We start from the raw sequence: 61542 nt of genomic DNA on the forward strand, positions 1-61542 counted from the left end.
TACCTTATTGCCGTTTAGCCTTTGTTGTGCTCGGATTGCTGCCCTGTGACCCTCGACTCTATCCTTGTGTGTGTGTCCCACACATGCTCCCCCTCTAAGGCACTCCAGCTCCCAGCTTCTTGTTTCAGAGGCAGTGCTATCAATTCAGAAAGCAGTGGGCAGGAGTAGGTGTGGCCATGTGCTGATTGACAAGCGACAGGCCTGTGAACAAACAGTGGCAATGCTGATAACCACACCCCCTGCAACATCTTCTCATCCCGCAAGCAAGTACAGCCTACAAGCATGTGGAAACTGTGCCCAGAGTTCAGATGCAGTGCAGCATTTTTGCCACACTCTCACAAGAAGCTGCATTAGGTGGACTTCACTGGCATGTTCAGCAGGTACTTGTGAGACTTTGTAGGGGGACTAATGAAAATCTATCAGTGCAGATTATAATAAATTTTTTTTTTTCAATGGGAGGTCATAGTTCTGCTTTACATTTTTCCCAAAGTGTACATACACTATAGACAGGCAGGTCAAACTACTAAGTAACTGAACATTTTCTGTATATAAATATGTATTGGGTTTACAATTCCACTTTTAATGGCACTCCATGCCATCTGTACATTGCAGTAGTACAATGCAAAACTGGTGAAAACCTGGCAGTGAAAGATCACTCTTACTCATACCACCTACTGCTACCTGGGTACTGTATGTTAAAAGCTCTGTAATAGCTGCACATGAATCCAATGAAAGTTCTGTTTGATACACACAGAAAGGGAATATTGTAATAATAGGACACACACATGCAAATGGAAAAAAAGAAAAGGATCTAAAGTTCAGAAAATGATTCTTTTTCTTTTTGGTAGAAAACCCCCATTTAAATTTTTGACATGCATAGTCTGCTCCACTAATGTTTTCCGTGGTTTGTAGATGAGTTAAAAATGGAATGTTACACAAATGAAAATGTGTATAAACATAAAATAAATTACAACATAAAAATATATAAACACTATAAAAATAACTGATATTCTGAAGCAGAAAAAGAACAGCAAACACAGCAGTTAAATGAAACAAATTTATAAAACATACTTCAGCAAAAAATGAAAAGAGAAGGAAGATGTTAAAAGATTGTTAGTCATATTTACAATAAGTTCATCCTCAAAGTCACAGAGGTTAACTATATTGGCAGTATTCCTAGGAATGAGTGGTTCACATCTGTGGGAATACTGATAGAAGAGTGATATCCAAAGGTATATTGTTCAGACAATGAAGCTGGATATACACTTTTAGAATTCACAGGAATTAGCTGAAATTCTAACAGTGGGTGGCCCTTCCAGGCTCAATAACAGTCCATTACTCAATCAACTTTTGTGGAAGGAGCCAGGCCGAAAAACGTTTCAGTGAGCACTGGCTGTCAGAATACAGTAGCCCAGTGAGGGAGATTTTGGGATGTTTAGCGTTAGATTTCTTTTATTCAGCCTGAAGGGTCAAGAGTATATAACGCACAGTGTACAGATGTCAAGAGATTGTAATGGCACAGAGTGCAGGGGTCAGGAGCATGTGACACACATAGCGTAGGGGTCAGGGTTATAAATCACACAGAGTCAGGAGTATATAATGTACAGAGTGCAGGGTTTGCATGCCATCCAACTTGGTTTTCAATAGGCTTCAGGTGCTCAAGGTTTCCTTTTATGTGTAGTTCTGCCCAGGGTTTGCTTGGTGGGCTTTATGTCTTTCAACCATGTTTCCTAGTAGGAGATATGTGGACCTGATGGGAGGAGCTAGGGGAGTGGTAAGAGAGGCGGAGAAAAGATAAGATCATGTCGAACTGCGTTCTAACACGCTATCTGATTTTGCTCCAGTTTTGATAAATTCCCCTCTCTGTTTCTACTTATGCAAAATGGCCTATGCCATGTGTGAATATGGGAGTTGTTCGAGCCAGGAATGAATGGTGGCCTGGTGAAGGAAGGGCCTCCTGCTTGGCAGTGATAAGAAATGTTCCCTTAGTGTACTTGCCGGGCAGCCTGGGCTCCAATGCCTCATGGGCTCTGAGGCAATCGATGGGACCCCTTGTGGACCGGAACTAAAACCACAGTGTATAAAGAGGCATTTCATAGTGAACAAGCGTGTGACTCCCAACATGGCCCTTGGGCCGACCATAGTGTGGAACCTGATGGAGAACCCCCCGGCATAGTAACTGGCTTAACAACCTGCCTCTAGGATGCAGATCTATGCCTCTATTAAAGATTGCAGGTATCATACATTATGCTATCAGTAGATTATACTAAAATAATCACATGACGAAAGAGGCTGAGATTGTAGAAAAGGGCATCTATCATTTAATATATATATGGGGCAGCATGATGTTTTTAAACAGCCCAGTTGACAGGTGGATGCCTTGTCCTCAACCAACCAGATCTAATTTGTTTGCAACTATGTATATTTTTTTTGCATTCCAACTAAGCTCAAATACTGAAACTCTTTATGATATTATTAGGTGTACAGACAGGGGGATTTTTTTCTAATCGAAGCCCTGGATCTAATGTTAGATGTGTCAATGGAAATTTTTCCCTGTGGATACATGTGGAGATCAGAGAGTTCTGCACCTCTGCAAGAGAGGCCAGGAGAGGCAAACAGTGTGCCTTAAATAAAGTTGTTGCGTAACAGGAACAAGTTCTTTTGCAGTGTTTGTGCGGTTGCCAGGAAGGCATAGAACTTTTATGTGATTGGAACAAGTTGCCATGCAATGTATTGCAAGTTCCTCTAGCGTGCAGAGGATTAGGCCCCAGATTAATTCTGAGCTTGAACAGAATACAAGTAAAGGTGCACTAAGGTTTAGCATAATTTATTAATTCTAGACTGGTATCCAAGTCACATGATTTGTCACACGTTAATCCCCTCTCCACTACAAGGGCCTCAAACTTCTTAAAACCTCATCTGGCACATGAGCCAGCACAGCATTGCCAAGCAAAGGACAGCATTGCATTGGAGTCCTGGCAGTGTCATAACAAATTACTGTCACGTGTGACAAAATGGATTTGTCAGCAGTTTTGCCAGTAAGTAAAAAGAGCTTCACATATATCACCATTTCATCAGGGTACAGAACTGCAGCTTGAACATAATAATAATAGGGCCTTATAGGCAGGGCCGAATCACTCAGATGTGGCTTGCATATCCAAGGGGTTTCTTTATGAGTCACAGACATAAAGGATCTGCACAACATACTTACTCTGGGCCAGTGGCTCAGAAAGATTTGGTAGCCACTGGGGCAGCAAGAACATTTTCATGCTGCCCCTTGATAACTAGCTTTGCCAAGGCAGAGAAAAGCTATGGCAACCACCACATTTCTCTCAAAAAAAATAAAATTGTTCACATATGCTTACTTCTTGTTTTTGCCTCAAGAACCATTTTACTTTTATATAGTGAAGAGCATTTTGGGGGGGAGACTGCTGCAGGAGTTTACAACTGTATTTGTTTAATCTTTTGGAAGCACATGCTTAACCCCTTGTTTAGCCTTCTGAAATCAGTCGATCAAGATCATATAGCTTAGCTTCAGATATTATCAATGTGTAACCCTTTCACTGCCAGAGACATCTTTGCCTTTGTTTTCACCCATTAAAATGCACATTTTAGGCCTGACAATTGCTTAAAGCCCCTCAAAATTATTTATTTTCTGAAAGAAAAGACCCTAGAAAATAAAATGGTGGTAGTTGCAATTTTTTTTATGTGGCACAATATTAAGTTTTTCAAACCCAAATTTTTCAGTAGAAAATACTAGTACTCAAGTTAGTTGATTGTTGAAACAAATATAATACCACATTTTTTGCTAAAATATAAAAAAATTATGTTGCATATAGTAAAAAGATACCAAACATGTCAAGTCTCAAATTTGCATGCGCCCGTGAAACACTTTGTTATCCAAAAATCCATAGGCAACACCTAAAAATCCTCTAGATCAGCAATGTAGACCATGAATAATGGCCCAAGAAATATCTCTCTCACTCCGATGTGCTAAGCTATACCTGTGTGGCACAATCGTTGTTTTCATACATAAGTGCACCTGTCACCTGTGTTTACCTTCGTATGTGATCTGCTAATCAGATTGTGCTTGATTAGCTTCATCCCCAACCTCATCGGCCAGCAAATGACAGCTCTGAAACTGAAAGTGATGAAATCCTCATTACTTCTGGGTTCTTTGAATGGAGGGGAGATCAGTGAACAGATGTTCACTGGTCTCCCTCCTCTGCAGCTGCCAACAGTCCCCATGGTTGTCTCGGACCCGCAGGTGGGGCAGCAGAGGCCAGGATACATGGCAGGGTTGGTGGGCAGGAGTGTGGCATGCTGCAGGGCTCCTGTAAGTGATCGGGCAGCTTTACAGAATCACTTCCAGCACATAGCTGACAGTTGGCTGTACTAAAATAAACTGACGTGCGGGCTGCTAAAGCAGTCAGCAGTCACTTTACAGGGTTTTGCAGCCATTGATGTAGTACTTAATTATGTGGCAGCAAAAGGGTTAAACAGCTTTAGATAGAGTGGAGCCACCTCCTCTGGTCATTTTTTTAAATCACTGTCTGGGCCTCCATTTGAGAGATTTCCATGCACTTTCTGTCCTGATGATACCCTATCACACCTCTACACACAGGGTGTCACCAAGACAGGACATGGGAGGATAAACTTCATGATGACAGAAATAAAAACCTGACAGAGGATCTATTACCCACTCTACTAACAAAGGCTATTTTTATATTGCTATTTGTGTTTGCCTTGGGGAGATTTCTACTCACCTTCTGCGTGCAGCAGTGACAAAGGGACAGGAAGTAATGATATGTTTTCCCAAGCAATTACTAACCACTAAAAAAGATTTGTCTGGAGTTGCCCTTTAACCTCATTATATTAATACAGTAAAAGCTGTAGCCTATGTAGTCAGAGGCCGCCAAGGGAGCCTTAATGTAGCTTTAACAGTCATCAGCACTACCACTAATGTTTTTTACCTAGATTTATTCATAGAAATATAAACTTGCAGCCATAGCCAGAGATAAATAGCTTTTGTAAGACTTTGCTGGACATTCACGGTTAAAGTTACATTAATTGCTTCTTGTAAATTGGGTTTATATTCTTGCTAAAGATGAAAAAGCCAATATAATGTGTGATGAGCCCCATCAGTGTACTTCTCTTTGTGTCATTGGTGTGTTTAATGGACTGTAAAATATACCAAATCCTTCTTCTGCATTCATGGCCAGGGTAGGCGAAACACAAAAGTATTTTCATTTTGGGTCATCAACGCTTTCTCATAATTGCTTCACTAAAACAAACCAAAACTGCCCTGTAATGAAATGTTTAGTTTAATCCATTAGCTAGAATAAGTGCCTCTATTGAAAGCATAGAACATGTTAACTACTCTGGAAGTAATTCATTATTTGTGATTGAAATAAATGAAAAGTTACTGATGGGCATTTGATTGTATACAGAAGTAGTGACTTGATGGCTGAAATAATATTCTTACCTATCTTCACATCAAAGGCATACACATATTTTACATATACATAATCCACAGAGCCACCATTGATCTCTGCAGTGACCAGGAGAACTGTAGGGCAGGTACAACATGAAGGCAAAAGCAACAGGTTCACTTAATCCCCCAGTTGCCTATCCCTTCACTACTATCCCTCCCCCATCCCTCCACTACTCGCGTCTCGGTTTCCCTACTGCAACCATGTAACACACCCGATACTTCCTATTTTGGGGGAAGCATGTTACTCAGTCCCCTTCCACCCACAATGCCTAAGCAGCCAATCCTAAATCATGTGGGTGGGGAAGGGTCTTTAATCCTATGTAAGCTCCAACCAGATCAACGTGGAGCTTACACAGGGCTTATTCAATAGCTCTAGCAAATAGGGTGGCTTTGGAGTATAGGTAAGCATGGTGAACATTGGGGAGGGCAGGATTAAGTGAATCTGTTGCTTTGCTGTACATAGCAGACTGGATTCTTAGAAACCAGTCCAATCCAAGAGCGGATAAGGCCATAAGAGCACTACCAGGGCAACATTCAGGTTCACAAGCTGGATCAGGTCAGGGAACAAGCATAGAACAGAAACACAAGCATAGTGGCATCTGTGCCAAACATAGCAACAGGCATCATATGCGGAAAAAAAGGATGCACAGTTCATACACACATCAACATGCACATGTGTGCTCGACGAGAAAACCACAAATTGACCCATTGACAGTGAGCTTTATAATGAATAAAGCAAGACATTATATATTAAAGTGTACTTAAACCCAAAAAGGCTGAGCTTGGAGTTGGGCTTTAAAATTATTTCTCATATTTATATAGTGTCATGCAGCTTATTGTTATAGAGTACATAGGTGAATCTAATGCGTCTTATGTCCCTTTCACATAAAGGGACATAAGACGCATTAGATTAGTGGGCAATGAATCAAGTACCCAGTGCTGCTTTGAAACATTCACCTACACTACTGTATTCCATTCCATATGGACTGACTCTGTGATATAAACTTTATATGCATTTTATGAGACAAACATCTTTTCAAATATATGTCAGTTGAAAATCTGCGGGCCTGTAAAAGTGTTCTTCTTCCTCACTTTGGAAGTATCATAGAGATAGGTCTGTGCTATTCTGGTTAAGTTGCGGGGTAAAGAATGCAACCACCTACTCACTTCCCCTTACAAATTTCCAGCTAACTCACTTCTATATCCATTGAAGAGTGAACACTGTCTGTAACCATCATTCTGCTTTTCAGTACTGTGAGGAGGAGGCGCAGAAATAGCTGTGACACAGCTAAGAATAGCAGGCTGGTAGGAAGGCTGTGACATCAGCAACCAGATATTGCTTACTCTGCTTGGAGGGCCAAGGCCTAGGTTGGAAAAGAAGGGGACAAAGGAGAATCTGAAAGAGAAAGTAAATGGGAGTGTCTAGCCGTCTTGAACAAGATCCTTTCCAGCTACTGTACACACCACATCCTGTTGGGGTGAACAGCTTTTAAGCATGCTCTTAGTAGAGTTTGAAAGGCATTAAAGGAATACTCTGATTATGTTAAAAAATATATACTGTATAAAATTGTGATATAAAACGTTATGTGATTTAATCCCTTTCAAATCTTTGTTTAGGAACACCTCCCAAGCTGTTTTTGGACATTCAGCCTTTCCATGGTGATTGGATTATGGTGACTCTACCTGTGTGGAAATAAATGTAGGGGTATTTTCCTGACACTCATCAGAATCAAAGAAATGGCTTGGATATGATACAGAATGTCTTCAAAAGTATCGAACAAGTTCAGTTAAATGTGACTAACTACTACTATCTATACCATGACCTGAATAAGTGAGAACCTTCACAGAATAACCATTGTTACCTCCTTTAAAGTGACACTGAACATATCAAAATTTAGAGTTGAAAATAGAGCACATCTTCCAATGAGAACCACTGATAACTGTCTGAGAAGCGAATTCCCCTCACCTGTTGTGTTTTTGGGATAGAAAATGATGTCCCGTAGCGGGGCACAGACAGCATAAAATAAACTAACAGTGGTTTCCCTACTTTATCCCCCCCAAAAATTTTGCCCATGCACTTTAACCTCCCGCCTAAATACTGAAACCACAAGCAAGTTCTTAACATATAACTTCAGTGGCGTAACCAGAGTTATGGGCGCCCGGGGCAGAACATTTTTTTCGCCCCCCCCCCATATTATATAAACATCCACTAGAACTGTACCCCCCACCCCCACACATATTTATCACTTCCCCTGCACTAAGCCCTAATACTAATTAACTTCTACTGTGCATACTCACTTCAACCTGCTGTGGGAGCCTTTGCGCCAATAACATACAGCCACTGTTCCAAAAATCTCAGTATCGTAAAATAAACGGATTAGGCTTTATATACCTTCCAAATATACCAAATTATGCGTGCACTACTAATGCATCTAGATGTGGATACATTCATCCATTCTACTATTTGTTACTAGTCTCCAGTGTTATCTTACAGTCATTCGATTTATCAGTGCTGAGTTACGGACAAACCCTGGCAAAGACTTCGATGAGGCTCCACATTAATCTCCCTTCCGTCTCTGCGTCACTAAAGAAAGACAGCTAGTCAAAGCACATTTCTATTATTGTAATTAACCTTGGACTGGAAAGCTTGTTTAGTTTGCTGGTACGTCACAAGAAAATAGGGCACACAGTGTATTTATCTCAGTAAATCTGTAATACATACTGTATATACTGTACATACCCACAATATGTGATTCTTTTTTTATGTTATCACCCCTATGGAACAACTGAAGCGATGAATCCGGTTTATAGTGGTAGAATATGTGCTGCCTTCTGAAACTGAGAAACTCCAAAGAAAGACATCCGGGTTAAGGCCAATGACACACTATGGATCCATTTGCTGGTGTCAATGTGACAATGACAGGATTGCTAGAGGAGCAAGTAAACCCACTTAGGTGGTACTACCGTGTTTCCCCGAAAATAAGACACTGTCTTATATTTTTTTTTGCTCAAAAAAACACACTAGGTCTTATTTTCGGGGTAGGTCTTATTTTTATTTATTTTTTAATATATAACATTCCAAAGTTAATGCAAATCCAAATTAAATAATCCAAAATGGCAAAGTTAAGAATAGGGTGATCAGGGCAATCGGGGGTGCCGTACCTTTCCAAGAGCAATTTGGTAACCAATTGCTGGCCCGAATGACCGAAACGCGCTTTTACTATGGATTCCTCACAGGCAGAGCGCATTTGGTATCACTCCGCCTGTGACAGGAGTCGGCGCTATAGAGGCCTCACTTCCTCTAACGCTGGCTTTTTGGCACTGCTGATTCTCTCCTTCCTCTCTCGTGGCTCTTCAAGTTGCTCCTTCTGCCTGCCACCACCGGCCCTGGGAATGGTCACAGCTAGGTCTTATTTTCGGGGTAGGTCTTATATTTTAGCAATTCCCAAAAATAGTACTAGGTCTTATTTTCGGGGTAGGTCTTATTTTCGGGGAAACAGGGTATGGTGTCGTTTCCTTCACTGGTGAGAGACATTCTTCAGCGTTTTAACCCTTGAGGTAGTGACAACGTAGGTGCAGGTGAACATTCAATTTAGTGATCTTGTTCCCTGCTAGCGGCAGATTCACTAGTCTGCCATGGCCCTTATTCTGATGCTTAAATCTATTCTATTTTGGGTAGCCTGTAACCTGCAGATGTCGCATGTGTTCACGAGTCGCCTGGAATGGTCTCATATCTGGAATGGTTTCAAAACGTTTCATATAATACCATAAAGCTTATTTACAAGAGATTTCGAATTTAACAAGAAAGTGTCAAACCTCTCTGCTTGTTAGCCAATGCAGAATGTGTGGGATGGTGTAGGAGGGTCTTAATGGTCAGCTGTTGGCAGTCTTATTAAAAAGTAGCTCCTGTAATGTCAAGTCCTGCCCTTTTGTTCTGCATTATGAAGCTCTAACTCAGACTCCTGATGTTGGAAAAAAAAACCATGTGCATGCAAAATTATGGTGATTCTGGATAGGGGTGCCATATTGTTCCAAGTCATGCTTTTACTGCTTACATTTATAGGCTCTAGACTATCAACTCAACCCCTACCCCATGGTTTCAGTGCAAACAATGGCTTTCCTAAAGTCAATATTGTAGGGATGTCCAGATACCAAGAATCGTACTTGGTACAAGTGCAAGTACTGATAATCTTCCAGCTCCAAGACTAGACCAAGTACAAACCTGACCAAGTACAAGTACTGATACTTGTCCAAGTATTCACAGATACTGATGCATTTTTGTTTTGTGTCACATGACAGTTTTTAAAAAAAACTAAGGATTTCAGGTACAGTGGTGGAGCGCCAGGGCCCAGTCTCTGCTGCAACCGCTGCAACCCTGGTAGTTTGCATTAAAATGCCATTGGCACTGGTATTTGAACTGGTATCTGAACAGCCCTACAATATTGGTATGGTTACAGTGGAAATGCTTGGGCCCTGGGACGCCAAGCGCTGCATTGTGGGATTGAGGAAGTGTGCCCACTCTACTCATATCTGCAAGTTTGAAATGTTTCAGGGGCTTTGGAGGCCTTTTGATAGTATTCCCTGTGAGACATAGCTTCTGCTAACCTAAATCTTGGAAAAAATGACATTGCGGGGGGTTAAGATTTGCTCTTGAGAAATATTTGACTACTGTGATTAGCCTGCTGTGTTACCATGGAATTTTCTTGCATTACCAGTAAATGGTTTACTACCGACTGCATCCCCATTGATTTTTCCTACTAACGTTAACTCTTTATTATCTTCTGCTATAATATCCACACATTTATGAAGGTTCTAATGAAGGATACCAGTTTGCTGCTGGGGTCAATATTACAATATTTCTAGACATCAGCTGTGCATTACTAGCAGTTTGTACGCCCTCATTAGATAACTGCATAGTGTATGTGGTAGGTCAGCCAAGGTACAACTGCCTGTGTATTAAAATACTGCACTACATTCTCAGTTCATGTCCGGCATGTCACTGACATGCAGTGAGCTGTGTTGGTATATGCCGGCTGTATAAAGGAACATTTGATTATCATTTTATAATGTAAAGACCAACGCTGCCCAAATGTCAGTGGTACACTCAGAATTAACTGTGATGAGGACCTAGCCAGACTGCTCCTGCCAGCAGATTGGAGGTCTGAAAGCTATTAGTATACTTGGGAACAGTCCTGGACTGGGAAAAAAAATAGGCCCAAGTATTTTAGACTAAGCAGCCCAATCAAGTGACCCCCAAAGGCCACGCCCCGTCACAATCCAGGGGCCAAACAGAGAAGGGCAATCGGGGGCGGGGCCAGTCGCTGGTAAGCACAGGAGTGCTACAGCTGACACACAAGCCTTGCTACAGCCATCATACAAACCTTGTCACACTATGCATACCTTGCAACAACCATCATACAAACCTTGCCACACTATGCAAACCTTGCAACAACCAACATTTAAACCTTGTAACAATATAGGAAGGTTGCTACAGAGAAGTCTTGTAATATCCTCAGCGGATCTCCGCCTCCCCAGTCGGCCTCCTCACTCCCGAGCACGGTGTATAGGTCAATGCTCCCGAAATAGCGCTTACAGTTCTCCAGCAACACCAGCATGATACCACCTATTCTGTACACACGCGATCCACAACAACACTGGACTGACAGCTTTTGGAGGGTCTTTTAGAGCTGAGAAGCTGAGACTATATTGGCTGGGAACACATAATTTCTGCTCTAAATTTAAAGCTTTATGTGTAGCAGAGAATGCTGACACTCAGGTGGATGCTCGCAAAAGTTAGAGTGGGTGTATGGTTAATAAAATGTGGGCTTGCAGGGGCACAGGTGGCTCTCTGATTAGGCAAATAAGGCAGCCGCCTTAGGCTTGGCAGCCACCTAATTTGCCTAATTACAGGGAACAATATATATACAGTAGAGACCATATGGGTGGCACATAGAGTACACGCTCTATAGGGAATAGGCAGGTATAGGAAAAATATGGGTCCATGGTGTATAAATGAGTATTCAGTAAGCAGGAACTAGGGATGTCTCGATACCGATGCTAGCATCGGAATCGGGCCCGATACAGGGCATTTTGACAAGTACTTGTACTTGTCAAAATGCCCCGATGCCTAGCGAAACTGAAGAAAAATTCATACCCAAAAAGAGACTTGGACTTTACTTTAAGACTACAAATCCCTACCTCCTGATAATGGCTTCCACTTCCACTCTCCAGTCCTGAGAGCTGATATGGGAGTCTACAGGCCATTAGGTGGGGTGGTAGATTTGTTTTTTTGGGAGGTTCAACCCTCACCCTACTATATTATTACATTGAGGGGTTTGAACTAGAAAGCGAATGAATGACCTATTTACAGAAATGCCTTTTTAAAGAGAAACACCCCTTCAGACCACACTCCACTCTCGGATATTTGATGATGCCTTTCTGCCAGTCCTTAAAGTCTCCCTCACCAGTTTAAAAGGACAAGGTAGAATATAATGCAAGAATATCAGACATCACTTCAGAACAACCTTGTGTTTTAGCAAACTCAAAACATCAGTCGTTTACTCTTTTATAAAAATGCAAAACTATTAAACTATTTGCACAGAATTTGTTGGGTTTTTAAAAAAATCTTCTGCTGCTATAGAAACTGGAGACAAATCTGCACATGGATTATTTGTATGGACAGCGGCACTGCCAGCTTCACCTACATCTGCAGCATCAAGCTCTCTTTGTGTACGTTAGAACAGTGAGTTCTAGACTGCCAGTCTTAACTGAATTATTATGCTAAGTGTCTGCGTCTGATCAGGCCTTAAGTAGTTTCTTGTGTAATTTCAGTCCAGTTTCACATTACCAGCTGCGGTGACGTTGGTCGCATTATATATAATATAAGATTTCGATGTCTGCACAGTTATTTACAATAGACTGTTAGTGGCATTCAACAAACTGCTGACAAAACAACTGTTATTCATCCAGTTAAGACACACGTTCAGTTCAAAATGGAGGCAAGCCCTATGCCAGTGATTCTCTGCAGTTTTATATTTTATAGCAACATTCTGTGGTATTCAAGTCCCAACAACTGTACAATGCTGGCATTCATTAAAGGCCCACTTTTGCACAGAAATATAAGAAGGAACATAAGCAGGAAACAAGAAGAGGAATTATGTCACATCAAGACCGCTTTTGATTGGTTACAGCCCAATGTAGCAGCTACAAAGTCTCTGCCAAAAGTCGCGTTACGTAGCGAACAAAATGTGCACTGTAGCTCAATGTCGCTCAGCTCAAAATTGCGCTGAAAAAAGCGCTTTTTTGGATGTAGCTCAGGAAGCTTTATAGCAGCCCAAACCAGTGTACAGTCAACAGTCAACTTTACACATGTGAACAAACTGTGCTTAAATGGTCTTGCTGCTGCCGACATATGGCATCCAGCCCACACTAATCTCTGATCTTCCCTGCTGGACTCTTGTATTTTGGCAGCCGACATCGGCAGCTGTCAGAGTACCTGAATGCCGATTGGCTAACGTCACTGGGCATCCAACAATTTTTGGTCAGGTTCCTTTGAATTCCAGGTTCCAGTTCCAGTCAAAAGGGCAAAGGAGAAGAATGGTCAGTATACGAATCCGAGGTCAAGGGCACGAAGCAGCCAAGAGTAGTCACTAGGGTTCCGCGTCACAACAAGTCCAAACAGATAACACAACAGCACAGGAAGAAGGAGAGACTGAAGATAATCCAGCAACTTGGCAGTGTCCAGGCTGGGCTTATATAGGGGAAGTGATGATTGAAGTTCAGGTCACTTCCTGTGCGTCTCCTTGGCGCTTTCCCGCCTTGCTGAATCGTGCCGTCTGTGCATGCGCGGGTTGGCGCAATGACGTGCCCTTGGCGCATGCGCAGTTGGAGTCGATTTGTTCCGGTTCGTTAGACGACGTGCCGTTGGCGCATGTGCAGTTAGCACTGGACTCTTACAGCTGGAAAGTAGAGTTTTACACAGCACTTTCTCTGAGCTTGAGCTGTGACAGAAGTGTGATTCCTGCAAAGAAAGTACTTTGATTTACTTGATTGTACTGTAAAATTTCATATTTAGTTTTACAAGATTTTTTTTTGTTTTTGCTAAAAAAATAAGAATATGTTAATATATCCCAGGAAGTTGCATTTCCTATAGTAAGGAACTTGTGATTCCTGCAGCAGGAATCCCTAATCTTCCATTTACAACAGCAGCTGTCACCCGTTCAAGTTAATGACATTTTGACAGTGGTTGCACTTGAAAGTGGCAGATAGCTGGCACACCAGCATGTAATTGTATGCAAGAATTTCGTTGGCAACTAAGTAAATTTAATTGCTAATGACATTTTTTAGTCTCCCCATTTCTATCAAGCAACAGCAAAAAAAAAAAAAGGACATATATACTCATTTTTTTTTGCTTGAGAGTTTTGGTTGCTTGAATGCCGGATAATGGGGTGTCTACTGTAGTAAACTAAACCTGAGGTTGTAGTGCATCATGGGAGAAAGCTTCAACAACACACACAGGAACCATGGCGAACAAAAGTAGTCACCCTCCAGATGGAAAAAACATATAAACAGCGCTCTCGGATGGGCAACAAATTAGCTTAGAGGTAGGTGTGCACACATACACATCCCAAAGATACATAGATCTTTTTTAACTCTTTTTATTCTTTTTATGCCTTTTTATTCCTTTCATCCCCATTTTTGTAATTTCTTTTTTACTATATATTTTTAGAGTTCCCAATAAAGATAATTTTAATATAGGCATTTCCCACATGTTAGCCCTCCAACCAAGGTCCTGTTTTCACCAAAATACCATTCTACTCAACCACCTAACAGTTTTTTATCCCAACACGACCTCCAGTACTTTTTATTACCCAATGGCTTCCCTCGTCCCTATCTAACACCACCAACTCCTTCCCACCGCCCCTTTCCTTACACATCTGTTTTTGCGTCTCCTGCCAGCTGCTTCTGCACATGGTCCCCAGCAGATCTGACAGTTACCGCTCGCTGAGACACACACAGCTGCGGCTGTTACAGCCCCGTCCATTGCCCGCTGCCTATTGCCGATAACACAGCGATCCCCCTGCCTCTCTCCCACACCGCACAGACCCCTCACGGCACTTCAGACGAAGTCCCCTCTTCTCATCTACACTCTCCCGTGGATATACCTCTTGGATTAATACATCGATCACAGTCGGACACCACACCACGAGTGCCCTGATCCTCCATACCGGCTGTCCATCTCCAGATCCTGGCATTCACACGTAAGTGCCACCACCTTCAGTTTTTCATCACTACTTTGTTAACTAGCCAGTGTTCTCTGCGCCCTTTCTTGGTTTTTTGAATATTTACCCTCCAGATGGAAGGACCTGCAGCTTACTGTAGCTTCCTACAGCTTTAATGATCTACAGCTGAGCATACAGCTGAGTGATAAACAGATAAGGTACAGTATTGCTAATAGTTAAGGCACTTGAATTACTTTTTAAGATTTAACTTCTGTGTTTAGTGCCACTTTAAAGCAGACCTTCCTTAAAAATGAAAATTCTACTTTACTAAAGCCCCCCACCCCCAATGGCCCTTTACAAATAAAGCTATTACAATAAATGAAAAAAATACTTACCTTGGCTCTGGCTTCTGATGCTTTCAGAAGGAGCATGTAAGGTCACCATGCCTCACTGCTGCCTCCAGGGAAACTGACTGCTCATTTTCACAGGATTTCAAACTCCTAACTTTCCAGAGAGCCTGCAGTAAGAGCTGGTGGTGCCTCTCAAAATTATTTGAATAAGTACAGTATGTGACAAGTCTCCAATAATAATGAGGAGGTAGAAACTCAAATAGAAAGGGCTGAATGGACTTGGATAGCAGTAATAATGGGAGATTTCAATTACTTAAATATTGGCTGGTGTAGCAGCACTGCTGGTAAGGTGTGGACATTTATAAAATCATTACAGGATAATTTTATGGGACAGTTTATGGAAACCCAAACTAGAAATTATACTGTGTAGGATCTGCAGAGCTAAATGTTCATATAAAGGAAGTGATGGGAACAGTGAGCATAATATTATTTGGTTTAATCATAGTTGTAAACAAGAAGCCTATACTAGACAAAAATACTCCATTTTATGAAAGCTAATTTCTCTGTGCTGAGGACCACTCTCCAAAACATAAACTAGGAGGAAATATTGTCAACAAAAGACACAGCATATGAATGGCAGTGTTTCAAACTGATTTTATGTAAACACATTACACAGTTTATTCCTTTGGCCATTTATTTAAAAGGCTAAAAAGAAAACCACTAGTGTTAAAAAAAAAGCCATAAGCATATAGAAAAGAACATTTAAAGGAGAACTATGGGGTTAAGGCTTTTCCCCATAGTTCTCCTTAGGGTAACAGGAGGACACAAACTAGCATCCTCCCGTCACCCTAAGCTCAGTATACCGCAAGCTACAACTCGCGGTATACTGAGACGCCGCAGCTGAAGCGGATCCCGACAATTCTCGATCCTGTCACGGCTCTCTGCCGTGACAGGGGAGGGGCTGGATTCCCGCCTCCCCGCTCCGATCCGCCAGCGCTGACTGGCGGATCGGACGGGAGAGGGGCGGACACAGCTGGATCTGCCCCTAGATAGGCAGAGCCAGCTGTCACTCACGCAGCTGGGCGGATCCAGACAAAATTGTCGGGATTAGTTCCAGCTGCGGCGTCTCGGTATACTGAGCTTTGGGTGATGGGAGGACGCTAGTTTGTGTCCTCCCGTTACTCCTAACTATTTACCCATAGTTAGGAGAACTATGGGTAAAAGCACTAACCCCATAGTTCTCCTTTAATAAAAACATAAATTAAAGGAATACGTTCAGCATTTGAGGGTTACAAAGAATACACACAAAAGCAGAAATTGGAAAACCAAGTCGGCAAAAATTGGCCAGAGAATAAGACTGATCCCAACAATGAATTTAAATATATTAATAGTAAAAGGTCTAGGTCAGAGCATGTAGCCCCCTAAAAAAATACGACTCAGAGTTAGCCACCGGGCCACCGAGGACGCAAATCTCTTAATGTGTTTGTAAACCCTAACTATTAACATCTTAATATGCTAGGGATGTTCAGATACCAGTTCATATACCAGTGCCTAAACTTGGCATTTTCACAAGAACTACCAGGGTTGCAGCAGTTGCAGCTGTAACTTGGCTCTGGTACTCCACCACTGTCCTGAAATCATTAGACTGTATTGTTTTTTTAAAATCTGTCACATGACACTAAACAAAAATGTATCAGTAATTGGTTTTGGTGAGTACTTAGACAAGTACTTGTACTTGGTCTGGAGAAAATGGTATTGGTGCATCCCTAATATACAGTATATACACACACATATAATCCTGTCTAGGGATTTTGGTATCCAGCTGCCCCATTAGCATTAACCGCCCTCTTCTAGTGACCGGCATAGTTTAAATCCAGGCCAGAAGTATGATGCTGAAGAACTTTATTAACATATTCACACTGGGAGAGAGGGTATAGGGGCTCAGACATCCAGGGTAGAACAGACAGACTCCAGACCCACCAGTCCCTTTTAGTATTTCAGTGTATATTCAATAGAAACCCCCAGCTGGATGTTTGAGCAACAGATGAGCAGGGATTGACACAGAATCTTTAGTAGGACAGACACCAGACTTGCTCCTCAGGTCCTCTATATTCCAGGCACCTTCAGTAGCAAGCAGTAGATATAGGCAAAAAGTAAAAAAAAAAACAAAAAACGCTTTAACAGCGGTTTAAACTTACCTCGTTATCACTGCACGCTACACAGCACTCATACCCTCACCACTAAACTGTCTTAGCGCCCCTGGCTACTACAAGAGTTGCTCTGCAGTTTCTGATAAAATTCAGATTCAAGCTTGAAGGCAATGTGTTTCCAAGGCAGGAGCTGGGCAGTTGCAATGGGAAATTTCCTCCAGAGCTGCTTTCCAGGTGGTCCTCCTCTGGCATAGCATGCTTTCATGAATGAGCACCTTATGTTTACTGGCATAAAATATTTACCCTAAGAGCTCCATCTGTCCTTTCCTTCAAATAGTATTGCAATCTTTCCCTTCTGCTCTACTATCACTGCAGAGTAGTACAGTAAGTTCAACCAAGTCCATTCCAGCTGAGAATAAGAGAAAAAAATAAGATATACGAAAACATAAGGCAGCTGAGAACTAATCTGAAATAATGACAGTGTTACTTGTAGCAGTACTAAGCTGGCGGGCAGAGCCCCAAGACCAATACTAAAAACTAGGGATGCACCGAAATTTCGGCTGCTGAAACATATCGGCTGAAAATGGGACTTTTGGCTAAATGTTGAAAGTGTTGTCATAAGTGTCAAGCGTGGCCCTCACTGTACTTCCCTAATGTATTGATTTTCGACATGAGATTTCCTGCGGGGGAATGTGTTCCCCTTCGTTCTGGACCCAGACGCCCCCTTGAGACTCTTTGATGTGTGGGGATGGCCTGGGCCAGCTTTGGGGACACAGCCCCTGTACCTTGTGTGTGATGAGACTAAGGTTTTGCTCCTTGTGTTCTCGACTACTCCTTGTATCGCTATGATTGTCATTGACATCTTTCGTTATCTATGCAGGTTTGTTTTATCCTTGTACTATCAGGTTTTCTTATATATTTATTGTTGTTTTGCACTTATTTCAAATCTTTGTAAAAGAAAGGACTAGTTGGTTGTGTTTGCCTCCTTGGCCAAAGGTTCCCAGTCACCCCTCGGATGTTACTAGTTTATTAGTGCACTTTTCAAATACATATACAAATACATATACAGGGTTATTTGGAGAATAACCTAAATCAGGGGTGCTGATTAGGTCGATCGCGATCTACCAGACGATCGCAAAGCAAACACTGGTAGATCACGATTGGCTCACTGTCCTGAGCTTCCTCCCTCTGTGCTAGTGCGGCTGAATCTGTCAGATGCTGCAGACAGGAAGGGGTAGGACACCTCTCCCCGTCTGCAGTGTCAGCCAAGTTATCACAAGCGTGGGACACCCCTCCCAGTCTGTGGCGTCGGCCACACTCAGCCAAACGAACACTGCAGGGAGACAGAACAGCGCACATGAGAGGAGACCAGGTAAGGAAAGACAGCCAGGAGAGAGAAGAGACAGCCAGATGGGAGAGAGAGAAGAGACAGCCAGAGGAAAGAGAGAGAAGAGACAGCAGAGAGATAGAGAGAGAGTTAGAGAGAGAGGCAGTAGTTCCAGTAACAATTTGAATGTGCTTGTTTTTTTAAATAAAGGTGTTTTTTCACTGGTAGATCTCAATGAGCTTGTCCTTTAAAAAGTAGATCTCAAGACAAAAAATTGTGGGCACCCCTGATCTAGGACAACATAGCTGAGCTGGAAAGTGAACTGAATTGGAGAATATTTCCAAATCAGTTATGTTGTCCTAGATTGTTCACTTCTCCTGCCTTCTCCAAAGTCATCACCCTTTAGTAAATAACCCTTATAGAGTACAAAGAAAAAGGAAACTGCAAGTTCCACTCTCAGCAATACTTTGGATGTCACTGGGACAGGCACTGAGAAGAAATGCAATCTACCCAACAGGGACACAGTCAGCAATAAAACCCTGACGAGGGATATAACCTTTCTCTACTCTATCCAAAACTAGAAACACATATTGCTTGGAGTTCCGCTTTTCTGGAAACAAATGCAGGGCAATGACTGATCTAGCCATGGGTATAACTGCATTTTATAGTGTGACATGCAAGTTACAGTCTTGCGATCTCTGTTGCGTGTTTTGTGCTGTGTAGTTATTTTGTGGTTTTTATTTAAGCTGCAATCTCCTGCCTTATTCTAAAAATGTAGTTCGGTGAAGTTAAACACCATGAAGTTACTTCAAAAGAATTCTAAACATGTGGGTTTCATTGTGCAATTGTATGTGTTTATGTGTACAGTTACATATTTATACATGCCAAGGTTTATTTGGTAGACAAATGGTTGGGGTTTAGTAGACACCCATACGCTCGCAAAACTTCACTTTTATTTTAAACCAATGCATTTAAAGCTGAAGTTTAATCTGCTTATATTTTGCCTTCCTTGGATTATCCCTCCCCCTATATCAACATGCTAATTACATTCTTACTTTCCATTTTTATTACATACATATTACATACTTATTTTGGTCCAGAGGCCCCACTTACAACCACAATGAAAATGTTTTAATTGAACTTTGATTAGTGATGGTAGAGCGAGGCGGATGTCCAGACGAGGGGCCCAGGGCCAATGCATGGATTTTACAGCCTCACAGGTCAAAACTCCGCCCGCCCCCCTTCCCGGCACCCTCAGCTTTTTGCTAGATCCAGCCCTGGTCCCCTTTCACCCGGGAGATGAGCTGATTAGGGTTGCCACCTTTTCTTAAAGCAAAACAACTCCAGGGCTCGGTCGCGGCTGCGACTGTTGCGACCCTGGTAGTTCCGCCACTGGTCCCACTGGGTCCCTATACTTCTCTATAATGCAGGCAGCTCATGGCTAGTGGGAATGGCTGTACATAGCTTCCTGAAAACATTAAACTGCCCTAGGTAATGCCAACATGTGATCCTGAGCATCCATGATTGAAGTGAAATCCAATGAATAAAACTGACGGGCCAGGGACAGCAAGGCTGGGGAAGAAAGAGCTAGATGATTCTGGAAAAAGAAGCAGGCTCTATCTGACTTGATGCAGCTTCTAATGCACACGGTGAGAAGTTCACAGTATGCAGTCAAATCAGAATAAGCATTTCAGTACAGAAAAGGAGCCTGTACAACTGTGCAAGACTGAAGGTAAGGCTGGAGTTCAGCTTCAAGGTAAAACTCTTCATTTCTGTCAGGAGTAATTTAATGACTTTATAAATACTTCTGTGAACTATCTGGATAGTATGCTTGTGCAGGGTTTTGAAGAATGTGTTGAATTATTGTAAAGCGCTGTGCAAACTATTGGCGCTATATAAATCCTGTATAATAATAATAATGTGTTAAATTAAAATGAAAATGTTTTTATGTTGCCAATAATACTGTATTGTGAGGTCACTAAGAATAAATCGGAGTGCATTCTCTAGGCATAGCTGCATTCCCTAGTCAAAGCTGTCTTCATTTTCACTTATACAACATTCAAATTTGTTTTACATGTTCCATTGTATGCAAAGAATACTTTTGGATAGTAGCAGTGCCACCATGTAAGTATGCACCATACTCTTTTACAAGGTGTCCTTTTTCTACTACAGGGACATCGGGAGTCAGTGACAGCTGTAGGTGTGTGTGTGTCCCACCACTGTGTTATCTTCTTGAATGAACCGAGTTCATTGCTGGGGTCTACATACCCTTTAGGTTCCTCTGGAACTGATATTTATTATGTTTTCATTAAGATGGCCATACACTGCTTGAATTTTGGCCTTCAGACAGAAAATTTGAGCTGTGGGTGACCCTATTGGCACCACTACATTCAAATGTTGTCAAAGGAGCATGGCTGAAAATTGTCAGCTGAACAGCTGCAGTCAGTGTTCTGGTATTCTGACAGCGGCACACCCACTGCTGTCAGAATACAAAAGCCTTGCAGGAAAGATTCCCCCATCCATGCTAAACAGTGTGGATGGGGGAATCAAGCATTTTTTGCAGGCTTAATGAGGATTTTTTTTAAAACTCCCAGCATATACTCTCCTGTTATAGCATCAGCATTGTAAAGGTGCCCACACACCTTACGATAATCGTACGATAATCGCGGGAAATCCCACGATCGTACGATCATCGTAAGGTGTGTGGAAGCTGTGCGACCTTACAGTAGTAGAGGTCGCACGGCTTCCACACACCTTACGACTTTTAACTTACGAACATGTTTGAAAATCCGGCGAGCATCGTACGATGTTCGGCGGGTGTGTAGCATGTTCGTAAGATAAAAGCCGGACAGGCGGGTATGCGCAAGCGCACACTGCCCGTTCGGCATTGCGGTCATCGGCAGCCCGCCCCTCAGGGGGGCGCGGCTTGCGATCAACGCAAGTACGACCTGCCTGTCCAAGATAGGCAGATCATAAGTTTTTTTTAATTACCTTACAACCCTCGCAAGACAAAAGTCTTGCAAGGGTTGTAAGGTGTGTGCCCAGCCTTATAGGAATACATACTAGAGTTGTTTTTGATAATGCAATCAAAGCTTGAAGAAATCCCTTTTATATAGTGAGTGTTGCCTTCTGTCTGCCCATCACTTTTCACAACTTTCTGGATTCCCAGTGGGCTTTGTGTCTCTTTCCCTCATGGCCGGATTTCCATTTTGGGCACCTGCAGGCATGGATGGCACTTACCTGGTGCTGACCCCCCCACCCAGCTTTCACATATGCAGAGTAGGACCCCGGGGGTCGCGTAAGGCTGCCTTAAATTCCGTTCCACATCAGACAGATGTTTTACAAGTCAGTCTTACCCCTTGGTGTCCTCACATCCCATACACAGTATACAGAACATGATGACTCAGGGTGCTTAAGCCGGCCATACACTAGTAGATTTCCGAACAAACTTTCTTACAAAAGATCTTTCTTTACCACCCAATAAAGCCATCACACACTTGACGAATGTCAAACAAAAGTTCATTTGATTTTATCATTCGATTTTGGAATGAGTTGAGTTTCTTGAATGAAAACCACACTCACTGTTAGAATTTTGTTCATTCGAGAAAAATTTTCGGTCCAGCTCCTTCGAGTTTTTTCATCACTGGGTTTGAAATCGACTCATAGAAAGTTGAACGAATGTTCTTTCGTATGAAACTTCTTTTGAAAATCTAAGCAGTGTATGGCCAGCTTTAGACGGCTGCAGTGGTGGGGGAGCGAGGCGGGAGGGATCGATCTAGGAACCAGACAACTCCAAAGATCAGGTGAGTATATATATATTTTTAAATCTAGACAAAAATGAGCAGTTAACCCTTGCAGTGCGAGGGTAGCCCCAATGTAAGGGCTGATAACATTTGTGACCTGAGTTCTTCTTTAACTCCCCCGACTATAAATCAAATGTATGTTAAGCCTGCACTCAACAGCCAGGACCTGGATGCAAAAATGTGTATTCCCAGGAATCTAAAACGTTCCAAGCATAACATCTGAGCCTATGGATCTTGTTATGTTTGCAATGTTATAGATTCCTGGGAATAAACTTTTTTACATCCAGGTCCTGGCTGTTGAGTGCAGCTTTACATACCTTGGATTTAGTGATGGCCGTGGTGTGCCTCTGTCGGCCGGCACCCAACTTTTTGAACGGAACCGATGAGTTTGGACATACGATTGTCCTTTTGACAAACTCCCCCAATAATAAAATAATTGTCCCTCTATGTACTAAACTTCGAATTCATCCTCCTAGAGACATTGGTCATTGTTACGAGTGTCTGTACGCATGCTTGTGACCTCACTGTTAATCTGTATGAAATTGCATTGTGTGATTGCATGCAGATTAGCTTCAGTGTTTATATGTATGCAGATCTGCCAGAGAGGGATCTGTGTGTGCCCCCAGTTCTGCTTTAACTCCCCCAACTTTGCAGGAGAGATACCTGCGACAGACGCATTAATGTGTCGCACGTTCTGCCATTACAACAAAAGGATTTCTAATGACGATCTAGGACAAGGATTTGCGGATTCCAGGGATTCAGTCTGCCTGTTGTGTACTGCAGTGGGAGAGTTTTGCTGTGTGTCTGCTGCCTGTACAGAGTGCTGTGGCATACAAGTAGTCATAGTGCTGACGTTGAAGCCCAGCCCTGTGAGGTTGCAGAAGCAAAGTTGTGCAGGGAGGAGAGACATGGGAGTGGATGCATGGAGGGGGCAGAGGGAGGGGAGGAGAGGGACTTGGAGATCCCTGATTGCTGGAGACAAACAGTCAATCGTTTCTAGAAAGTCCCTAAGCCAACCGGCTTGTCCTAGTGAAAGAGGCACATCTGCACTCTCCCATCTAGAGAGAGGGGGCTCTGTGCTCTGGATCCAGCACAGGGGGAGCCCAGACACTTTCAATGGAGGAGCAGCCTGGCCAGCAGCACCACCACCACCATCATCACCACAACTACCACCACCATCATCACCACCACCTCCACTCACAGCCTTCACACAGCACCTACTACTACTACACCCCAAGCGTGCAGCATGGAGCAGAGGGCAACGTTAAATATCAGCCAAAGGCGATAAAACATGACAACAAACACGCCCTACAACATCAGGAAGCACACCAGAAGAAAACAGGTCCGCTTGTGGAGGATGGGATGCGATCACTGGGGGTAAAGGGTGCTGGGAGGGATGTACTGCAATGGAAATGTACATGTGTTGCTGGTGGTGATGGCCCCCGGGGAAGGGGGGAGTCGTGGCTTGCATGTGTCACCCTGTGTATGGAGATCATGTGTTTCTAGCTGATAATGGCTGGGTGGACATCCATGCTGTATGTATAAAACACTTTATTTAGCATTGGATCTATGGCTGTGTTGGGATGTGTCTTCTGATACTCAGGTCCGGGTAGATTGTCAGGATCAGTCACTGATGCCTTGTGATAGCTCAGCCTTTTGACCTGCATTCTGATACATTGTTACAGTTCTCACTTCCCCCGATGGAAGCTGCTGTACGATGTTACATTTTCATCTTGTCTTCTGTAGCGATTGTCAAAGTTCCTCCTCCAGCGCCAGCACACTTCATTCTGCTGGCTATGTACTTGGTGATGTGTCATATGTGAAAGCTGGGATTAGTCCGCAGGTGATCTCATGTGTGATTGGGAATTGATCACCACTGATCTAAAGGTCATACAGTGCGCATTTATCAGCACTGATCTATATGATATTGATGAGCCGTACAGTGTGCCTTAATGAGTTATGATCTATATAGGCCATATAATGTACATTGATAAGAACTGATTAGCCATATGGTGTGCCATGATGAGAAACGATCCATATAGGGTGCATTGATGAGACCTAAGGGCCATGCTGTGTACATGGCAAGCAATAATCTATCAACCATATAGTGGAGATGAGCACTGATCTATAAGCAATGCTGTGTACATTGATGAGCACTGATCTATAGGCCATATAGTGTGCAATGATGACAATTAAAGGTCATGGCAATGATCTATAGGCCATGTAGTGTGCATTGATGAGACCTATGGGCCATGCTGTGTACATGGCAAGCAATGATCTATAGGCCATGCTGTGTACATTGATGAGCACTGATCTGTAGGGCATATAGTGTGCATTGATGAGCACTGATCTATAGGCCATAGAGTGTGCATTGATGAGGGCTGATCTATAGGCCATATAGTGTGCATTGATGAGGGCTGATCTGTAGGCCATGCTGTATACATTGACGAGGACTGAACTATAGGACATGCTTTGTACATTGATGAGCACTGATCTATAGGCCATGCTGTATACATTGATGAGCACTGATCTATAGGCCATGCTGTATACATTGAGCACTGATCTATAGGCCATATAGTGTTCATTGATGAGCACTGATCTATAGGCCATGTAGAGTACATTGATGAGCACTGATCTATAGGCCATATAGTGTGCATTGATGAGGACTTATCCGTAGGCCATATCGTGGTGGTGCCGATTGATCGATGATCTGGTATTGAGGGAGGCGCCGACGGGTGTTTACAGAGGTCGGTGGACTCCCCTCACGGCGGCGTTCAGTTATTGACCCAGGCTGTCAGTGATCAGCGGGCTTTGGGAAGTGTGCTGTCACCTATAAACGGTGTGTTGGTAGTTATGTAAAGTGCATACTGTCGGTAAAAGGCCGCTGACTCTATGGGGTTAATGGAATCCTCCTGGCCAGCAGCTACGTGCTTTTTCCTCTCCTCCCCCCTCCAATCAGCTGCTCGATGTGGCCTGCTCTGTGAGCTGGAGCCGGGGACTCGCCTGACGCCCCCCGCCCGTCTAGACAGTGCTACCGGCTGCCTGCGGTGGGTCCTTGTTTGGTGTTAATAAGGGCACGCATGGCCTTCTGGAGCGATGTGTCTCTCCTTCAGGGCAGGCTTGTGTCCCTGCCTCCAGATGAATATTCTAGAATGTGAGGCTCTATTATATAACAGGCCACCCTTTCCTTGCATAGAGTCATGCTGCAGGTCCTGAGAATCATCTGGAAGTTGGGGCGTTGGAATGTTGTATTGTACACAATTATTCAGTGGAGTAGCAGAGAAATGAGGGGGCTGCCATTGCTGACCTCATTCTTTGGCAGTCATACTGATCCTCTGACTTCTATGTTTGATGTCTCTGACCTGGAACATGTATACAGTGACTGAAGAATGTATACCTGGCTTGTGTTCCAGTATGGGACTAGAAATGGCAGCCAGGGAAGCGGCATGTACATGTATTTCGGTCAGCAAGGGATGCCATTGAAACTAGGCCCAGGGTTAGCAGACCACCACCTCCGGAAAATGAACGGAACTTTCTGTGTGGTTTGTCTGTGATCATGTTTAAGGCATCATGCATGCGGATGTATTTCTGCGTCTGGGATACGCAGCTGCAGCGCACAGCCGCCCATAGGTCGTGAATGGGTGTAGGTAGCTGTATGCCAGGTTATGCCACTGCTTGCATTAAGCTTCAACAGCACAAAGCCTTACACCCCTAGCCATAAACGTTCTGCACCCAGGGGTGTATGCATGTGTGGCTTTCTGCAAGTAGCTGCGTACATCCGAGGCCCCACATCGGTTAATGCTTACCTCTCTCCGGCTGTGGAATGTCCCTTGACTAATGCAAAGCGAGAGACTTGCCTTAGCTGTCATTACATCGCTGCAGCCCATTCGAAAAGAAGCTGTGGGGACTGGTCTAGCAGCCCAGTGGGACTGAGGTTCAGGCAACTATATCTGCTTTATCTGCCTCCCCTAGACAAAATGGGCACTTAACCCTTGCAGTGTGGGGGTAGCCCCACTACAGTGGTATGTATTTAAAATTAATGGAGTTCCTCTTTAAAGCAGGACTCCGGGCAGAATATTTCTTAACCCTTGCAGTGTTCCTTCCTCCACACTGCAAGGGTTAAGTGCTCCTTTTATGTAGGTGCTAAAAAAAAAGTTATACTAACCCAAGCTTGCTCTTAGACCAGTCCCTGAAGCTTCTCTCTCTGTCCGCTGCAGCGCTCTAAGGTCCGGTAATTCATCACGTTCTATATAATGTGTATAGACATGAAGACGCTGAGCAACATTCCAATGCTGCAGCGTAGGAGGACAGGGGCTTCAGTGACCGGGGAAGCAGGCAGCCGGCTTAACAGTTTGGGTGAGTATAATGTTTTTGTTTAGCACCTAGGCAAAATTGAGCACTTAACCTTTGCAGTACTGTGGTAGCCCCACTGCAAGGGTTAAGAAAAATTCTGCTTGGAGGCACACTGCATTAAAGTAAAATCAAAGCCAAAACATAAAACCCCTGTCAGCTTTATTTCTTTTGCCATCTGTGTCCCATTGGGGAGCTTTTCCTTTATTTCCTGTCTGATAGCCACAACAGGAAGCGATAGGAGATCTCTCCAAATAGTGGGAAGTCCCCGGTGCTTAGTAGGGTCACCAGAGCTAGTGTCCCCATTGACAGATTTCCCCTCTATTCCTGTTCTGATGACGACCCAAAATGTGGCATTTTCTTTCCTTCCTGTGATAATTCGCCAGGACAAATAGAGAGGGTGAATCTCCATAACGGGGACACAGACGGCAATAAAGACCTGACAGGTCTCTTAATCCCTCTCCACCAGATCCAAAACTGTAAGTAAAATAAAGGTTTAGCTTTCCTGTCACTTTAAGGCCGCCCATTCGTTGTGATTGGCTGGCAGAATTCCTTCATGCGCAAGAAATAGGACTTTTGCTAAACGCAGGCTATGCATTGTGCCCTTGCAGCGTGGGTGCATTACTTGCTTGCTACTGTAACAGTGCATTGAGATGCCACTTGGTAACGCACCTCAGTTCATGCATTTCTATGCAGTTAATCACAGAAAGAGAAGCACATGTTAGCACGACACATGATTTGTGAATGGGTCCTAAAAGAGAGAACCTTGTGATGGAAGAGGTATAATACTTACCTGTCCCCCTCCCTGCACCTTGGATCTTTGCTCTTACTTGTTTGGTCGTAGGGCGTTTTTCAGCGCGTTTCCACGGGCTGAAATACGCCCAGGTGGGAACCATCCGCATAGGGAAGTATGGGGTTTCACTGTTTGAGCGTTTTTCAGCGCTTTGATCAGCCCTGAAAAACACCCAGGTGTGAACCAGAGCTAGGCCAGCCAGAGGATCTTCAGCGACCAACACATCTCCAGGAGTGTCTGGTGCTTGGTTCTGTGTAGTAGTGATGTAGCAAAACCGTGCACAGCGGGGGACCAGACATTCAACACTCCTGAAAGCATGTGGTATGCTGAAGGTTCATTGAACGGGAAGAGGAACTTTAAAGTGTCAATTGCATTGCAGTCAAAGTCACACATTTTATAAAAGAAACAACCATTTTTAAGAGATCATCAATGACAACCTCTGATTTTCTGCACGTGCAGGTTTAGAGTGTCTGTATAGACAACACTTCTTTTTCTTGTAGTTTTGGATAGAGTATGGAAGGATTACTGACTCCTTTAAGAAATTTTTCCTTACTTTCTGGATTTACTTACAAGAATGTAAGCAAATTGGTACCTGCAGTGTCTGTGCAGATGTACTAAAGCCAAGCATACAGGCCTGCAGAAGTGATACACTGCAGTGTCCATACAGACAGAATAAGGACAGATAATGAGGATTACACCCAGCCTATAGAATGAGAGAAGTACTACTAAGCACAGTCCATACATACAGAATAAGGGCAGATAATGAGAATTACACCCAGCCTATAGAATGAGAGAAATGTTACTAAGCACAGTCCTTACAGACAGAATAAGGACAGATAATGAGAATTACACCCAGGTAATAGAATGAGAGATGTACTAATGAGCACAGTCCATACAGACAGAATGACAGATACTAAGAAATTACATACAGAAGACACAATGGCACTGTGTCATGTTTACATACAAAAAACAAAAACAGAATTATATCCAGCGTGTATAACTAAAGAAGTTGTACTGTGCAATATCCTCCATGTACATACCAGGACTGTCTTGTAAAATATTAGATTCCTAGCAAGTATGCAATGAAGATGGCCGGGTCAGGTCTCTGGTGAGTAAGCAGTATCAAGTTAGAGCTATGCATCATGCAGGGGACTGGGTGGGAGAGAAGTAAAAAACAGAGTGACTCCCTGGATTTCAGGGAGAGTTGGATTTCAGGGAGAGTTGGATTTCAGGGTGAGTTGGATTTCAGGGTGAGTTGGATTTCAGGGTGAGTTGGATTTCAGGGTGAGTTGGATTTCAGGGTGAGTTGGATTTCAGGGTGAGTTGGATTTCAGGGTGAGTTGGATTTCAGGGTGAGTTGATATTGCCAAGACAACTGTTCTCATCAAACAGAAAGTGAGGAGAAATTTGCAACCGCAACACAGACAGTAATAAGAAGCTGACAGGTGCTCAAACCTTCCCCTGCTCTACTAATGGAAATGTTTTTGAATTCTCTCTTTGGGTATTTACCCTCAATTCTTTCTTGGTAAAACTGCTGACCTCAGCAAATGCCCCAACCTCCTTTACCAGATCTCCCCCCCCCCCCCCCCCCCCCCAAAAGCCAATCTCTTTGCCTGTGTACCTGCGTATTGTCACATGACTGAGGAGTGATTTCACCGCTGTGCCTGGTCAGTGACACTGGGTCATTGCAGAGACCCTTTTAACTTAAACTGCATGGGCAAGATGACCATGCCTCTTTAATGCAGACCTTTACCCTCCTCTTTAACATTCTCCATGTACTGCCTGCAGACTATTGAGTTTTCAGTGTCATATATAGTCTTCAAGCATCAATATATATATGAGACTATATATATATTAGGGCTGGTAATGATTAAAATTTTCCTGTTCGATTAATCAAATTTTGTTTTAATCGACTAATTTCGATTAATTATAACGCACATACAGAGGGGGGTCTAACTAGAGCTTTGAGTGGGCCTCACCAGGGTAGCAGGGCTCTGTGGGGTCTAACCAGCCTTGTTAGAACAACAAGAGGGCGCAAAACTAGGTCAGCTGACTACCTGGACCGAACATATCAGGGAAGGTGACAGGAACAATAAATATATATGTATAATGTACTTACTTATGTGGGTCTGGGAACCAGATGTGAACCGGCCTGTGAGGAGGATCAGGATGTCCAGAATGTATGTTGAATGGCGGCAGCCTCAGGAACTATATCAGCCGCCATTCAACATACATTCTGGACATCCTGATCCTCCTCACAGGCCTGATCCTCCTCACAGGAATCAGTAAACATTTGAGCAGGGTATGGCCCTTTTTAAAGAGGATCTTTCCCCCTTTTAAATAAAACTCGTATCAGCATACAGCTCGGCATGGTGAATTGAAATCATCATACATTCATTAGCTAAAAAAACATATTTTTTATTTTACTTACAATTTTGTTTCCACTTCCTAGTCCACTTTGGTGCAAATGATTTAATCGTGCCCGTGCATTGCATTTTCATCAGCATCAGCAGAGCATTGCTGGGAAATCTCATCTGTAATCTCACAAGATCTCGGGGAAAGGCATTTTCCTCCCCTGAGATGCTGTACATGGTCACGTCCTAGTCACTTGTGCCAGAGTTCCAGGAAGTAAAGTGAGATCTAGTAACCTGTCCTTTGTTAAAATGGCCACTGCCAGCAATTATCTAGAAGTATCGGTTTGTAGATTGTCATTACTAGACCTTTCTAAAGGTGCCTTTGTTATTTTGCAGATATGGGTAAAGGTCCTCTTTAGGCCTTGTTCCCACCAAATGCAGAGCAGATCCGGTCAGGTTTCTACACACGCACGCTAGTCTTTTTGATGCGTTTTTGGCTAAAAATGTTTTCTTTTTTTTAAAGTTTCAAATGGGCTTTTTAGTGCGTTCCAGGCATTTGCATGCGTTTTTGATGCGTTTGCAGATCCAGAGCAGGTAAAATAGGGCCTGCTGCAGTTTTTTCACCTGCTCTGGACCTGAACGCTGCGATGTGAACTGGAGCAAAAAATACCATTGGAATACATTGGATGCAGTTTTGATCCGGTCTGCACCTGATATGCTCTGCATCTGCTCCGCGCTTGCTGTGAACAAGGCCTTAAGGTCCCCACACACCTTACGATTATCGTACGATAATCGCGGGAAATCCCGCGATCGTACGATTATCGTAAGGTGTGTGGTAGCTGTGCGACCTCTACTACTGTAAACTTACGGGCATGTTCGAAAACCCGACGAGCATCGTACGATGTTCAGCGGGTTTGTGGCATGTCCGTACGGTAACAGCCGTACGGGCCGGTGTGCGCAAGCGCACACTGCCCGTTCGGCATTGCGGTCATCGGAAGCCCGCCCCTCAGGGGGCGTGGCTTGCGATCATCGCAAGTACGATCTGCCTATGCAAAAATTCTTGCGATGGTTGTAAGGTGGGTGCTCAGCCTTAGGGCAAAGGCTACAATAAAACCATTGTCAAGTTTAACCCTTCACCACTCTAATGAAAATGTCCTTGTGTGTCAGTTGGAGTGATTTCTAATTATTTTCTGTCCTTAGAAGGGATGCAGGTGACAATAAAAACCCAACAGTAATTGGACTATAAGTGAAAATTAAGGATATTGGTTCAGTTGGTGTACACACTTCCCCAGAGGTGAGAGCTGTTTGTAGATAATTAAAATGTAAATCCTTCTAGAAACCTGGATGGTGACCACCTCTCATGGCCATTTTCTGGGGACTCTTTCCCTGGCCCCCAACAATACGTTTGGTGTGATCAATGGCTGATTGTTGTCGCAGGGGGGAGAGGTCCTCAGACTCATGTAGCTGAACTTGTGAGGAGTTCCATAGGGCAAACTGGGTGGTGAGAAGGTATCATGTTCCCCTAACCATACTCGCTCTAAAGTGAACCTGATAGTTTGCCCTAAACACAAACTTGTCCTTTTATATGAGGAGGATGTTGCCCGTTCCTTTTGGTTTGCCATTAGTTCTTCGCAAGGACTATGAGTAGATTTTAAACACAAAAATAAGACCGCACATAGCAGTAAGGTACAATTTCTGGCATGTAGCAGCTGTGCTTTCTGTGTCAGAAATGACTGTGCCTTGCTTAGTCTGCAGAAAAGATTTCCAAACTCCCTGATAGTATAAGGACACGGCAACATGTTGCAGTACCGGGGTTATCCAAGGCTCTGGTATTTATCCCTCATTTTGTTTACATGTTGCATAGTCAGTGTGTATATTTTTTTTTTTAGCATTTAGGCATGTGATATGGTCTGTTTATTCTTTGTAGCATTAGCTGGTGTGGAGGCAATTCGATCTCTTTTGTCTTGTGAGCTCTGATGAGGAAAATGCAGGCAACCCTTTTATTCCCTAACATAGAACATTGTCTTCTAGGTTTATGCACTAAACTGGGTCTTGGATTTGCACAAGCTTCAATATGCATGACTACCTATAGCATTACTGCTGTGTGCCTTATCTGGGTCTGAATATCTGCATAAAAATGTGCTAGCCCTACGCATTCTTTTTATTCTTACTTTAGATCTATCTATCTATCTATCTATCTATCTATCTATCTATCTATCTATCTATCTATCTATCTATCTATCTATCTATATGTTTTTATTTATGTGTGTGTATATATATATATATATATCTCTGTGATTTCAGTCTATTCTGTCAAAGTTTGTTTTTCTTTAGATTATACTGGAAGTAAGTAGTAGACTAAGTATTTGTTCACATGGGTATTAAAATGAAGCTTAAGTGTGCAGTGACCTGCCCTCAAGGAGTTTACAATCTAAGGTCCCTATCTCACACACATACAAGGCCAGTTTAGACAGGAGCCAATTAACCTTACAGCATGTCTTTGGTGTGTGGGAGGAAACCAGAGTACCCGGAGGAAACCTACGCAAGCACAGGGGGAACATGCAAACTCTTTGCACTTAGTGTCCTGACCAGGATATGAACTGGGGACCCCCTATGCTGCAAGGCACAAGTGCTAACCACTATGCCACTGTATATTCTATAGGTTTCAGAAACCAGTTCTCATGTCACTACAGTTCTTATCTTTTGTGCTTATCTGTAATAGTGATCATAGTATTAAGATTAAGATCACCCAGTGTAGCTAGTTAACATCATCTCAGAAAAGATTGTATGTCAGATACTGTGCAGCTTCTCCAGACATCACCTAGGGAAGAATCGATGACTCGGGTGGTATCGCCTGCCTATTGCAATGTCATTCTTGCTTTTCACCAGAGATAAACAAGGCCTTTCCATCCCAGCTATTACTGGCCATAAGGAGACCATTGGTGATCAGCTAAGCTTGGTTGAATGTTCTCTATGGTATATGTATGGTAGCTTTGAAGTGTATGCAAAAGTAAAACTTAATTTTTTGGTGAGGGTGGGGAAGGGTTAGATCCTCTTTAAAGCTCTACTCCAGGCTGATAGAAAATCCCCTGGGAGTCATGCCCTTGGCTGTCAGTCTTGCAATGCCTCATGGGATTTGTAGTTCCACAGCCGCTGGAGGGCCAGAGTTTGCCAACCCTTGCTTTACAGTATTCTCATTCTCATTCTGTAACTCAAAAGTACTTAAGTCCGGCACAGCCAGGCAGCTATTATTTTCTTCAGTAGGCCAGTAAAGGCAGCCCCTGTACTTCCCATAAGACAGGGTCCCTTTACTATGTTAAGCTGAACTGATTTTGTCTTGCTTCTGTTGTGTTTGCACTTGTTCAGTCCTATATTTTAATACTGTAATACCTTTTTGTAGATCAGTTGCAAGAAACCCAGAGGGTCCAATCTTAAGTATTCCCGGCTCTGAGTCTTGGCCTGTGTGTCACTGTATTCTTGAATTGCTAATCCTGCTGTTGGTCTTGGCCGATCTGCCTTGCAGTGGGAAATAGGAGCTCTTTACACACCTGCTAGACTTCTGACCCCTAGAGAGCCATTATACCCGGAGGGCTATTTACTTATGTAGTTTTCTGGTTTACACCACTGATCTGCCTCTTCACACTGTCAATAAGTAGACTTCCTTCTGTCTATATACAGGTGAAACTCGAATAATTAGAATATCGTGCAAAAGTAATTGCAGTAAGTGCTGCAAAAGGGGCCCAAACCAAGTACTGAGTACATATGCATGCTTGTACTTTTCAGAGGTCCGATATTGTTCTATGTACAATCCTTGTTTTATTGATTGCATGTAATAATCTACTTTTTTGAGGTTGTGGATTTGGGGTTCTTGGGGTTTTCATGAGGTGTAAGCCATAATCATCACAATTATGACAAATCACGGCTTGAATTATCTTGCTTTGCATGTAATGAGTCTATCTCATATATTAGTTTCACCTTTTAAGTTGCATTAGTGAAATAAATGAACTTTGCACGATATTCTAATTATTCGAGTTTCACCTGTATATCACCTAGCAGTCTCATGCTCTCAACTTCTAGAGGCGCCATGTGAACCTAAAGAATGGTAAAATATATTGTGAATATAAACAATGGGCACCCCTTGTTTGCACTCCTGAGTGTGGGTGTTTACAGGCGGTTTTGGCTCATTTTTATTTGTGCGGTTTTGGCGCATTTTTATTCGTGCGGTTTTGAATGGTTTATTTCGGTGTATTATCTCGAGCCTTTTTTTGTTTTAGACAATGGAAAGCTAGCTACTAGGAAGGCAAAAATGCCCCATTTGGCTTCAAAAGTAGCTCATGTATCTTTTTGAGCTTCAGACGTCGAGCTACAGGCGCCTGGGCGCTCGTATGTGACCGGACACAATTTAAAAGCATTGGATTTTGGTTGTTGAGCATTTTGGAGCTTTGAGCTTCAAGCTGAAAAATGCTCGCTTGTGAATCAGGGCTTGTAAAGCCAAGCGTAGAAAAGATCTTTGGATATGACAGATTCCACTGTCAATTATGATAATGATATGTCTTGAGATCACCAAATAAGTGGAGTGATTTACATATGTTCTCGATGCACGCTGAATGCTACTTACTGCATGACATACTAATAGCAAAATTGCTCATTTCTTATGAGCATTGAGCAGGCAAGATATGGAGCATTTTTCCATGTCAAAGTGAATGAATGCATTAAAGTGACCATGTTGCTATATTAAAATGTCTGAGACCAAGCATACCTATAACACCCGTACCTGTATATACAGAATCAGGGGTAGGCAACTTTGGCACTGCGGCTGTTGTGGAGCTACTAGCTAAGTCACATAAGGCATCACGAGACTCTGACAGCCACAGAGGCAGATGTGTGATGGGATTTACAGTTTCACTACAGCTGGAGTGCTGAGGTTTCCTACCCCTGGTATATACTGTCCTTTCCTAATGTCTATGCTGCTGAACTCTGAACTCTGCTCTAGTACTGAGAAATGCCCCCTCCATTGAGGTCCACTTGGAAACAGACACTTCCCGTAGTGTTAATCTCCGGGGTCCCCCCACAGCTCTCACTTGTTTCTTTTGCCAACCTCCACATCATTACTGTGTCCTATACAGGAGTAGTAGTGTGCGGTGGCTTGGTGTGAACCCAGTTCAACCGAGTTCACCCAAGCCTGTGCAAAACTCTCAGGCCACTCATTTGCAGCAGGGGCATCCCCGCTCTGTAGCTACACCTTGCAAAGCGGAGGGGAATCCCTCTGCGCAAATAATTGACACACCCCTCCCGACCCAGTCACGGTTTTGGGTGAACTCAGGTGAGTTGGGCTTGCACTAATCCCCCATACATCATCATTAATCAGGAGGAACCAGTGAGCTGGGGGTGGACCACTGTGCTTGACACTGCCAGCTTCCCAGAGGGCTTCAGGGAAGCATTTGTCACAAATGGAGTGGCATTGAGCAGCGCAGAGGGCATGTAGGAGAAGTGTATGCTTACATCTTTTCAAGTATGCCTTGTCTTGGACATTTTGGTATAGTGACGGGTTGCTTTAAGATGTATAGATACTTCAGATTGTATGGAGTCCCTACTGAAAGGGCACTAAAACGCTCATCGATGCTGAATTTTTTGAGCAACTGCCCACCTAGTACATGGGCCCTCATGTATGTGTAGTAGATTTAAGCAGACTATACCTTTTTAGTCACTGTTTCAAAACATCTGTAAAATAAATCAATAAAATATTCACATACCAGGGTTGCCAGTTCCACAATATGGCATGCATTGTGGGTGATGAATGTATCTGAGCAGCCTCGGAGTACGAGAGAGATCTTTTTCCTTTGCAGTCTTCTTAGTTTTCAGCCCCACAGGTATACAGGGATCAGTGTGCGGCCAAGACTAGGGGGTTCATTTATATAGATTTGTCTGCATGGCACTAGCACCCCTAAATGTCGCTGATGAGTATTGCAATTTCCTGTACTCGTCAGCGCCATCTAGGGGCACTAGTGCCATGTTTTATAAATGAGCCCATAAGTATCGAGATGATATGCTCTTTATGCCAGGAACATAACACAGGCAATTGTTTTATGTATTTAAAGTGTATTTAAACCTAAAAAAAAGATGAGTTTTAACCATTCCTTACGCTATCCAAAACTAAAAAAAAAAGTTTTGGCTTTATATTAACTTGCTCTACACCACTAAATGTGTGAAGCTGCCAAGGAGAATGGCTGACACAGGAATTCTTGTACATGTCATGGAAACATTTGTGCATTAGTGCCTGTGTGTACATAGCTGGGCAGCTATTCCCAAGTTTAGCTTAAAGGCACATTTACACCAGATAGGATGTGAGCAATTTTCCAGAGCAGGCCAAATCTCTATATGAGAAAGATACTATTCATGCCAGTGTGCGGTGTAAGGGGCATTGGGAAGAAACACACACGAGTGCCGAAAGGATGACCTCGGAGCACCCTCTGTTCCCACCTATTCAGTCTATAAAAAAAGTATCAAGGCTGTTCTGATAGATTACACACAAGTGTTTGCTCAGTGTTGTTCAGAGTCACAATAAAATGAACAAAGACTGCAGTGTTGGTGTTGCTAACTCTAAGCCCCTATTCACATTTGAGCATTTTCAGGCGATTTAGTTTTTTTCTTTTTTCAAGCTTTATTCTGGTTTTTTTTTAAGTGACACAATGTATAGGTGTAAACAGGTACCATTGACATTAATGGGATTCCTTATGTTGAAGTGTGAAAGCACAAAAACTATTTCTTACTATTAGGGCTCATGTGAATGAGCCCTAATAGTGCGTTTTGAACTTGCCTTTTCCTGTTGAACCTTTCCCTTGTTTTTTTATTACTACTAGCGTGTTTCCCCGAAAATAAGACACTGTCTTATATTTTTTTGGGTTTCAAAAAAACACACTAGGTCTTATTTTCGGGGTAGGTCTTATTTTCGGGGTAGGTCTTATTTTCGGGGTAGGTCTTATTTTCGGGGTAGGTCTTATTTTCGGGGTAGGTCTTATTTTCGGGGTAGGTCTTATTTTCGGGGTAGGTCTTATTTTCGGGGTAGGTCTTATTTTCGGGGTAGGTCTTATTTTCGGGGTAGGTCTTATTTTCGGGGTAGGTCTTATTTTCGGGGTAGGTCTTATTTTCGGGGTAGGTCTTATTTTCGGGGTAGGTCTTATTTTCGGGGTAGGTCTTATTTTCGGGGTAGGTCTTATTTTCGGGGAAACAGGGTATGTGCTTGGGCTGTGTTGGCAGTACACTGGATATCTAGACCTCTTCTCTTACATATCTCCATCGTTCTTTCCCGCCCTTTGCACACTACTCCAAGCAAACAACGCTGCTTAGGAATTACGAGTGTTGTTAATTACAGTTGTGTTGTGAATCGAGTGTGTGCCTGGAACAGGGGTGTTGAGCATGGGCTGCAGCATTAGAATAGAAATGTTATATACCAGGGATGCACCGGTACTAGTATCTGTATCGGTGCCAATCCCGAGTATTTGGCCGAGTACTCGTACTCGTCCGATTGCTCAGATGCCTAGCCCGATAGCTGAGCTTCTGGTATCAGGAAGCGTGACAGCGAGTCATTACATGCTGCCCCGCTTCCTGATTGGCTGGGCAGCCAATCAGGAAGCTGGGCAGCGTATAATGATGAGAGTCATTACGCGCCTCCCTGCTTTTTGATTGGCCAGAAAGCCGTGTTCATTCTCCCTTGTCACCTGGTGATGAGGGAGCATGGAGCTAGCTTTGGCTGTGTAATGACTTGTTGCCCAGCTTCCTGATTGGGCAGAAAGCTGACTCCATGCTTCCTCGTCACTTGGTGACAGCTTCCATGCTAAACGGGAAGCTGGGTGGTGAGTCTTTACATGCCGCCCGCCTTCCAGGCTAATCAGGAAGCCAGGTGATGAGTTATTACACGCCGCCTGGCTTCCTTAATGGGACTTCTGGTAACGGCGAGTACCGAAAAACAATATCCGTACTCTATACCGAAAAACCGATATCGGTCCATCCCTATTATATACATTGAGCTTTTTTTCGGCAGCCTGTCTGCATAATAATAATACAAAAAATTAGTTTAATCTCTGGGCAAACCAAAAAGCTAGACCGGTTACCCGCAAACCTTGTCTCCCCCCTCGCTCCCGTGGTCTAAGGACAGCTGACATCATGTCTAAAGCATACTCCATAGACCTGTATTAGGAGGAGAAGAAGAAAGTGCTGACCGCTGGGGGAGCGGGGATCAGGTAAATACATTTGCTTTACTCCAGCCCCTAGACAAAACAGTGTGGCGGTAGATATGCTTTAACCAGTTGACATCCGCGGTGTTAAACCCCCTTCCCATCCAGGCCATTTTTCAGTATTCAGCGCTGCGGTACTATGGGCAAACAAAGAACTTATCCTTGCAGTGGGGCTTCCACCGCACTGCAAGGGTTAAGTGTTTGTTTTGTCTAGATGGCTCAAATAAAGCTGTATTACGCACCTGATCCATGGTCCTGCTGCTAGACTGGTCCCTGCAGCCTATTCTCCCCTGGGCTTCAGTGGTTTCATCACCTCGATCGATCTAATCACGTCTTATGCAGGTCCATTGGCTTGTATTAGACGTGAGGACACTGATGGACATTTCATAGCTGGAGAGAGGTGAGTGGTAAGACAGAGGACAGAAATCACCAGCACTCAATACTATCAATAAATATGTCCAATTATTGGACAAATTGTCACAGTGAGGAAAGCCATACGCCCTGATGAAGGGACCCTGTGCGGCCCCCGAAACGTTGGCTTTCCTCACTGTGACGATTTGTCCAATAAATGGACATATTTATTGATAGTATTGAGTGCTGGTGATTTATGTCCTCTGTCTTGTGTCTGCACGGCGCCATCCGTGGTCATCACTGCGAGAACCATCTTCTATATAGGCCGGGAGCGTTGTGAGGTATGCGGAGGGACTTTGCATCTACCTACAGGTGAGTGGTAAGGACACCATGTAGGCACCCTGCCTGGCCTGGCAGACGAGCAAACTGATTTTTTTTGAGCCCCCTCAACCAAAGCAGCACTTAACCCTTGCAGTGTGGGGGTAGTCTCCCTGCAAAGGTAATTTTTTTTTCTTTACCCAAAATTCTTCTTTTAACTACCTCCAGACCGGCCGTTGTAAAAAAACAGCCGGCCGGGAGCTCTCTGGATCCGAGCGGGCGTCTTTAGACGTCCGCTCAGACACGCCCCCTCGCGCGCGCTGGGCGGGAAATGCCCGATATTTAAAAAGAGTCAGCGATGCCTGCCAACATACAAGCGATCCGCTGGCTGTAGATGATCGGTGTCCAGGTTGTCCTGCTGGTCCCGGGCCCCACTGTGCCTGGTGCGAGCCCGAGATCAGCATGGCGCCTGTGTCACAGGGGATCAGAGGGAGATCGTTACTCGTTACACCTCTCCTCATCAAGAAGTGTTGTATATCACAACACTTCCGCATTCTTGTGTCACTCTCCAGCTTCAGAAGCAGATCTGTGCTTCATCAGCTTCTTTTGGGGGGTCCTAGGTGACATTAGGGGTCTCGGTATACTGAGACGCCGCAGCTGAAGCGGATCCCGACAATTGTGCCGGGATCCTCCCAGCTGCGTGACTGGCAGCTGGCTCTGCCTATCTAAAGGCAGAGCCAGCTGCACCCTCCCCCGTCCATTCCCCCAGTCAGCGCTGGCGGATCGGAGCGGGGAATCCAGGCCCTCCCCTGTCACGGCAGAGAGCCGTGACAGGATCGAGAGGTGAGCGAACGCTGGTATGTGTTTGCTCACCTCCCGATCTACTAAGCCGACCTGTGACAGTCTCATTGTCACAGGTCGGCTAGAACTATGAGGTGAGTGAAAAGCACTCACCTCATAGTTCTCCTTTAAGAAGATAGTTGTATAATTTGGTTAGAGGGTCTGTTGTGTAGCTATGTCTTTAATTGCTGCATTGCATAAAGTGAGTACAAGTAGCAGTGTGCACTATTGTCAGTGTCTCGCGTTGTGTGGACATGTAGAGGGGCGTGATTCTCTGAGGTTTTATTGGAACATTGCTGCATTATTTTCCCACCCAGTTTGTTCTGCATGAGCTACCACGTGAAAAGGCCAGCCATCCATCTCTAGGTAGAGAGGCATCACACTGCGCATGCGCTCTGCTCGCGCTCCCGCTCTGACCTCTCGCGTCATTCGGGAAATCCGCGCTTGCGCCCACGCGCAGTCACGCGAGATCAGTAAGTTGTGACGCGAGACTTCCTGGCTCCCGCACGGTGCTGAATGGTGTGCGGAGGGGAGCCGGTACCGTGCTGAGGCAGGCTAGAGGCGGGGCGGCTCTGGAATGAGAGGAGCCCGGAAATAAGAGGCCGGGGGCTGGCCCGTCGTTGTCCGGTCACTATGGTCTACAGTGTCGGGTTAAGTACTGGAATGGCGAGCGGCGCTGCCCTCATCCACCCCACCGCCCTGCTGCAGCTCGGACTGGGGAGACGGCAGTCAAGGTGACCGATGGGAGCTGTGCGACGAGTGACAACGACCCCCGAGTTCCGGTGACACTACAGCCTAGGGAGAGAAGGGCTGGCCGATACGTGCTGAGGTGGCATTCCATCCACAGCCATTGCTGAGAGGAGGACAGGTGTGTTTGTCCGGCCCGCGGTGGGGTATATAGGAGGGAGGGAGGGCCGGCCGGGTGTTTTTATGTAGAGATGACCAGCCATCTATGCATGGAGAAGACCGGCCATGTATGGAGAGATGACAGGCCACACATGTATAGAGAGATGGCCAGCCCATGTATGGAGAGATGACAGGCCACACATGTATAGAGAGATGGCCAGCCACGTATGGAGAAATGACAGGCCACACATGTATGGAGAGATGTCAGCCATGTATGGAGAAAAGACAGGCCACACATGTATAGAGAGATGGCCAGCCACGTATGGAGAAATGACAGGCCACACATGTATAGAGAGATGGCCAGCCACGTATGGAGAAATGACAGGCCACACATGTATAGAGAGATGGCCAGCCACGTATGGAGAAATTGCAGGCCACACATGTATGGAGAAAAGACAGGCCACACATGTATGGCGAGATGCCAGCCATGTATGGAGAAAAGACAGGCCACACATGTATAGAGAGATGCCACACATGTATGGAGAAAAGACAGGCCACACATGTATAGAGAGATGCCAGCCATGTATGGAGAAAAGACAGGCCACTCATGGCGAGATGCCAGCCATGGATGGAGAAAAGACAGGCCACACATGTATAGAGAGATGCCAGCCATGTATGGAGAAAAGACAGGCCACTCATGGCGAGATGCCAGCCATGGATGGAGAAAAGACAGGCCACACATGTATAGAGAGATGCCAGCCATGTATGGAGAAAAGACAGGCCACTCATGGCGAGATGCCAGCCATGGATGGAGAAAAGACAGGCCACACATGTATAGAGAGATGCCAGCCATGTATGGAGAAAAGACAGGCCACTCATGGCGAGATGCCAGCCATGGATGGAGAAAAGACAGGCCACACATGTATAGAGAGATGCCAGCCATGTATGGAGAAAAGACAGGCCACTCATGGCGAGATGCCAGCCATGGATGGAGAAAAGACAGGCCACACATGTATAGAGAGATGCCAGCCATGTATGGAGAAAAGACAGGCCACTCATGGCGAGATGCCAGCCATGGATGGAGAAAAGACAGGCCACACATGTATAGAGAGATGCCAGCCATGTATGGAGAAAAGACAGGCCACTCATGGCGAGATGCCAGCCATGGATGGAGAAAAGACAGGCCACACATGTATAGAGAGATGCCAGCCATGTATGGAGAAAAGACAGGCCACTCATGGCGAGATGCCAGCCATGGATGGAGAAAAGACAGGCCACACATGTATAGAGAGATGCCAGCCATGTATGGAGAAAAGACAGGCCACTCATGGCGAGATGCCAGCCATGGATGGAGAAAAGACAGGCCACACATGTATAGAGAGATGCCAGCCATGTATGGAGAAAAGACAGGCCACTCATGGCGAGATGCCAGCCATGGATGGAGAAAAGACAGGCCACACATGTATAGAGAGATGCCAGCCATGTATGGAGAAAAGACAGGCCACTCATGGCGAGATGCCAGCCATGGATGGAGAAAAGACAGGCCACACATGTATAGAGAGATGCCAGCCATGTATGGAGAAAAGACAGGCCACTCATGGCGAGATGCCAGCCATGGATGGAGAAAAGACAGGCCACACATGTATAGAGAGATGCCAGCCATGTATGGAGAAAAGACAGGCCACTCATGGCGAGATGCCAGCCATGGATGGAGAAAAGACAGGCCACACATGTATAGAGAGATGCCAGCCATGTATGGAGAAAAGACAGGCCACTCATGGCGAGATGCCAGCCATGTATGGAGAAATGACAGGCCACACATGTATGGAGAGATGGCCAGCCACGTATTGAGAAAAGACAGGCCACACATGTATGGCTAGATGCCAGCCATCTATGGAGAAAAGACAGGCCACACATGTATAGAGAGATGCCAGCCATGTATGGAGAAATGACAGGCCACACATGTATAAAGAGAGGCCACACATGTATAGAGAGATGGCCAAACCAGGGCCTCAGTGCTGCAAGGAGTAGATGCTAACCACTGAATCACGGTGCTGCCCATACATGTATGGCAAGATAGCCAGCTACACATGTATTTGAAAATGACCACCTATACATGTGTACTAATGTGGCCGGCCGTACATGTAGCTGCAATGAGGCCCCAATGGTGAAACTATCTGGAACACTTGCCACCTGATGAGCTGAAATCTTAAGGGGAACTTTTTGTTTCTAGTTTTTGGATGGCGTATGGTAGTGTTTAACCCTTGGCAGTTTATTTTTTCCCCATTATTGCTGTCTGCATCAGGCTGGGGAGAGTGGCCCTCTCTGTCCTGGTGACTATTGCTTCCAGTATGGAGAGTGAAGGTGAAGCAACATTTCAGAGGTGTTACCAGGACAAGTATAGAGGGGACATTTTCCAATGGAGACTCCTGTGTCTGAAGGGATTTTTCCCTTATGTAAGTGAATTGAAACAAAAAAAAAACAGACTAGGGTATTAAAGCCCAACTCTGGATTGGAGGCCGTAAACATGCCTTGGCCTCTGCTGCAAACCTTCATCAATGCTGGTTTACTTGCCTGACTAGTGCAGCTCTCACTGTATTTCCCAGCTGCTGTTCGAAGCTAAAGTGCTTGCTAGCAGTAGATGCAAAAATGGGAGGCTTTAATTATCCTTTAACCCTTGCAGTGGGGCTATCCTTGTGCTGCAAGGGTTAACTGCTCATATTTGTCTGGGTTAAAAAATAAAGTTATACACACCGGATCCCCAAAGCTGGCTTGCTCTTAGACCGGTCCCTTCCGCCTCACTTCCCCTGCGCTGCAGCGGTGTAAGTTCCCTTAGTCACTACGTTCTATATAGGACGTGCTTGCACTCTATTCACCATGGTTATCACTGTGCTTCTTGCCTGATGAAGGGACCATGCTAGGTTCCGAAACGTTGCTTTCTACTTGTGATGCCATGTGTATCTGACGTCAATAAAAGGACAGATTGATGCATTGGAACAAGGTGTGTGGGTGGATACTTCTTTTACATAGAGGATGTGATGACACCGAGGAAAATGCATACATCACTGCAGTGGAGAAGGGACCGGTCTAAGAGCAAACCGCCTCAGAGGATTGGGTGTGTATAACTTTGTTACTTTTAAACCTAGACAAAAATGAGCAGTTAACCCTTGCAATGTGAAGGTGGCCCCACTGCATGGGTTAAAAAGAATTTCCCTGGAGTTCTGCTTTAACAGATCTAACACATACTTTGGAGCTGATCTAATTGGATGTGACTCAAAAATAGTGATTAAGTTAAATCGATTATGCCGATTAGTTGTTGCAGCCCTACTACTCACCAAATGTTCCTGCAGTGGAGCCTGAATGGCCCCCAACGCTTGCCTTTCCTCTAGTCTGAGTGGTGCTTGCAAAAGGCAAGGTACTGCTACACTCTTTTATGTAAGTGAATTTAAAGCTGAACGCCAGGCAGCTCCATATTCATTAATCCATTAAAATACATTTCATAGAGAAGAACTCCCAGCAGAATACAAATTAACCCTTGCAGTGGGGTACCCCCCTCACTGCAAGGGTTAAAGTGACATTAAACCCTCATTTTTTAACATAAACCAATACTGTAATGTGCACCTTACTGTAATCCATGGTTGTTTCCCTTCTCTTTGCTGCTCTTCCTTTTAAATCCTCACATGTTTTGGTCCTGGGAGGAAAATAAAAAAGACACTCATTCCATCCTTGGTCCCGTGGCGGCGACCGCTGACCTCTCTTCCCCCTGCTCTGGCAAGTGAATGGACGTGGAGATGTCATGAGACTGCGGGCACCAGTCTAGCAACTTGGAGATCAGGTGAGTATTTTAACACCCTAGACGAAAATGAGCAGCTAACCCTTGCAGTGTGGGGGGTAGCTACACTGCACGGGTTAATTTTTATTCTGCCCGGGTTTCTTTAAATGCTGGCAATGTATGTACCCATGTTTTTGATGTGGTGTTTTTATTCGGGGATATTTTATTACAAAGTTGCATAATCTTAGGAGCCAGGTAGCCCACGTTCCTGATCTATTAAGTCACTGCTGGGCTTTTTGGTTGCAGAAAAAGAAACCCTTCCGAGTTGTCAAGAGATAATTTGATCAAACAATGGTTTGTTCACCTTTTTGTTCTTCTAACATGGGCATGTGTGTAGTCATGAAGTATACCATGAGCACAACCACATGTTCGTGCCAAGGATGAGAGTTTGTTGCTATTTAGATGACATGATCAGATGACATGATTATAACCGCTTGCTGAGGATGACCCATTTTGTACAGTCTAGATAGTTATTCCTGCAAACTCATTAATATTAATTAAAGTATTAGAACCAATTTAATTAAATTGCGGCGCTAGTGTGAAAACAGGAGCAGGACAATATGTTCTTAAAGTAATGCACATGACGTTGTGTATTTTTATTCAGTCTGGGTTTGCAATAAATATGTTAAACGGGTGAGAGATTTTCAAAGAAGGCATCTACAAATAGTCCGTTTTTTTACTACGGGCGGACGGCAAGAGGTTAATGTCGCTTTAAAGTGATATATATACTGTTGGAAAAAAAAGTGCATGTGCTAAATCTCGATCTTTTTTTTCTTTACTAGAAAGATTTACATAACTGTTCTAAAATGCAACTGTAGTCCTCAACAACAAATCAGAATGTTTCCAAAACACTCAAAGGATTGCACCGCTCTTCCACAGCAGAAACTCTACGAGTAAGCCCAGGATTAGGTGAAATGCAGGACTTTGTGTAACTGAGTGACCTTCAATAAAGAGGTTTCCAGCAACATATAGAATGCGTCCGGATGTTTAATTGTTTTAAAACACATACGATTGCTTCAGTTGTGTTACTGAACCTTAGTGTTGGATTTGGACAACTAGTTTACGTTTTCTCCAGTTTAATATGTTCATTTCATATTTCGGCAATCCAATGTTTTTCTTTTCCAGTTATTTTCTTCACTTCTGCTCCAGTTTCTTTCCTGCATCACCCACACCTCAGTCCCTTTCTATTTATGGTAGTAGTGCATGATATTTTATTTAATTTGTGGAGTCTGAACAAGTGAAAAAAATTATCAATTTTTAACTTGCTGTGGTTTGGAATTGTGGAAAGTAGAAATCCGTGTGTGTTTGAAAAATATGAAGTAGAGGAACACAGGTACTAAATGGTGATGGGAGATATTTTGTGGCCAAGATCAGTCCCTTCAAAGCTGCTTTGTAGGAGAGCATGGGCACTACTATTATGTTATAGTACCACTCAGACACTACTTGGCAGATGTGGGTAGTGCGTACCTATACTCTCACAACATCAAAGTTCATGTTGCTTTAAGACTGGGACCCTAGGGGAATCTTAAGGTGTGCTGTGTTCTTTACTCTTACGAGTGGAATATACTAGTGGGCATAGTGCTTTTAGCTGAAGTACATGTTTTGGATGGAGGGGTAGGGTACTGTATACAATACTGCATAGTAAGGTTTGTCTTTGTCTTTTTCTAGGGCATGGAGAGATAAATGGTACTACAGGTGATCGTCACAACCCTACAAGGATCCTGGGTTCTGAGAAATCCGCAAGCCAGACTGCCACCAGGGTTACGAACGGCAGCCAGCAGATCACTGCCGACCTTAACACCAATTCTAGGCACCTGGCTAAGACTAATAATTTTGGCAAAACGAGTAACAAGACTAAAACTTTGCTCCAAAAAAACAGTATGGACAAAAAGAATGAAAAGACTTATGAAAGCAAACCTAAAGATATCAAATGCACAGAGAAAGTGGAGGCTGGGCTTATTCAAAACGGTTTGCTTTCAAATAACTCTGGTTTTATAACGAATGGCTATGTGAGCAAAGGTGCAGATAATGATGGCAGTGGATCTGAGAGTGGATATGCCACACCCAAAAAAAGGAAAGCCAAGTGTACCAATGCCAAGCCTGCTGAGAGCTCCAACCTTCTGACTGGCAAAATGTCAGACTCTGATATGAAGCTGGATTCTGAAAATGTCAAATCTGAGGGTTTTGCAGAGCAGAAGGGAGTGGCTGGACTGGACAATGGTAAAGCCTCTTGGAAATGTGAGTCTGGATCTACAGGCACCGGTCGGGGAAAACCAAACTCTGGTGATATACTGAGGAAAAACTCGGATGCCAAACCTATTGCTGGAAAAAAGTTTGATGACCGGCCCAAAGGGAAAGCCTCCCCAGTCACTTCCTCTAAAGAGGACTCCTGGACACTGTTTAAACCACCTCCTGTTTTCCCAGTTGACAATAGTAGTGCTAAAATAGTTCCCAAAATAAGTTATGCAAGCAAAGTTAAAGAAAACCTCAACAAAGCAGCCCAGAACAATCCTGTGTCCTCTTCTTCCCTTCCTTTCTCTTCTCAACCTGGGGAAACTTCAGCTTTGAACTGCGTGTCCCAGGTTCCCATGTCTGCCATGAAGTCTGTATCTACAGTTAACTTTGCCAATGGCCCCCTTTTAGTAGGCGCTGATGGGGGTTTTATGGCTGCTGCTAGTACTGTATCACACACACTGCCTGGGGGAGCAGAGCCTTCATCTCTAGAATCCTCTCTTGCCTCTTCAAATCCCCCTGAACAAAAGAAATCTGGCCTTTTTAAATTTTCTTCAAATATGCAACATGCCCTGCCTGACGTGGTGCAGGGAGAAGCGTCTGGACCGTCAAATCAACACAGCTTGGGAGAAATTTTCCAGAATCAGTGGGGCTTGTCTTTTATAAATGAACCCAGTGTTGGCCCTGAGGCTGGAACAGACAAAACAGAGATTGGGCCAATGGTCTGGGAGCACCCTACCCCACAGGTTTCACAGGGGGCCGAAGTTGTTTCCTCAGGAAATGAGCGCTCAGTTTTCCCTAAGGCCTATGAGCTGGAGAAACGGACTAGCCCTCAAGTTCCCGATGGTGCCATGCTGAAAGCAGCTCATGGGTCAGGGGGAGATGGGACTGTGTTATCTTTAGGACCACAGCATTTAGGAGAGCTGCAAAAGCCTGAAGCTGCTAGCCAGGGTTCATTAGTGTTTCAGTCCAAGGTCTTGGAAATAGAAGTAACTCTTCAGACCTCCCTGAAAAACACTTTACAGACCTCCGCCAAAGATAAGAGGTACCACGGAGATCTTGATTGCAAAGATAGCTGGGGTTCTTTTGACCTGAGGGCTGCTATTATCTATCACACTAAAGGTAAAGATTGTGTCAGATGTTTGGTTCTGTGTTAATACTGGAAACTGTTACATCTATTCAAAGTATTACATTCATGTCAAAGAGTATGGGAAAACTGTCCTGCTAAGCACTACTGTGTACAGAAATGGAATCTAACAAGGGGAAGCATTTGAAAGGAAATGGCTTCTGCTAAGTACAACTTTAAGGCCTGGTTCACACCTGGGCGTTTTACAGTGCGTTCCTACGCTCTGTGAAACGCTCAACATGTGAAAACCAATGATTGCCTATGGGCATGGTTCCCACCTGGGCGTTTTACAGCGCGTAGGAACGCGCTGCAACATGCCCTACTCTCGAAGTACAGGAGCTTCTTTGGGGCATATTTGCCACGCGTATCCATTGAGATACAGCCAGGTAGCCCTCGGAAATGCACGTTTGTCGTGTGTTTTCTAACCGCGAATCGCGGTAAAACGCGTGGCACGAAACGTGCACATTCGATACGCCTAGGTGCGAACCCAGCCTAAGGCCTGGTTCACACCTGGGCGATTTACAGCGCGTTCCTACGCTCTGTAAAACGCTCAACATGTGAAAACCAATGATTGCCTATGGGCATGGTTCCCACCTGGGCGTTTTACAGCGCGTAGGAACGCGCTGCAAAATGCCCTACTCTCAAAGAAGTACAGGAGCTTCTTTGGGGCGTATTTGCCGTATTCAATATTTTGAAGGAGTTGTAAAGTCATCAGCATTGTCATAGGAATACATTCTAGAGTTGTTTGTGATGCAATCAAAGAAAACATGAAAAAAAATCCCTTGTATGTAGTGAGTGCTGCCTTCCGCCTGCCCATCACTTCCAACAACTTCCTGGATTCCCAGTGTGCTTTGCGCCTTAGCTGTAATGCAATCTCGATTCCTCAAGACTGCATATCCCATCATGCATTGCTTCCAGCAAGCAGTGATGATGATGATGCATTGTGGGAAGTGCAGAGGGCAGGCTTAGGGAGAGTTATGACACAAGAAGGTGCATATTCACGGGGCTGAGTGAAATGGTGTCAGTGAAATAAGAAAGTGCATCCTATGGGCATCTTCAATAAGTAAGTTTACAAACTTCTAGGTGGATATGGTTATTAGGAGTGGGATAGAAATTCAATCTAGAAATTTCAGTGTTAGGATCCAGAGCGCCTCTAGGTGGCGCAGGAGCTGAGACCTGCAGCTCCAGTGCTCACCTGCGGGTGTTTCCCAGCTGCCAGTACTTAGCCATCACCTGGTGCTTCCTAGGAGGATATTTAAACCCTCCCTGCAGTCAGGATGATGGCTCAGTATCGTTTCCTGTTTCCTGAAACTTGAACCCTGAGTCCCCAGTTCCGGTGAACCCTGCTTTCCGTCCAGAGTCCTGTTACCAGTCCTGTACCCTGTTTGTGTCCCAAGCCCGGTTACCCATTTTGCAGTCCTAGATACCTCTTGTTGCCATTACCTGCGTGTCCTCCTGTTGCCATTACCTGCTTGTAGTCTGGTTGATGTTACTTATTTATGTTTGCTTTTGGGTGTTGTTTAGTTTTGCTGGTCATTAAACTGTATATAATACATTCTGCCCTGTCCGGTGTGGTCATAAGTGTTTGGTCTGCCTGTGTGGGTACCTGCAAAACTAAACACCCAAAAGCAAACATAAATAAGTAACATCAACCAGACTACAAGCAGGTAATGGCAACAGGAGGACAAGCAGGTAATGGCAACAGGAGGACAAGCAGGTAATGGCAACAGGAGGACAAGCAGGTAATGGCAACAGGAGGACAAGCAGGTAATGGCAACAGGAGGACAAGCAGGTAATGGCAACAGGAGGACAAGCAGGTAATGGCAACAGGAGGACAAGCAGGTAATGGCAACAGGAGGACAAGCAGGTAATGGCAACAGGAGGACAAGCAGGTAATGGCAACAGGAGGACAAGCAGGTAATGGCAACAGGAGGACAGGCAGGTAATGGCAACAGGAGGACAAGCAGGTAATGGCAACAGGAGGACAGGCAGGTAATGGCAACAAGAGGACAAGCAGGTAATGGCAACAGGAGGACACGCAGGTAATGGCAACAAGAGGTATCTGGGACTGCAAAATGGGTAACCGGGCTCGGGAAACAAACAGGGTACAGGACTGGTAACAGGACTCTGGACGGAAAGCAGGGTTCACCGGCACTGGGGACTCAGGGTTCAAGTTTCAGGAAATGATACTGAGCCATCATCCTGACTGCAGGGAGGGTTTAAATATCCTCCCAGGAAGCACCAGGTGATGGCTAAGTACTGGCAGCTGGGAAACACCCGCAGGTGAGCACTGGAGCTGCAGGTCTCAGCTCCTGCGCCACCTAGAGGCGCTCTGGATCCTAACATTCAGATTTATTTGCCTGGAGTTCAGTACAGGCAGTCCGGGGGCTACGAACAAGATAGGGACTGTAAGTTTGTTCTTAAGTTGAATGTGTATATAAGTTGGAACAGGTACGTTTTGTTAAGTGTAAAAAGCCCAAAAATGTTTTTTTTTCCAGTTTTGGATAGCATAGGGAAGGGTTAACCCCCTCTAAAGTTTGTTTTGCTGTGTGTGCCCCCACTCAGATTTCACCTCACCTGTGTGTGTGCCCCTGTGACAATTTGATTTTGAAAATTTTGGGTTGTCCTGGAAACAAGGATTGCTGATAAAGCTTCAATTGAGACACCTTTTCCCATGATCACTCTTACCGGAGTGAATTTCCCTTCCTAGTTGTAGATTTCCTTTCACTTCCTGTTGTCTCAAGGACAGGAAGTGAGATTAAATCTTTCTAATGAGGATACAGACAGCAGTGAAAAACCTCACAGTGACCCTGAAGAAGTGGCGGGCACCCCTCGTCTGCACGTCTAACAAGAGCCACCTTCCTGTAATGTACGTACAGTACTACAAAGCAGACCCCAAAAGGCGCTCACTCCTCGTCGGCCTGAGTGCGGTAGCATTACAACTACCCCTGCTGTACAGCAAGAGCCTCCGTTTGTAAGTAGGAGTCTTATGTAAGTCAGATGTATGTAACCCGGGGACTGCCTGTACATCTTTTAGGTTTAGGTCGTGCCTGCTTTTTAGAATGCCATCTATAGTTCTGGGAAATTTTTTTTTTGCACTTGGATAATATTTACTTTTAATAAAGCTATCAGTCTGATCAACAGTCAGGGCAGTTGATCTTTGATTCTGAGCTAGTGATCACATAGTTTAGGTACTTGTTACATCCATTGCATTATTGCTTTCAGCTCCAAGTTCGTTTTTGTGATAGACTGCGATCTCAATACAAATTAGAATACAATCTCATGTTTAGTTTACTATCACAGGAGTGAGCTTGGAGCGGTGACTACTTTACAACACACAGGGACCATGGGGAACAAAAGCAGCCACCCTCCAGAAGGAAGGACAATGGCAGCACCAATTCAGAGATGGTTTGAGGATCTACAGCTGAGTGATACACAAATAAGATACATTTCTGTTAATAGTAAAGGGACTTAAATGTATTTTTAAGATTTAACTCCTGAGGTTAGTGTCACTTTAGGCCCCGTTCACACCAGGGTGTTTTGTCTCCCATTTTTTTTTCCGCACTGAAATGCATGCAAATTCCCAGTCATTCCTTTTGGGGGCCGTTCACGCAATCGCGCTGAATCGTGGCAAACAATACGCCCGTTGTTTAAAATATTCCATGAGCTGCTTTTGTGGCGCTTATCAGCTCGTTTTGTTCTATAGACCTCAATGGAAATGGGTCTACAAGACCATTTTTTGACTTTTTATCGCTTTTTTGTTTTTTAGCAAGTTTTTTCAGCTGAGACTGCTTTTCATTGGACAACTCTTACATATGAAGAAAAAAAGTGCTGAAATGCTGTCACCCTGGTGTAAATGGGGACTTAATGTCTTAAAAACCACATTCCTGTGTAGGGATCCTGTGTTTGCCCAAGCCTCCACACTACTGTCAGTAACACAAACCTTGTGGCACGTGATGTAATATTTCTCTCAATATGTCCATTGATCTCTTACATTTAAGTGTGGATTGGATGAGTTTTAGTCATTTTTTGCAAGCAGAATTATGATATAATGTTTACAAAAGGATTAATTGGTGGTTGTCCACTGAGGTATTGCTTCCCTTCTTCTGGATAAAATGTAGTGATTGAACAGGTTTTATTTGGACTTTTCAACCACTTTGACTGCATTATGCTGCTGATATAGAAATAGACAGGTATGAATGTAGATGTTTAAGCTTTGTGTTGTCTTGCAGGCACCTTACTAGATCAATCTGCACTTGTTTGTGTACATGAATGTTGGGCTTCTAAATATCAGCCAATCAAACCATGCTTGTGACTTTCTCCCACTTATATAATGTTTACTTCTGTGAAACAATGGTTTAGGGCTGCAACCAACTAATCGATAATGAGAATAGTTGTCAACTATTCTCATTATTGATTAGTTGGTTGGATCCCATAGCTCTCTCCTCCATGCTTGGAGTAGGGCACAGCATGCAGTGGGGCGGGTGCAATAGCCAGCCTGCTATCGGCTATTGCAATTTGAAATGGCCAATAGCAGGCTGCCGATTGCACCAGCCTACTACCTGCTGTATCTACATGTAGCTGCCGTCTGCAGAATCTTGCCACTGGCAGCTGTCATTTCCTGGCTGAAGCTATTCAAGTGCCATGTGCTTACATTACAAATTTTATAAAAAGGTGGGAAAATTTTTGTCTACCAGCAACAGTGATTGCCCACGCTTGAACGCACGGTACCACAATGTGCGATTGCAAAAAAATGTGCATACAGTTTTATTCTGAAGTAAACTTTGTAACACCGCATTTGTGTATTTTATTTTAAATTAAGAGAAAAAATATCTGCCACCTAAGCGATGAGGAAAATAATCATTAGTTGCAGTCCTACTCTGGTTATACATGTTTGTTCTTTCCTGCTGCTCTGCGGTGATCCCTACAATTGGCAAACATATTCAGAAAATGTTCCCTATATCTGGAAGGATTGTCGATTTTTCTTCTGGCTCTTGTGGAGGAGCTTGGGAACAGTAACTAAATGTTTATTCGGGTCCCCACAGTGAAGTGAACATGTCAGTTTGTCCAGCTAGATCAAAGTTCAGTTTCATTTTGTCTGCATTCTGCTGGTTGGTGATATGGTTGCTGGCCTCTGAATACATTGTTTCCATCTGTGGAATGCAGCCAGTCCCGGAACAAAGTTCATGTAACCATCTTTTATGTCATTGTGCCACTATCTTTTCTACGTCTAGTTCAAGTGGCAGTAAAGGTGACCTTTTCATAAAGGATTTGTTTTATAATACGCTGTGTTGCGATCTCCTTTGCCTATTGACAGGAATAATTACCTTTTGCCACATGTTGCTTTGCGGTTTCATGTGGAGAGGAAATCATTGTCAGAAGGAATATCCTTCCTGAGTAGCTTGGTATTTTCTCTTTCCTCATTCCAGCATCCTGACCCGTGTTCTTATTTTTTGTTTTCTTTACAGAAATGGAATCTATTTTGAACTTGCAAAAACAAGGTAAGGAGCGTTGTTAAAAATAAAATGTAAATGACTATTTGCCTAAGATCGCTTTCTCTCTCTCATGTTAAAGTAGCACTCCAAGCAAAACTTTGTTCACTCATTTTCAAGCATGACAGAATTTAAAGTTCTGAATAGTTCTTATTGCCCAGATGGTCATTGTGACTGGTATAGAAAGTTAAGTGAAATATCATTTCAACTATACTAACAATACAACTCAGGGGTGTGGAATTCGTATCGCCCGACGCCCGGGACATGTAGTTTCCCGGGCGCTGGGCAAGTGGTTTTAGCCCTGGTACGGACAAGTAGCAGGGCTGGTATTCTTTTAGCGCCGGGAGCGGCGCTGCGAGCGGGGGGCGGGGACAGAGCGCTGGGAACGGAGACCTGTCACCTCCAAATGCTATCACACAGGGGATTATTATTCCCTGTGTGATAGCAATACAGTGAAGTTTTTAAAAAAAATTGTGAAAAAGTAAAAAATAAAAATGTAAAAAATAAAAAGGCGCTTAAGTAAAAATAATAAAACAAAGTTTTTTTACAAAGTAAATAAAAATAGAAAAAATTAAAACCAGCACCACTGCCCCCATCTGCATGCGAATAAACGTGCAGTGTTTTCAACTGCAATCGTGTGCAACCGCACAGGCAGGGCTGTATTGCAGCAGGAAAACGCGCAATTTGCCTGGCATAACTGGGGTGCCATTCGAAAATAATGGCACTGCCAGCGCGATCGGCAGTGGTGTGCGATCCGTGACTGCACGGTCATCGTGCACGAAACCGAGCGTATGGCTGGGTGGTCATGGAATCGCACACCACCGCCGATCGTGCTGTCAATGCCATTATTTTCTTATGGCACCCCAGTCGTGCCAGGCAGATTGCGCGTTTTCCTGCTGCAATACCGCCCGGGCGATCCCACAAGATCACGGTTGAAAAGACTGCGCGGTGCATGTCGTGAAAATAGGTACATGTACCTTTTTTTTTTTTTTTCAGCGATTGCCACGCAGATGCAACCCCATACATGCGGATGCAACCGCTGAATGCAACCGCATACAATCGCACGTCCTGGGAATCCCCAAGTCTGCACCAACCCTAAAGGGTAATTTGGGAAAATGGAATTACCCGCACAAATCTCCCTCCCACTATACTTACCTTTCAGCAAACGGTCCTTCCCGTCCACCAGTACGGGTGTACTATCTGTACCTGTTCCATGTATTCTGAATTTCGCTCGCAAATTGCATGCACTCGTTGGTCAACGCGGTCACCTGACGGCACTGACCAATGAGAAGTGCTTCTTTTTGGTTACAATAATTTTTTTTGTATCAGGACAAGTAGATTGTCATGAGGGACAAGTAGATTCGGCCCCGCTTTAGTCCTTGGACAAGTAGTTTTTTCCAAAATTTCCACACCCCTGCAACTATATTAACATTTTATAGTTGTAACTGGAACAGGAGTACAGAGGAAACGTCCCAGTTTCAACGTATTTCCATGTCTTCAAGACTGGAAATGAAAACTCCACAATGAGAACTTGACAGAGGTTATAATGTTTACATACTGTATACAAAATGAATACATTTTAGCTGGCCTTCCATTCTAATTGGCTCAATTTTACCAGCTTTCTACTTGAACATGTTTTAAAGAACATTCCCAGTTTATCAGCGGTCACAGAAGCCCATACAAAATTGTGACTGACACCCCAGTTGCGGCAGAGGCATTCCCTGCCCCTTTGTAACGTGTAGCTGTGGGACAGGCAGGCAATGTCCCAGATGCAACTGATTTGCCCAGAAGAGGGGCATAGTTTTGGGTGTACTTTGTTTATTAAATCTTTATTCAATTTTTGACAACAAATTTTACAACCATTTCATACGAAGTTAACATTTATCCATTCATCCCATACCACCCCAACCCATCCTATCCCCCCTCCATCTCTCCCCTTTCCCCAATATAGACCTCTTCGGCCACTCTAAGGACAAGGCGCGGGACAGTGTTCTAGTGATCTGACCCCCACTCCCCCCCCTTCTACCCCCTCAAAAAAAAAAGTATTTATTATACGTGGAAGGGATACCTCTGAGTCTCAGGTTATTCCGTCGATTTCTATTTTCCTGATCCTCAGCTTTGTATGCTATCATTCTCATACCCTTCTCCATGTACCTGCACTGAACTTGTAGTTCCTGAATCGTTTTGGTGTGCACATCTAGCCTTTCTTCCGTGTCCTCCACCCTTTTTAGTACTTGGGACATCTCAGTTCTAATTGTGGTCAGGTCTGCTTTGATTGAGGCTTCCATGTGTCCCAGTAACTTAGTAAGGTCCTCTTTTGTGGGTAGGGATTGGGCTAGTGTACGCAGCGATAGTGCGGTACCTTGGTGGGAATCGTCCGAGGCCCCCGAAAGTGCTGGTGAGTCGTTCATCCGTGTCTCCTGCTGTTCGGTCTCCGCGGTGTCCTGGGGACGTCGCCTCGTCAGCTGATGGTGCAGCCTCTCCTCCTTCCTGTGTGCCGCTTCCCTGTGACGTTAGTTTCGGCGCCCAGAGCCGTCTAATTGCTCCTACTCGCGGGCCTTTGGTGGCGTTTTTCTTCTGGGCTCTCCTGCCCCCCATCGCTTAATCGTAAGTCCAGACTCCTTGGTCCCGTCACCCCCACCAAGTCAGAGTACCGGGTCAGCAGGCGGCTTAGTCGGCAGCACTGCTCTGCTCCTGTGGGTTCCTGTTCACCTGGCCTGGGAGGGAGCACTTGGATGTCTCAGCTACTCACTGCTCAGCGCCATCTTGAGCAGGCTCCACCCCCCTCATGAACCTCTCCGTTTTGGGTGTACTTTGGTGAACTGGCGTCGCACCAAGCCCCCACACTTCAGTAGTGCAGATCAATGCAGCAGTGGTGTGCTTGAGCCCTAAAAGATGCCCTTTTTTTTTTTTGCACAACCAACAGCTTCTGTTGGTTCCCATGTTTATGTCACTGCTTTCTACAAACTGGCTAAATACTGACATCTTGTTTAGTCATATCCTGTGTATGAACAAATTTACAACTGTAGTTAACTTAAAAAGTAATTATACATTCTAACTCCCTCCGTTCTGCTGAGTGTTTTTGCAGTAGGTTATACTCTAAACACCATCTCCACGGTGTGACTCTTCTGGCACTTTACAGTCTATACTGTGACACCAAACACCATTAACTTTAGTGGAAAGTCCATCTTCTGCTTTCCAGTGACCTCCAGTGGGGTTTAGACTGGCAAGCATGAGGGACTTCAGTGGGGTTTGGACTGGCAAGCATGAGGGGCTTCAGTGGGGTTTGGGCTGGCAAGCATAAGGGACTTCAGTGGGGTTCGGACTGGCAAGCATGAGGCACTTCAGTGGGGTTTGGACTGGCAAGCATGAGGGACTTCAGTGGGGTTTGGACTGGCAACCATGAGGGACTTCAGTGGGGTTTGGACTGGCAACCATGAGGGACTTCAGTGGGGTTTGGACTGGCAAGCATGAGGGACTTCAGTGAGGTTTTGACTGGCAAGCATGAGGGACTTCAGTGGGGTTTGGACTGGCAAGCATGAGGGGCTTCAGTGGGGTTTGGGCTGGCAAGCATAAGGGACTTCAGTGGGGTTCGGACTGGCAAGCATGAGGCACTTCAGTGGGGTTTGGACTGGCAACCATGAGGGACTTCAGTGGGGTTTGGACTGGCAAGCATGAGGGACTTCAGTGAGGTTTTGACTGGCAAGCATGAGGGACTTCAGTGCGTTTTGGACTGGCAAGCATGAGTGACTTTAGTGGGGTTTGGACTGGCAAGCATGAGGGACTTTAGTGGGGTTTGGACTGGCAAGCATGAGTGACTTTAGTGGGGTTTGGACTGGCAAGCATGAGTGACTTCAGTGGGGTTTGGACTGGCAAGCATGAGGGACTTCAGTGGGGTTTGGACTGGCAAGCATGAGGGGCTTCAGTGGGGTTTGGGCTGGCAAGCATAAGGGACTTCAGTGGGGTTCGGACTGGCAAGCATGAGGCACTTCAGTGGGGTTTGGACTGGCAAGCATGAGGGACTTCAGTGGGGTTTGGACTGGCAACCATGAGGGACTTCAGTGGGGTTTGGACTGGCAACCATGAGGGACTTCAGTGGGGTTTGGACTGGCAAGCATGAGGGACTTCAGTGAGGTTTTGACTGGCAAGCATGAGGGACTTCAGTGCGTTTTGGACTGGCAAGCATGAGTGACTTTAGTGGGGTTTGGACTGGCAAGCATGAGGGACTTCAGTGGGGTTTGGACTGGCAAGCATGAGTGCCACACTAAATGACTAGGAAGATTAAGCAAAGCTGCACAGTACAGTGGTATGCCATACATTGAAGATCTATGTTGAGTTTTGTTCTATCCAAGTATAACCTATTGCATAGATGTTCAGCACTCAGAATGTAATAATGCATACAAATCAGTCAGATACATCACCATTATTGCGAATACTTTTCACAATATAATCTATATATGCTCAGCAATGCATTAAAGTAGAACTGTGAGGTGAGTGCTTTTCACTCACCTCATAGTTCTAGCCGACCTGTGACAATGAGACTGTCACAGGTCGGCTCAGTACATCGGAAAATCTAAACAAAAGTACTCTTATGCTTTTAAGTATACCACAGCAGCTACGTACTTTGGCTACACACATGAATACATACTATAAAAATGTATCTCCCTACAACTTGGTTTTGGCAGGCATCTAGTCCCAGAGCGCTCCTCTGCCGTGCACGTTTTAAAGAAATTGACCCTATGGAGTATTGTTTGGGTTTTGTGACCATGCAGCACACTGCACAAATGTACCCAGGGATTGAAAGCGTGCCTTGGCCAGGAGCAAGCTGCAGGGAACCAATTTTTTTTCCAGCAGTAACTAGTAGCTTTATGCATTATTGATGGCAACCTCAGTGGAAAGTGTAATTTACAGCTTTACGCTGGTTTCCCAGTACAACACAGTGGATATTTGTGGAATTAAATCGGCCCCTGGTCTACTTTCTCGTGACATTTTAGCTCCGCACTTCTTGACACTGCTTGATCACCAATAGTCAGTGAAAATGGAAGTTTTATGTTTGACAAGCGTTACTGATTTCTTACAAAAAAGTTGAATTGATTTTATTTTGTGTTTCTCTTGCAGATCCCAGTAGGATAATCACTTATAATGAAGCCATGGACCACCCTGATCTCTGAGACTACTGCCTTGGGATTGCTGGCTTTTTTTCCTAAGTCATTTCATCAGTGCATGAGAGACCGTGCCTGGCGATCATGCCCCTTTCTTTAATGTTGCGTGTAACCGCAAAGGAGAGAAAATAAACATAAAAGGAACCTAAGTAGAATCGGAACATACTTTAAAACATACGTTATTTCCATTTTTTGCCCCAATCAACTTTAAAGAGAACTAAGTGAATAAAGTTGACCAGTATCTTGGCAGACCTGCTCTTGCAATTGGGATAACTTATGCGGAGTCTCTTGAAGAAGAAAAAAAATAATGCTTATCTGCTTAATTTGCCAACAACCAGAGAGGAGAATTTTTGAGAATGTTTGAGGAGAATTTCCACAGCCACAGTCTTATACTTCACTCTATGTGTCTTTATGTTACTGGCTTCTACATACAACACTTATCCCTGCTTAAAAAATATTGAAAAAAAATAAAAAAAGAACACATTTTTAGGTTTGAAAATGACAGTTTATATATAATTTTTTTTTAAATTACTGCTTTTCTGTTTTCTTCTGAGACTTCAAAAGTAACGACTATAAAAGGGGGGGAAAAAGCTGTCTTAAACACAATTTTTCACTATTTTTTGGAACTGGAGACGCACTTTTTGAATTCTGGAAACAAACAAAAAAAAATTCGGACAAGCAGGTTTCTTAAGTTTGACCGTTCGGAATTTGTCCCACCCTTTGAAGACTGGTAAACAGAAATGCTTTAAACGTAAAGAACAAAAGCAAAAAAAAAAAAATAGATTTAAAAAAAAAATAGCGAACGCAAAATAAAGTAATCTATTTAGGCATTTAATATATTTAAAAGATATATAAAGAGTAAAATCTGTTCCCTGTTTGATGTCATTGTATAAAAGGGGAGCAAGTTGAGTGAGGCAGCTCTGCACTTTGGCTGCTTCATCCCACTGTGTGTTGTTAATATCTATGTTTTGATTTAGTTTTCTGCTTTTATGTTTCCCTGGGTTTAATGGATAGCAACCAACTGCAGTTGAACATCAACTCGCAACATTTGTGGCTTGGACAGTGGGTTTCATTTTAATTTTTTTTCTTTTTCAACTGTATGCTTCAAATGTCTTGATATTATTTTTCTAAAAACGTTGGCAGTACGCCCTTCACATGAGGGACAATACTGGAAGCAGGACTTGAGCAATAAAGGTATTGACCCTTTCTTTTCGAGTGGCCTGTTGTGCGTTGGTTACTAGAAGAGTTGTAATAGAATGGGTGCAGGTTCAGAAATACCTTTTTTTTTTTTTTTTGCCTTTAATAAGGCAGTTTTGCTTTAGAACTGTTGCTTTGTCTTTGGGCAGTGTCCTTGCCTGTTTTGCTTTGTTGTCTTGATCAGCCTCGCAGAGCACCCTGGGATTGCACAGAGCTGGGCTTCTATGCAAGCAATAGTTGTGAGTGCCTCTGCAAATGAAACGCAAGATGTCTTTTGGAATTGAATGGTGCTATATACATAGAATATTTCTCTTGGTTGCATGAAGTCCCCTAAACACCAGTTGTAGAGATAATGCTGTGTACCAGTTTACTGTTGGGTGGATCAGGTGACCAGGTTAAAGTGTAGCTCTGCTTTTTTTGCACTTTTGATAAGAGAAGCATTGTAGAACAGGACAGTGATGTAGCAAATAGAAACAAGATTTGAGAGACTATCCCTCACCTGTGGTTTTCTTATGTGGACTTTTAAGTATCCATTTTTCCCAATTGGAAGTGTTCACATTTCACCAGTAGCTGTGTTGTGTGGCTGCAGCAGTCTACCCTTTAGTGGACCTGTCTCTAAGCTATGGACATTCAAATATTTACATATTCTTAAAGCTCATTGCCACCTTTTTGGGAGGTAAGTTTAAAAAACATATGCCCAGCAATGTACACCGAGTGTACATGAAGCAGACATATGCAATTGCTTAATTGCTGTATATGAACACAAAAACTTACTTTTTCTGTCCTCTTCATCTTCTCATAACTCTTTGAAATAGCCGCCTCTGTGTGCTTTGCAAGCAGTCAATATAAATTAAAGATGCCCATACACCTTACGATTATCGTACTATAATCGTATGCGATCGACTTTTTGTACGACAATCGTAACGTGGGAACGTAGTGCCCGACCGATAGTACTGTACAGTCGTATGACTTTTGACAGTCAAGCATGTTTGAAAACTTTGGTCGATCGTACGATGTTCGCAAGGTTGGTGGTGTTTCCGTCCGTCAAAAGTCGTACGATTAACACTACTGCACATCTACATTAACACAATAAATGCTAATCACTTACAAAGGTGGAAATGGGCTTTAAGCATAATGAGTTTTAAAACATGCCCCTGCTGACCTATATAGCTCCAGGCACTCTGGAGCAATTCATCCTCGAATATTACAAACCGGGTACTGAAATTGCAGCTCATCTTCCTTTAGCAGGCTTGGGAGCCTTCTAATGTTAACAAAGAGTGGCTGTTGTACGCTGTTGCTGCTGCTGGACTTCAGTCTCAATTGAGTTCTTTGAGAATTAATTACTCCACGGTGCCGGTGTCTACAGACATCAATGAGAGTTTGTTTTACAGCTCATTTACTGCTAGTTTAGGTTGTGCAAATAATGTCCATAGTCTGGGCACATGAGCACTTTAACATGTTATGGAGTGTCCATTTAACCTAACGGGATGTGTTCAAATTTCGTCCGTAGTCATATAATGAGACTACAGCAGTCTACACTTAAAAGGAAATCTGAAAGCTGCCAATGCTGACCACTCTTTCTGCACATATTATTTGCCTGGTTGTCATGCGGGTTCTTTTAGTCACTGATCTAGAATTAGTAATGCAGGGAAATGCTTTGACGTTTCTGATATGCATACTTGATGACTCAAAAGATACTGAACCTAGTGGCGTCATCATAACAGCCACATAATTAGCATTTTATAGAACATCAGTAAAAGCTGCCACAATATTTCTTAGGACAGGTTTACATTAACATAAAATAAATGTATTACATTGGACTTGGCCTAAGGATATATTTTTATGTTTAGCCCATGCAGGCTAAGTAATGTGTAATTGTAACACTTACAGTTAGAACTCCCTCTATCAGATATCAGAGCAGATATCTATCTGATATCTGCTTATCAGTCAGCGTCTGCTTCCTGCACTGAGATGCCGACTCACAGATATTCTAATCTTGGTGCGGAGCATTTCCCCCATTTATTAGTATTCGTAGTGGCCTGGTCACAATACACTGTCCTCCATAGTCGC

General features: G+C 44.0%; 1 protein-coding gene across 2 annotated transcripts; it reads left to right on the forward strand.

The window, feature by feature from the left end:
* Window positions 1-23358: 23358 nt before the first annotated feature.
* On the forward strand, window positions 23359-58432 carry NUFIP2 (NUFIP2, FMR1 interacting protein 2). Of its 2 annotated transcripts, XM_018563424.1 has the most exons (4): window positions 23359-23687; window positions 45932-47617; window positions 53090-53122; window positions 58232-58432. In XM_018563424.1, exons 1-4 carry the CDS (start codon window positions 23462-23464, stop codon window positions 58282-58284), a joined length of 1998 nt encoding a protein of 665 aa, XP_018418926.1. In that variant the 5' UTR covers window positions 23359-23461; the 3' UTR covers window positions 58285-58432. The 2 variants fall into 2 exon arrangements, 1 of the variants encoding a protein (XP_018418926.1); XR_001941578.1 differs by lacking the exons at window positions 23359-23687; window positions 53090-53122; window positions 58232-58432 and adding an exon at window positions 40207-40453 and having other exon boundaries at window positions 45932-46018.
* The last annotated feature ends 3110 nt before the right edge of the window (window positions 58433-61542 follow it).

The sequence above is a fragment of the Nanorana parkeri genome, unplaced genomic scaffold (assembly GCF_000935625.1).
Source record: "Nanorana parkeri isolate BGI_ZX_2015 unplaced genomic scaffold, ASM93562v1 scaffold663, whole genome shotgun sequence".
In the NCBI taxonomy this organism is placed as follows: Eukaryota; Metazoa; Chordata; class Amphibia; order Anura; family Dicroglossidae; genus Nanorana; species Nanorana parkeri.

Coding starts and splice junctions, on each gene's coding strand:
- NUFIP2 (XM_018563424.1), top strand. CDS start 23,462: ATGGAGGAGCAGCCTGGCCAGCAGCACCACCACCACCATCATCACCAC. Junction 47,618..53,089: donor TATTATCTATCACACTAAAG/GTAAAGATTGTG, acceptor TTTTCTTTACAG/AAATGGAATCTATTTTGAAC. Junction 53,123..58,231: donor TTTGAACTTGCAAAAACAAG/GTAAGGAGCGTT, acceptor TTTCTCTTGCAG/ATCCCAGTAGGATAATCACT.